We start from the raw sequence: 72089 nt of genomic DNA, 5'->3' as shown, positions 1-72089 counted from the left end.
AAGCTAGATTGATTTTGTAATCATCTAAAGTGTTATTTGTCTGAAAAAGAACAAGTTTTGTATCAATTGTAAACTTGAGAGAGTTGTGCTGAGTACTCGGTTTTAAGTACTCAGTGGTAGAGAAATCTAGGTGTTCGGTTATAGCACTTAGTAGGAGTTGAGTAGACGAATAGAGGAAGATACTCTTGCATATTCAACTGCCTTGTAAACGGTTTGTGCTCTACCTTTAAAGAGCTCAGTATTGGATTTAAAAAGCCCGGAGGGATTCTAGGGACTGGACGTAGGCGGAGAGGCCGAACCAGGATAAGTCGTGCTGAGTAATTTCTAACTCTCTCTCAATATATATCTGTATGTGGTGCTTGTTATATTTACTCAGTACATAAATTGTTTAAAGCTGACACTGAGTAAATCAGAGTGCTGAGTTGGAAGCTGACCATAAAAGTGTCATTTCCCAACTCGCAAGTAAAACAGCTCTAGTCAGTATCTGACTACAACTGTCTTATGCCTCACTTGGCCGTGCTGACCAAAGTTGAGTTGTAAAACTCAAAGAAGTATATTAAGTCAGCATAATTAAAACGAAAAAGTTATATTAGTTCCTAACCCCCCCCCCCTTGGAACTAATCACACGGGACCAACATTTCCTACTCGCAAGTTTATGCTTCATTTCTTCAATTCCTTAGTCCGATTTAGTTCCTGCATATTTGTACAAATATGAGATCCACATCCGGTATCAAGTAACCAAGATTCAGACTGTGAAATTGTATTTATTTCAATATAAAACATACCAGATGTTGAAGCACCGTCTTTTCCCTTCTTGAGGGAGGCTAGGTACTCCTTGCAGTTCCTTCTCCAATGCCCGTCTTTACCACAGAAGTGGCACTCTCCTTTGGGCTTCTTCACTTCCTTTCCCTTAGCTCTAGTGGGCATGGCCCTCTTACCTTTCTTGGAATGTTTAGGATTGGGAAAATTCCCCTTCCTCTTCTTTGATCCCTCTATGACAAGAGCCGGTATTGCCTTGTCTTTCTTCATATTGGGCTCAACTGTCTTGAGCATGTTTGCAAACTCTTCAAGAGAGGTTTGCAAGTCATTCATTTGGTAGTTCATGATGAACTGTGAATAACTCTCTGGGAGGGATTGAAGAATTAAGTCTACACTTAGTTCGTTATCCATCGCGAATCCAATACTAGAAAGCTTGGTAATATAGCCAATCATCTTGACACAATGTGTCATTACAGATGTGCCCTCTTGCATCCTGCAACGATATAGCAATTTTGATATCTCGTAGCGTTCGCACCGAGTTTGTTTCCCAAACAACTCTTTCAGGTGCACGATGATGGAATAGGCATCCATTCCCTCATGTTGCCTCTGCAATTCCGGTGTCATCGATGCAAGTATGATGCATCCCGCATGATCGTCATCAGCCTTATGCTTCTGGTAAGCATCGATCTCTTCGATGGGAGCATCATCAGCTGGGATGGGGGGTACCGACATATCAAGTACATACCCTATCTTATCGAACTTCAAAATGATTTTGAGTTTACGAAACCAGTCGGTGAAGTTTGAACCATTCAACTTGTTATCGGTAAGTATATTTTGCATATTGGTTTTAGTCATGATTTTAAGAGTGTTTTAATTTAACCTGAGAGTGAGAAAGAGTAAACATATGTTATTCATTTGCTTTAAAATCTATCAATCTAAAATTATAGGTCTTTTAATTCATTTTAAATTGCTCCCACTATTTTGCCAAATTAATAGCCCTCCATATTAATTCGAAGAATTTCACAAATCCTTTAGTGAGCTAGGATCCTAACTCCTGAGATTTCACCTTGAGTTTGCTCAACAAGCTAGTCTCATTTGTTAGGTAGATTCATGTAATCAATCACATCTTTAATGTGATTCCTAGGTTATTGGGTTACTAACCACATTAGTAACTAATATGCTATTCATATTAATCCCAACCATATTGCCCATTAGTTCATGATAACATGGGTTTGCCCATCCAATTATCATAATCTAATTTAAGTATTACCACATATTCATGAAAGAACGATTTTCGATAATTCAGGTGTTACCATAAGACCCCGAGTTTGAGTTTGCTCAACAACCCAAAGGCCCCCAATACTGCCGGTTGAATTATAATATTAGGGAGGGGCAACCGATTTTAATAACTTGCTTATTTACTTAACTTTTAATTAGTGAGGGATTTTTATTTTAAGTCTCATAATCTAACTTAGTCTTGATTTGCTTTAGCATACATCAGACACATACATTGGTGTTATGGAGATATTATCTAAATTATTCCGTCGAGCCAGAGACGGAATAAAATGCCAAACCTAGGGAAATACTAACTATTACATATTTCTCTTTAGGTCCTCCGTCTTCTCCATGGCGCCTTGAAATTACATATAAATTTCTATACTACTAAAAAAACTTCAATTAACTTGAAGGGAATTAGATGAGAGGAGAAATTACAATAGATAGTAGATAAGCAGGACTCGCAGGCCCTATTTCAAAAATACCAAAAGACTAAATAGAGGGTCCAAATATGTCCATAACTCCAAACATACTTAGACTCAATTAAATAAATTTAATTGGTTGATTACATAAAATACTTATGTACTCCCTCCATTCCATTATATAGGTCATTCTAGCAAATTAGTTTTTTCCCTAAATATAAGTCATTCTAGGATTCCAAGAACTTTTACTTTAGTTTTTTGGTCCAAATATTAAATTTTTTGTATTGGTACATGTGTTTTTTAATATTCCAATGCTTGTTCCCCAATAGTGACATGAGAGAGATTTTTTTTAGTTAACCAATATATTTCTTAATTTGTATGAAATACCCTAGAATGACTTATATAATGGAATGGAGGGAGTAATATTTAGGTTAATCACATTAACTCATCAAATTAACTTTCATCCAATTTTAATTCTATTAGTTTCGTATCTTCTATATTAACCTATTAGATTAATACAACTATACAAAACTTTATTTATGCATATCCCAATTATTTTGATTTTAATTCATTTAATACTTTTGATTTACAAATAGGTAAAACAAACTTTTAAATAATTTTTTTTCATTCGATAATCAAAACAGAAAACTGTTAATTTCTGAAACTTATATATATAAATATATTTAAAACTATTTTATTTTAAAACGGTTTTAAACAAAATAGGTTTTTACTCGTGTCGGGCCCGCAAAGGGGCCCGAGACCTAAAACACGCTGCTGCCGTTTGGCAGTAGCGTCGCGGCTGGCCGCCACTGCCTTACGGCAGTGACGTCCAGTCGCTAAACGGTTGCTGCCGTGAGGCAGCAACCGTGAACAGTAGTTCGGGTTGCTGCCTCGCGGCGCAACCCGGACTACTGTTCCTTTATATATATATATATATATCAGTATTAAAACGGTTTTAAAACGATTTTCAGAAAATAGGAAAACCTTTCAAAGATTTTTTGTTTTATCTTTAGGATTAATAAAACTAACTTTTATCAATCTAACTATAAAACTAATAGTTTTTGTTATAATGATTATCAACCAAAATAATTAGAAACATATGCATAATCTATTTTAATTAACAATTAATTAAAACTTATTTATCTTTAGAATTAATTAATCGAAACGGTTTCGTTAATTAACCTAACTATAAATATTTATTCAATCTAATTGAAAAACCTTTTAATTTTCATATATGAAATAATGGATTTAACGCAGGCTCTGATACCACTGAAGGAAAATAGGCAAACGTTTGGCAGCGGAAATATAAAAATTTTAACCTTTTTCCATTAACCCAAGATCTGTTAATCGTTATTTCATATAAAGAGGGATAGAAGGAAATACCATTTGATGTTCTATCTACCGTTGCTATCGAAGTGCCCACAACTCTTACTTCGAGTTCCCGAGCACAAGACGAAAAACACAATTCAAAACCAAGTTAGAATTCAACCGTATGAAAGCAATCAAGAATAGATTGCCTCTAATTAATCAACACAAGATCAAGGAATAGAGAAAGAGATTAATAATCAATTGAAATGGAAGGAAGTGGTGAATGATCTCGTCCTCAACAAGGGGGTCGAAAATTCTTCTCTTCGGTAGACTAGGGCTTAGCCGAAATTTACATATAAGGGGGTATATATACTCTCTTGTATCTAAACCCTAGTTAGATAGAATTAGGTTACTGAATAAGAATTTAATTCGGAATATAATTCTTATTTATTATCTATAATTATATCTAAATATAAAGATAATAATAATAACCTTTTAGGATAATAATAGGAGCAATTTAATCTCATTAAACCTCCTAACTTATTTATCCTTTAATTAATTTAATTCACAATCATAATCTAATTAGAATTGTTAAAAATCAAATTAATTATTTATGTATTCACTATACATAAAAACGCCCCCCTTATTTACTGGGCCTTAGTGGACTCAGTTGGGCTTCCATCAATTAATTAACATTTGTTTCTCTTTTGGGCTCCAAGTCTTATGTGTGACCCATTAGGTTCTTATTGCTTCTAGCCGTATGCAACCATTAAAATTAATTTTCTCAGAATTACATTTAATCTTTGCATAACGGAATGAGTACGCGAAATGTGATTAGCAAATCCGAAACATTCCCCCAGAGCTATAAGAAGACATGTTGATTCTGTCGTTGACCTTTCCGTATTAGTTACAGTATAATTCGATCCTTTATCAACTACATCCTTGAACTGAATCTTATGACTATGGATAATGTCAAGTCACATATAGTGAGACGTTCGTTTTACTTATACAGGACGAGTTAACTCCAATTAGATAGGTTAAGTGAAATCTGCATTTCAAGTCTTAAGCTATCACCTTGCAAGGATTTAGAGTCAAGTCTTCCACAAGCGATCCTTGGACGTATCTCCCATTTATCGGGAGTGACAAATGCTCAATCCAATGTATAACTATCCTGCAATTACTTCCTGTGATACCCAACGTCTGCCGTTCACACCCCAGAGTCATCTCTGTTATGGATCGTGTTACAACAGGATCAAAGCATCACATTCCATAATCCAGAATCACTAATTAACATTCCTTTGAGTCCGAGGATTACTTATACCTATTAATACCAATGAGATGAACAGGTGATAAGGATAAATCTACCCATCCTGTTATCTCAAGTCGGGTCCCCAATCCTAATGAACTCCCTTTCATTGGATCCATATAACTGTCCAGATATCTGCATATTTGAAGCTTGTGAGATCAGCTCTCTGTCTCGACAGAAGACATTGTTACATGCAAGTCTCAATAGTGATATGTCAATCTTATTTCTAAACATATTACTTGACTTGGGGTGGTTTTAAGTTTATTAGTTTATTATAAAGTTTCGTCTCACTTCATACTTGTATGAACACTTTATAATCACTTTAAACAAACTTAGGGATTTCCTTTTATTAGACTTATTTAGTTCTTAAAAGAGGTTGCCTTTATATAGTTTATGAAACCATATCTATTTAAAACAAATGATGTAAAGAACACTTCATTTACATTAAGTTTATATCCTAGAACAATTGTCTATAGGACACTAAACCCCAACACTCGAGAGATAGGTCTAAGTCTAGAGATGGGAAAGAGCCTATGGTATGTCATCACTGCAACAAACCGAGTCACATAAAGAAATATTGCTACCGTTGGAAAAGAGAACAAGGCAATAAGCAAGATTCTCAAAAAGAGGGAGATGACAAAAATACTGCAGCTGTCACTTCTAAAAGTGATGATGGTGTTGCTTTGATTTGTGCAACTAGTGAGTGTCATCATGTTGATGGTTCAGACACAGAGTGGCTTGTTGATACAAGAGCTTCTTACCATTGTGTTCCTAGAAAGGAATACTTCTTGAACTACAAAGCAGGAGATTTTGGTAGTGTCAAGATGGGAAATCAGAGTTCGGCAAGCATTGTTGGCATGGGTGATATTCGGGTGAAGACAAGTGTTGGATGCATGCTTATATTAAAGAATGTGCGCCATATTCCCGATTTACGCCTTAATTTGTTGTCTGCAAATGTTCTTGATCAAGAAGGATTCAGACATACCTTTGGAGATGGAAAATGGAGATTGTCCAAGGGTTCATTGACAGTTGCTCGAGGCGATTTGTGTTGTTCTTTGTATAAAACATACTTGAGTGTGTGTTTTGGTGAGCTAAATGCAATAGAAGAAAAGAACTCTCCAAATTTGTGGCATAGAAGATTGGGACACATGACAGATAAAGGGTTAAAGCTTTTGGTAGGTAAATCTCTTATTCCTGTTGATAAATCTGTTTCTTTTGACCCTTGTGATTATTGTTTAGTAGGAAAGCAACATAGAGCTTCCTTTTCTAAGAAGTCTACAAAGAAGGAAGGAAATTTAGAGTTGATACACTCTGATGTTTGTGGTCCTTTAGAGGTGGAGTCTCTTAGTGGCAGTAAATATTTTGTCACTTTTATTGATGATGCTACTCGGAGAACTTGGGTTTACATGTTGAAGACAAAGAGTGAAGTATTTGAAACTTTCAAGAAGTTTCATGTCATGGTAGAAAGGGAGACAGAAAGAAAATTGAAGTGTCTTCGATCTGACAATGGTGGTGAGTACACTTCTAAAGGATTAGAGAACTATTGTTCACACCATGGAATCAGACATGTAAAAACTATGCCCGGCACCCCTCAACATAATGGTGTAGCAGAGAGAATGAACAGAACAATTGTGGAGAAAGTGAGATGTATGCTTAGAATGTCTAATCTTCCAAAGACATTTTGGGCTGAAGCTGTAAACACTGCAGTCTACTTGATCAATCGTTCACCATCAATTCCTCTTGGCCTTGATATTCCTGAGAGAGCATGGTGTTGGTCCCTAGTAATTAGTTCCAAGGGGGGGTTAGGAACTAATGTAACTTTTTTTCGCTTTTAATTATGCTGACTTAATGTTATTTTAAAAGTTTGATAACTCAGCGTGTTGGTCAGCACGGCCGATTGATTAGTTAGACAGTTTTAGTTCTATGCTGACTAAGACTGCTTGACTTGAGAGTTGGGAATTAACACTTGAAAGGTCAGCTTCCAACTTAGCACTCAGATGTACTCAGTTTCAGTTTTAATAATTTATAAGCTGAGTAAATACAACAAGCAACACATGCACATATATATATATTGAGAGAAAGAGTTTAGAAGTTACTCAGCACGACTTATCCTGGTTCGGCCTCTCTGCCTACGTCCAGTCCCCAGTTCCTCCTGGAATTTTCAATCCAATACTGAGCTCTTTCAAGGTAGAGCACAAACCCTTTACAAGGCAGTGAGTATGTAAGAGTACGTCCTCTATTCGTCTACTCAGCTCCTACTAAGTACTACAACCCAGCACTTAGATTTTTCTACCACTGAATACTTACAACCAAGTACTCAGCTCAACACTCTTAATATTCCTATTGATTACACACTTGTTCTTTTTCAAGTAAAGAATACCTTAGATGATTACAAAACAATCAATCTAGCATTTACACAGAGAATAGAAAAGTTGGTGTAAGATCTTTTGTATTTAAGTGCTTTCAAGATTTTCTCTCTTGTACTTTTCTTTTGATTCTTCGACAAATGATCCAAGAACTATCATTGTCCTTTTATAGATGAATTTCTGAAGATTGGATCATTTAAGATGATTTAGCCGTTAGGTCCAAAACGGCTCTTTTAGCAGACAACTTCTGGTCAGCTTCAGACTGTTCCGCCATTCCCTTCCTCTGTTTTCTTCAGGCATCAGGTTTTGTCTTCTTGCATCAGACTTGTCTTTTTGTGCCAGTTATCTTTTACCAATAATCCATTGTCCCATGTTTCTTGGAATTAGTCTTCTGTGTATTTTCGAGACTTCAATTATTGGTGCAGAAGATTGGCAGACTTTGTCCTTTAGTGAATGGATCCTTCATGATGTCCTGACTGTCACTCAGCTTCATTCGTTATCTTCGAATGTTCAACTTCTATGCTGAGTTCCTTCTTAGTCAGCTTCGTTCTGTTTGTATAATTCTGAAGGAGTCTTCTAATTTAGTCAGCTTCGTTCTGGCGACTTTGAAAGAAGCTTCTGATGCTGAGTTCTACTTCACTCAGCTTCTATTCTTTCATGCTGAGTTCCGTTCCACTCAGCTTTTGGCTTATGCTGACTTTTGACCTGTCTAACTTTATATATATATTTGCACTCAATATTGAACAAACACATTAGTACAATTAAATCAAAGCATTTAAATTTAATTGCCTCTTAATCATGGATGATTTTGTCAAATCAAAATCTTGTGGAAAGGTGTTTCAACAAACTCCCCCATTTTGATGTTGGCAAAATACATAATTATGGAACTCAGTTATAAGTTACCCCATGATTGATATATTTTTGAAATGACTCCCCCGTAAGGGTTGCACATATTGTCTTAACTTAATTCTAAACCTTCCAAGATTTAATTGAATTATTCTTAAGACATTTGTGTATACTGACTTAATTTAATGTTAGATTTTTCAAGATCTGAGCTAATTTGATTTTAGTCAGTTTTCAAAAATATTAGAAGTATGTTGCTACTCAGTTTATTACATAAGTATTTTAGTGTTAATGTATACTGAGTATGTTTTACTTCTTAATTTGTTTGTTCAATTTTATCGACCAGATTTAGGAAATAGTACTTGTCATAGATTAAGCCGAACAAAAAACATATGAAGAAGGATTCTTATGCTAAGTCCTAGACATTGACTAAGTTATATCTATATTTAGTTCTTCTTCTTTTCCTCAGCTTGATATACTCCTTTGCCTTTATCCTTACTTCCTAAGGCATTACCTGCAAGCTGAGTTCCTCCGTGGCTCTGAGTTCCCTCTTGGCTGTTCTCCCCCATTTTGCCATCATCGGGTTTATAAATGAATGTGTCAGTGCGAGCATGAGAGGAGAGGTGAGTTGAGTAACGCTGGAGCCTCTTAGTACTTTCTCGCAAGCCATCAATTATGGGAACACTGTCATCTTGGACATAGCGAGGAACCCGAAGAGAGCTGCTAATCATGTTGAGCAGGCATTCATGAGATTTGCTAAGCCATGTGAGCGAGCTGGTGAGCTGACCAAAAGATTGGTGGTACATCTTGAGCAAGGCAGAGTCATAAAATATGCGCTGGGCATTGTTGATGTGCATTGCCTTCATAATTTCTTGGGAAAAGCTCAAGAGTTGACTGTTGGAGACTGGATCAACATCCATTTGTGCTTTGTTGATGTTGAGTAAACTTACTGCTTCACTCAGTTGGTCAATTGTGCACTGAGAGGAGGAAGATACTAAGTCACGCGTACTGGTCATCTCAGCATTAAGCTTGGTAAAGCATTCTTGAAGTTCAGCAGAGGTGGCAAACTCAGCATTGCCAGGTGCGCTTGATTTGGTCAGTTCTGCAGCTAACTTAGCAAAATATCCTTGAAGTTCAGCGGAAATGGCATACCCTGGATTAACTTCTGATGGTTATTGGATTTTGCCTTCAAGCGAGTTCAGATGGTTCACCATTGTGAGAACCAATTCAGTTAACTTTGTTATTTGGTCTTGCCTTGGTTGCTGAGTTTGAATGGTGGTCATAACACTTACTAGATCCTTGAGTCCTCTTAGTTCATTGAGAAGCTGAGTGATTCCAGGCAGTTGAGAGGACTCATTATGAGAAGATCTAGCAGCATCAGCTTGAGGAGGGTTCAATTCTTGAAGCAAGGACTGAGCAGAGGCAATGATGCGTCGGCCTGACTCAGTGGCATTCAAGTAGGTGAATTGAGCCGCATTTGTCTCAGAGGCTGGAATTGAGCTTGAGGGTGGAGGAGTTGGCTGTTTGCCAGATTAATTACCCTGATTGGTGACTGGACTTTGATGCAAATTATCTTCAGGAGCTGAGTTGTCAACATGCTGAGTTGGAGGTGGAGTTTGATTAATCATGTTGATCTGCTCATCCTGAGTGGGTGAAGTTGAAGCAGGATTTGTATCATCTTGAGCAGTTTTTGGATTCTCCGGAGTCTTGGCTTGTTCCTCAATATGAGTAACAGAGGCTTGGTTTTGCACAAGATCCGTTGGAGGAGACTCAAGCTCAGCATCATGAGAGAAATATTTGAACTGAATTTTGGACATTTCAGCATCAATATCTTGAGGAGGAGAGTCTGCAAGGAGATCAATAACTTGAGTTTTATGGGCTTTCTTCTTAAGCCGCTTGAACCTTTGTTCCTTGGGAGGAGAAGGGTCAGCATCAATGTTCTCCTCATCAGTATCAACTGTCTCTTCTACCATAGTTGGATGCTCATATTGCTCAACATGATCCTCAACAGCAACATTTTCTTCTTCCTCAACTCTTTGCTCAACATCACCCTGAGGTTGCTCAACATCAGCATGTTCTTCCTGCTCAGTATGGACGTTTTCCTCAACATGAGTTTCTTTCTCAGCTTCCCTTTCTTTTTCAACATTTGCTTTCTCAGCTCTTTGCTCAATTTCTTTCTCAGTTTCCTTTTCTAGGTCAGTTCCATGACCTTTGGAGGATACAACCCAATCTAGGGGATCAGCTTCAACTGTCTTTAAGGTATTAACCTTCTTCCTTTTCATCAAAGGGGATTCCGGAGTTCCCTCTTCTTCATCCTCAGGCTCTTCTGGCCTCTTTCTCTTCTCTGCCGACTCAGCTTTCTCCTTAGCCTTGTCAGCTTTAACTTTTTCTTGAGACACTAGTCTCACTTTCTTTGGGACAGCATGGATGTCTTTGGAGCATGTTTCAATGGCCTTTCTCTTCTTCGTCTTCTTTTCCTTAGGTGACTCAGCAGGAGCCTCTACTTCTTTCTCAGGCTCATTTTCAGGCTCAATTTCTAGCTCAGCTTCATCATTTTCCTCAGCATCTACAACTTCTTCATATCCCTTCAACGGTTGATTGTACAACAGTCCAACCAGCAGAGCTGCTGTGATCTCACTTCCCAAAGTGTCAGTTTCATTTATTGTCTCAATCTGTTTGTCCTCAATGATCTTAGTGATCTTAGTGATCAATGATCTTAGAGAACCCAACCTGAGCTTCTTTCCACTGCGTTGAAGAGCCCCAACCAGAAAGACGGGCATGTTAAGTGGAGTGTAGGTCAACATGTGCCATATGAAGCATTGTTCAAAATTGGAGGTAGATGAGGCTGAGTTGAGTTTGGGGAAGATGAAGTTGGTCAGCATGTAGTGAGCCATCTTCTGTTCTTGCCCCATACAGGTGCTAGGTATTTCACCTTTATGATCTTTGGGTTTGCAGAACCCCTTGATCTTTTCAAGCTTCTCCTTTGGTACCTTCTCTTTTGTTGTCCTAAATTCTATTCCTTTGTCTGGTAAATCGAGCAAAGTAGCTAGATAGGCAGGAGTTATGGTGATTTTCTGACCTTTGACTGTAGTCTCCAAATAGTCAGCATCTTCTTCATCAACAAACATGTTGGAATAGAACTCTCTGACCAGTCTAGGGTATGTTTTTCCGGCGAGTGAGAAGAGACCGGTCCATTTGTTCTTCTCGATCCAGTCGCAGAATGGCTTCTCAGAAGTGACAAATCCTAGAGAAAACCATCTGCACTTCAGAACCTCCAAGTTGTTGACCTTCTTATGGACCTTGATCATATTCCTTTCTATTTGCTTTGAATAACCAGCGGGGTCAGCTTGAGTGGGTTTGCCAGAGGTTTGGCCAGGCTGAGTGGTGACGTTAGGGATTTCATTTTTACCGAAAGCCATTGTTGCAGATGAAGGTTTTGAGGTTTAGGGAGAGAGAAGGATTCGATTACAGAAGATCATAAGCATAAAGAGTAATGAGTGGGGATTCTTCCACTACTTATAGAGTTTTGAGTCATTAATGAACTAGCCGTTTTCATCTTGGGACTTTAATCGACAAAGATTCTGTCATTTATGACAGGTTCGGCGCATGGGTATTCATTATTACTTGCGTTTTTCTAGGTATGATTTGTTACACGTGTCATTGTTTATTGGTGCAAGTGGGCATTTACTCAGTTTGCCAGAATATGAGTCGTTTATGATACTGAGTATTTAATTCTACGTAGATGGATTTCCTATCTCTTAGTAACTCAATATACGTTCATCACACAACATGTACATTCACTCAGCATAAGGTGATTACTCAATATGTCTATCTACTCAGCACAGAATATTTACTCAGCATTTGTATCTACTCAGCATAGACTATTAAGCTCAATGTGCAGTAGTTACTAGATTGATATCAGTCAGCATGACAATCACTCAACATTTATTCAAATACTTAGAATTATTGAAGAGGATTAGACATACCGATAGCTTCCCTTAGTATGTTAAATTGTTCACGAGCCAAAGGCTTGGTGAAGATATCTGCAAGCTGTTCATTTGTTGGCACATAGGTCAGCTTGATCTCACTCTTTAGTACATGATCTCTGATGAAGTGATGCCTTATGCTGACATGCTTCATCCTGCTGTGTTGAATAGGATTCTTGGATAGATCAATGGCACTTTTGTTGTCACATTTGATCTCTATTGTCTCAGTTCTTACTCCATAATCCTCAAGCTGTTACTTTATCCATAGGACTTGAGCTACACAGCTTCCAGCAGCAACGTACTCAGCTTCAGTTGTAGACAAAGCAACTGATGACTGCTTCTTGCTGAACCAGGATACTAGACAGCTTCCAAGGAAATGGCATCCTCCTGAAGTACTCTTACGCTCTAGCTTATCCCGTCCATAGTCAGCATCAGTGTATCCTATGAGTGTGAAGTCATTTGAGGCTGGATACCACAAACCTGCATCAACTGAGCTCTGCAAATATCTAAAAATTCTTTTTACAGCAATTAAGTGAGATTCCCTTGGGTCAGCTTGATATCTTGCACAATAACATACTGAGTACTGTATATCAGGTCTACTAGCAGTGAGATAAAGTAAGGAGCCTATCATACCTCGATAAAGTTTACTATCTATTGACTTACTTTTCTCATCTTTGCATAGGACAGTATCAGTACCCATAGGGGTTGATATGGGCTTACAATCTTCCATATCAAATTTCTTTAACATCTCCTTGGTGTACTTGGACTGACTAATGAAAATGTCGTTCTTTCCTTGCTTGATCTGAAGTCCAAGGAAGAAGCTGAGTTCTCCCATCATAGACATTTCGAACTCAGTCTGCATCTGTTTGCTAAACTCTTGACACAAAGATTCATCAGTAGCACCAAATATTATGTCATCTACATAGATTTTTGCAAGTAGGGTATGTTTACCCTTTTTTCTTAATGAACAAGGTTGTGTCAGCTTTTCCTCTGACATAATTCCTAGTCAGCAGGAAGTTGGTCAACCTTTCATACCAAGCTCTTGGAGCTTGCTTCAGGCCATATAAGGTCTTCTTGAGTTTATAAACGTGGTTTGGAAATTTTGGATCTTCAAAACCCGGAGGTTGATTAACATATACCTCTTCGTTTATAAAACCATTAAGAAATGCACTTTTAACATCCATTTGATACAATTTAAAGTTCATGAAACTAGCATATGCACACAATATACGTATAGCTTCTAACCTAGCAACTGGTGCAAAGGTCTCACCATGCCCTCTTACTGACTATAGCCTTGGGCTACAAGTCGAGCTTTGTTCCTAATTACATTTCCATGCTCATCTAGTTTGTTTCTAAAAACCCACTTAGTTCCTATGGATTTTTGATTCCTAGGTTTAGGTACTAAATCCCATACCTCATTTCTCGTGAATTGGTCAAGCTCCTCTTGCATGGCATTGATCCAATACTCATCATGCTCAGCATCAGCAAAGTTCTTTGGTTCATGAACTGATACGAAAGCAACGTTGCTAAGGAATTTTCTAAGCTGGTCTCTAGTCATTACTTTGTTGTTGGCATCATCCAGGATGGATTTTTCTGAATGTCCTCTTGGAATTTTTATCTCCTTGGGTAATGTTGAGTTTTTTAGAACAGGTGTTTCTACAATCTCTGCAGGGACAGATTGGTCAGCAGAGGTAATTTCAGTTTCGATTTTACCTTTGGTCAGTTCTTGTGCTGGTGACTCAGCATGTCCATTCTGGTCAGCAGAAGCTGAGTTGGGTTCTTCCTCTATGTGTTGAGTTGTTCTTCCTACAGGGTCAGTTTCATCGAAATCTACATGGACTGACTCTTCTACAACCTGGGTCCTTTTATTATAAATTCTATATGCTTTACTGTTTGTTGAGTATCCCAAAAAGATCGCTTCGTCAGCTTTGGCATCAAACTTTGCCAGATTATCCTTAGTGTTGAGTATAAAACATTTACACCCAAAGGCACGAAAGTATCCAATATTGGGCTTTCGTCCTTTCCAAAGTTCATAAGGGGTTTTCTTTAATATAGGTCTTACCAATGCCCTATTCAATATATAACATGCTGTATTGACAGCTTCTCTCCAAAAATACTTTGGAAGCCTATTTTCACTCAGCATTGTCCTAGCAATTTCTACTATTGTCCTATTCTTCCTTTCAACAACTCCATTCTGTTGAGGAGTTCTAGGGGCAGAGAAATTGTGGTCAATACCATTAGTTTCACAGAATTCATCAAACATTTGGTTTTTGAATTCTCCACCATTATCACTTCTAATGTGAGCTACTCTTAGGTCTTTGTCATTTTCAAGCTTTTTGACTAATGAAGTAAACATCTCAAATGTTTCATCTTTGCTACTCAGCAAGATGACCCAAGTATACCTAGAGAAATCATCTACAATAACTAAGGAAAATTTCTTACCTCCCATGCTGAGTGGCTGGATAGGTCCGAAAAGATCCAAATGTAGTAATTCCAATGGTCTTTTGGTTGAGACAACCTTTTTGCTATGAAATGACTTTTTGATTTGTTTACCTTGCTGACAAGCATTGCAAAGTTGATCTTTTTCGTACTTTAATTTGGGTAATCCCTCAACTAATTGCTTTCTAGCTAGTTTGGCAAGGAGGTCCATGCTGACATGCCCAAGTCTCCTATGCCATAGCCAGGAGTTGTCCTCTTTTGACACCAAGCATATACTTTTTGAAAATTCTTTTTCCAAACTCAACATGTAAACATTTTCTACACGAGGGGCTGTTAAAATCAAATCATTTGTTTTTCCCTCGAGTATTTGACACTTAGTATCATCAAATATAACCTTCCTTCCACTCTTGCAAAGCTGAGCTACGCTTAGAAGATTATATTTGAGACCTTTAACTAAGGAGACTGACTCAATTTTAGGGTTACCTCCGATAGTTCCTGAGCCAACTATCTTGCCCTTCTTGTTGTCTCCAAAGCTTACACTACCTCCTCGTTTAAGCTCTAGTGTGATGAACAGAGTTTCATCACCTGTCATGTGTCTTGAGCATGCGCTGTCTATATACCAAAGTTTTGATTTCTCCACGCATGTCAAGCTGACCTGCATTTTAAACTATTCGTTTTTAGGTACCCAATTCTTTTTGGGTCCTTTCTTGTTAGTGTAAACAGGTGCAAAGTCATATTTTAACTTGTGACGACATACTTTTGTAGTATGGCCACTTTTGCCACAAAAGCCACACATAGTTACCCTTTGAGGGTGATGTTGAGTGTGGTCAGCATTGTTGTGCTGAGCATGCCAGCATACCTTGGTAGTATGACCTTTCTTACCACAGAAGTCACATTGGAGAGTCTGTTTGTTATGCCAGCACACAGCTTTTGTGTGTCCTTTCTTCCCACAACAGCTACATTGAGTAAACTGTTTATGCTGACCAGTACCTGAGTACTCAACATGGGGTTTATTCTTAGTTGAACCTTTTATTTGGTTCTATAAAGTTGTGACATCCTTTCTAAGTTTCTTTGACTCAGTTTGAACCTCCGTGACAAACTTATGTAAGATTTGCATGTTGGTATGTAAATCTGAGTTGTCCTGGAGGAGATATCGGAGGTCACTCAGCTTAACCTCCTCAATCTCGTCGCAGCGCCTGCTGAGTGCCTTAATCTTTTTGTTACACTTCTTAGTTAGTGTATATAACTCACTCAGGGCATTTACCATTTCGTTTCTAAGCAAAAGTAAGGATGTTACCTCATTGTTGTTTTCCTCCTGCTCAGAATCTCCAGAGAGGTCAGCTTGCTCAGATTGAGATTGGTCAGCTCCATCATCTGCCATGAAGCATATGTTGGCTGTTTCATTTTGCTCAGCTTCAGATGATGTCGACTCATCACTGTCACTCCACGTGGCCACCATTGCCTTTTTGCTTTCATTCTTATCTTTCTTCAGATTAGGACAGCTTGACTTAATATGCCCAGTTTGATGGCACTCATAACATGTCACGGGCTTGGAGCTGTCCTTTTTGTATCTGGTGTCACTAGACTCAGCTTTATATCTGTCTCCTCTCTTGTATGGCCGCTTACTATTTCTTTCATTTCTTCTGAACAGCTTTTTCATTTTTCTAGTAAACATGGCCATTTCCTCATCATCAGTTGACTCAGCTTCTGTGGAGTCAGCTTTCATCACTAGTGATTTCTGTTTCTTGTCCTCAGATTTTTCTTTAGCTTCAAAGTTTTTCATGGAGATTTTATGGGTCAGCAAGGAACCGATCAGCTCATCATATTTGTATGTGGTCAGGTCCTGAGCTTCCTCTACAGTTGTCTTCTTGGCTTGCCAGCTTTTGGGAAGACTTCGTAAGATCTTCTTCACTTGTTCTTCTTCAGTGAAATTCTTACCGAGTCTTTTAAGCTCATTTATTATGTTGGTGAACCTGGCATTCATTGCTGAGATGTCCTCATTGTCAGTCATCTCGAACAGCTCATACAATCGCATGTGTTGGTTCACTTTGGATTCCTTGACCTTGCTGGTGCCTTCATAAGTTACTTCCAGTTTTTTCCAGATCTCCTGTGCTGACTCACAACCTGAAATCTTATTGTATTCTGTAGCATCTAGAGCACAGTGAAGCATATTGATAGCCGAAGCATTATTTTGTAATTTTCTGAGGTCATCCTCTGTCCACTCAGTTTCACTCTTGATAACTTTCTCATTATCAACAGTTTTATAAGGTATATGTGGACCTTGAACTATTGCAAGCCATGCACTCATGTTTGTGGCTTGAATAAAGTTATTCATCCTATTCTTCCAGAATGTATAATTAGATCCAAAGAATAGGGGAGGTCTAGTGATTGATAATCCCTCAGGGAGTATCTGTGTTGTTTGGTTTCCTGGGAGGAAACGAGTGCTATTCTCACCCATTTTTCGGGATCAGCTCAAGATTGTTAGATCTTTGAGTAGTGAGCTTAGGCTCTGATACCACTTGTTGGTCCCTAGTAATTAGTTCCAAGGGGGGGTTAGGAACTAATGTAACTTTTTTCACTTTTAATTATGTTGACTTAATGTTATTTTAAAAGTTTGATAACTCAGCGTGTTGGTCAGAACGGCCGATTGATTAGTCAGACAGTTTTAGTTCTATGCTGACTAAGACTGCTTGACTTGAGAGTTGGGAATTGACACTTGAAAGGTCAGCTTCCAACTTAGCACTCAGATTTACTCAGTTTCAGTTTTAATAATTTATAAGCTGAGTAAATACAACAAGCAACACATGCACATATATATATATTGAGAGAAAGAGTTTAGAAGTTACTCAGCACGACTTATCCTGGTTCGGCCTCTCTGCCTACGTCCAGTCCCCAGTTCCTCCTGGGATTTTCAATCCAATACTGAGCTCTTTCAAGGTAGAGCACAAACCCTTTACAAGGCAGTGAGTATGCAAGAGTACGTCCTCTATTCGTCTACTCAGCTCCTACTAAGTACTACAACCCAGCACTTAGATTTTTCTACCACTGAATACTTACAACCAAGTACTCAGCTCAACACTCTCAATATTCCTATTGATTACACACTTATTCTTTTTCAAGTAAAGAACGCCTTAGATGATTACAAAACAATCAATCTAGCATTTACACAGAGAATAGAAAAGTTGGTGTAAGATCTTTTGTATTTGAGTGCTTTCAAGATTTTCTCTCTTGTACTTTTCTTTTGATTCTTCGGCAAATGATCCAAGAACTATCATTGTCCTTTTATAGATGAATTTCTGAAGATTGGATCATTTAAGATGATTTAGCCGTTAGGTCCAAAACGGCTCTTTTAGCAGACAACTTCTGGTCAGCTTCAGACTGTTCCGCCATTCCCTTCCTCTGTTTTCTTCAGGCGTCAGGTTTTGTCTTCTTGTATCAGACTTGTCTTTTTGTGCCAGTTGTCTTTTACCAATAATCCATTGTCCCATGTTTCTTGGAATTAGTCTTCTGTGTATTTTCGAGACTTCAATTATTAGTGCAGAAGATTGGCAGACTTTGTCCTTTAGTGAACGGATCCTTCATGCTGTCCTGACTGTCACTCAGCTTCATTCGTTATCTTCAAATGTTCAACTTCTATGCTGAGTTCCTTCTTAGTCAGCTTCGTTCTGTTTGTATAATTCTGAAGGAGTCTTCTAATTTAGTCAGCTTCGTTCTGGCGACTTTGAAAGAAGCTTCTGATGCTGAGTTCTACTTCACTCAGCTTTTGGCTTATGCTGACTTTTGACCTGTCTAACTTTATATATATATTTGCACTCAATATTGAACAAACACATTAGTACAATTAAATCAAAGCATTTAAATTTAATTGCCTCTTAATCATGGATGATTTTGTCAAATCAAAATCGTGTGGAAAGGTGTTTCAACACATGGAAGGGCAGAGATCCTACTTATTCACATTTGAGAGTATTTGGATGTAAGGCATACATGCATGTGCCAAAAGAACATAGATCAAAGCTTGATTCCAAGACTAATCCTTGTGTATTTTTTGGCTATGGTGATGAGGAGTATGGTTTTAGACTCTATGATCCAGAGAAGAAGAAAGTGGTGAGAAGCAGAGATGTAGTATTCTTTGAGCATGAGATGAGCTCAGAACTTCTAAGTACAAGGTACACTTCTACTCCAGATTTATCTTTTGATACTACTGATGTGTCTTCTGTTTCTATTCTTATATCTGTTGAGCAGCCAAAAAATGAGAATGTTGAAGCAACACTTGATGGTGTTGAGGAGGTACGACCAAATGAAGATGGTGATGCACCAGAATTTAATAATGGTGGTGATGGTGTACCAGAATTTGATGGTGCTCCACATGATGATCAGAATGATGTAGAGGATGTTCATGAGAAGGGGGAGCAGCCGGCTCCTTTGGTGGAAGGAGTACCAGTTCGAAGGTCAACTAGAGAAAGAAAACCTTCTACAAAATATCCAAGCTCGGAGTTTATTCTTATCACTGATGAGGGGGGGGGGGGGGCAGAGAACTTTGAAGAAGTGTTGTCTAGTAAAGACAAAAATCTTTGGCTTGATGCTATGAAGGAAGAGATGGATTCCTTGAAAAAGAATGAAACATATGTGCTTGTGAAGCCTCCCAAAGGCAAGAAGGTCTTGAAAAACATATGGGTTTTCAAGAATAAGAAAGATGGTGACAAGATAGTGAAGCGCAAAGCCAGATTGGTGGTAAAGGGTTGCAATCAGAAGAAGGTCATTGATTTTAATGAGATCTTCTCTCCTGTTGTCAAGATGACATCTATAAGAACAGTTTTGGGTTTAGCTGCAAGTCTTGATTTGGAGTTGGAGCAGCTTGATGTGAAAACTGCTTTCTTACATGGTGATTTGCATGAGGAGATATATATGGAGCAACCTGAAGGGTTTGAAGGAAAGCTTGTTTGTAAGTTGAAGAAGAGTCTTTATGGGCTCAAACAGGCACCAAGACAATGGTATCAGAAGTTTGATTCTTTTATGACAAAGAATGGTTATAATAGAACTTCAACAGATCCTTGTGTGTATTTTAGAAATTTCCCTGGAGGTAACTTTATTATCCTTCTTTTATATGTGGATGATATGTTGATAGTTGGACAAGATGCAGAGATGATTTCCAACTTAAAGAAGGATTTGTCCAAGTCATTTGACATGAAAGACTTGGATCCAGCTAAATAGATCTTAGGAATGGAGATAGTTCGTGATAGGAAAGCTGGAAAGTTGTGGCTATCTCAAGAAAAGTATATTGAACGTGTGCTTGAAAGGTTCAATATGAAGAATGCAAAGCATGTTAATACACCTTTAGCAGCTCACTTCAAGTTGAGTAATAAAGCTTGTCCTAAGTCAGATGAAGAAAAAGCAAGTATGTCTTCTGTTCCTTATTCATCTGCAGTTGGTTCTTTGATGTATGCTATGGTTTGTACTAGACCAGATATTGCACAGGCTGTTGGTTTGGTGAGTAGATATTTATCCAATCCGGGTAAGGTCATTGGGAAGCTGTTAAGTGGATTTTCAGATATTTGCGTGGTACTTCCAAACTGAGTTTGTGTTATGGAGGTGGCAAACCGATTCTTAAGGGATATACAGATGCAGACATGGCTGGTGATTTTGATAATAGAAAGTCTACCTCAAGTTATGTGTTTACATTTTCAGGGGGAGCCATTTCATGGCAATCCAAGCTACAAAAGTGTGTAGCATTGTCCACTACTGAGACAGAGTATACAGCAGCTGTGGAAGCGTGTAAAGAGATGATTTGGTTGAATAGGTTTCTTCAAGAGTTGGGTTTGAAGCAATGTGAGTATGGGACATTCTGTGACAGTCAGAGTGCTATGGACTTGAGCAAGAATGCCATGTATCATGCTCGTACTAAGCACATTGATATCAGATATCATTTGTTGCGGAATGTGATTGAAGAGAAAGAATTGTTGTTAAAGAAAGTCCACACAGACAAAAATGCAGCAGACATGTTAACCAAGGTGGTTCCTGGAAGCAAGCTTGAGCTTTGTAATAAGCTCTCCGGGATGAGATTCAAACGTTGAAGAATTTGAGTTTCTTCCTCTCTGTGATGGGCTGGAGGAGGAGATTGTTATGGATCTCGTCCATATTTAAGGTCCATTTATTATTAACTTTGGCTTATTTGAGAAGCTTAGGTTAATGTGTATTTAAGTGTATGAGTTGTCATTATTGAGACAAGTGAAGGAAGAAGAAAAGACACACACAAAAGAGAAATTCGTTTTTTGCTTTTCTACATCAGGTCAGTCCACGTTTTTGTGGATTCCCGGAGATTGAACCGTCGGTCGTCACGATTTTTGGACAGGAGTTTCTAGACATATTTTTCCATGTTCTCACCGTTGTGATTGTCGTTCGGAGGTCGGGAAGGTCTGTTCGGAGTTGGGGAAGATTGTAGACTGATTCTTCTCTTTTGTGGTATTTGTTTTCTTCTTGTGATCTCTTATTGTTTCTTGGTTGTTGGTGGGTTATAAACCTTTGTAAGGCTCTATTGGGTTTGTTTTACCCTCAATTTTATCATAATAAAAGAAGAAGGGTGGACTTCTCAAAGGTCTCGTGGGTTTTACTCTTCACACCGAAAAGGTTTTCCACGTATAAATCTTGTGTTGTTGATTGTGGTTTAGATTTCTATTCTTGTGGTTATAGTTGCTATTTTGATTTGGAACTTGAATTATCCTTTGGTTGATTGTTTGTGAGATTGATCATTGTGGTGTTGTTATTCGTATTCCGCGTGTTATTGGTAACCCGTCTTTTGGGTCCTTCACTTAGCTCTTAATAGGATATACACCCATCAACACTTGAACTTCAAAACATAATATAAAGTCGCTCAATTTTATACTTTCTAATATTATGGCCACTACAATTTTAATTAACGCTTCAAAATAACCATTAACGACCTCAAAATGAAAATATTCAAAAATTAAACTTGTTTGAAACAACATTTACCATGAAACTAAAATTTTTATTTTTGAAAATAAGCATTTCTGGAGGTTTCTCTCTCTAACAATTCACTTTCTTCCTCCTAACCAAACAACACATAAATGACTTCAAAACGAATTTTGAAGGATCAAAGTTGCTTAGAATATCATCAATTCTTGGAGATTTTTATTTTGAGGTTGTCAACGGTCATTTTGAAGTGTTGATTGATGTTTATTGGCCATAATGTTAGAAAATGTAAAGTTAAGTGGCTTTTATGTTACATTTTAAAGTATAATAGTTATACCGTCAAAATGAGTAAAGTATAGTGATCATGGGTGTGATTTACCCCAACTTATTAGGCGTATTTTTACAAATAGCCGAAATATATATCTGTTATCAAAGTTTAGATTTTTGTTTTTGTACCTAAACACTTTTTTTTTTTAGAATGAAGAAGATACTAATAGTGAGATTAATAACTCTGAGATGAAAATATTAATACCAATGAACATTACCCACCTTCCTCAAAAAAAAAAAAAAAAAAAAAAACCAACCATTTTCCTTGAGGAACATCAAATATCATCCTAAAGTTATTAATTTCTGGATTAAAATCTTGGGTAATGATATATACCGCGCTTAGGGCTGTATATTAGCATTTAATAGGATAGTATATTTATATTTATTAGTGTATTATTTACATTTATTATTACATTGAAATTTTAAATACAATAAAACCTATTAATGTAAATATTGGAAATATACAATTGTATTTAATTTATTCAAAAGTTCAATACAATAATATATACAAATATTAGAAATACACATAAATATACTACCTATTAAATGATAATATACAGCCCTAAGGGCTGTATATATCATTACCCTAAAATCTTCATCAGAGGAATGTGAAAGATCACCCTAAAAGTCATTAATATCATGATTAATATCTTCGTTGTAGGAAGGAACGACAATCATCTCAAAGTTATTAATCTCACTATTAATACTTTTTTCATTCTAAAAACATCAGAAAATTTGATCTTTCCTGGAAAAAGAAATGCAGATGTATATTATTTCCTTGGCACATGTAAGTTGAGATGATGGCTTAACTAACATTTCCAAATAGTTTTTTTTATTTTAATTTGTTTTTTGAGGGTCTTTAATTTTGCTTGCTTATATCATATCAATCACTTTAAAATTTATTTATACATAAAACATGATTTAAAATTACAGTTGCATTGCATTGAATCCAATGATCTGAGGTGTACAGTTTCTACAACCATATTAGGGAAATATCAGCCAAATGAATGACAATTTCCACAACCATATTAGGGAAGGATCACACTCAATTTCTAGCACTTAGGGCTCGTTTGGTTCGCGGAATAGAGGGGGAATAGAATAGCCTATTCCTAAAGAATAGCTATTCCCACCTTTGGTTGATTTTTTTTTATGGAATAGCTATTCCATGGAATCCCTATTCCTTGATTTCATGGAATAACTATTCTTCAACTTAGGTTAGGAATAGCCTATTCCTAATATTATATTTTTGTAATTTACAAAATTATCCTCCATTAAATCCTCAATCTTCTCTCTAATCACTTTCCCAAATCTTATAAATTTTGGTAAATCCATAATTTATATCATATAAAACGTGAAAAATGGAAAAATGACGAAAACGTTAAAAAATGTAAAAATATGAAACACGAAAAATGTGAAAATGTTACAAACACGAGAATATGCAAAAAATAAAATACGCGAAAAACATGAAAACGTGAACAAATGCGAAAAACACGAAGACGCAAAAAAAAAAGCAAACACACGAAAAACACAAAATAGGAATAGCGCGAAAAAGTGACAAAACACGAAATATTAAAAAACGTGAAAAATAAAAACACGAAAATGCGAAAAAATACTAAAAATGCTAAAACACAAAAACGTGACAATATGTGAAAAACATGAAAATGCGAAAAACGCAAACAAAACACGAAAACGTTAAAAACACAAAAATATGAAAAAATACGAAAAACATGGAAAAACGTGAATAACACGAAAAAGTAACAAAATACGAAAAATACAATAACGCGAAAAAAAACAAAAGGGGGAAAAACCGAAAAACTAAAACGTGAAAAATCGAAAAAATGCAAAATAAAACACAATAACATGACAAAACGTGAAAAATACGAAAACGTGAACAAACGGAAAAAACAAGAAAACTTGGAAAACACGAAAAAACATAAAAAAAACATTATAAACGCATTTTTCGTGTTTTTAACACTTTTTCATGTTTTCGTGTTTTTCGATTTTTTCACGTTTTTCATTTTTTTCACATTTTCGTGTTTTCCACTTTTTTCATGTTTTTGTGTTTTTTACAGTTTACACATTTTTTGTGTTTTTTCATATTTTGCGTGTGTGTGTTTTTTTTTGTGTTAACACGTTTATATGTTTTCGCGTTTTCACCATTTTCCACTTTTATCTCATTTTTTCTTTTGTTTTTGTGTTTTTAATGTTTTTTTGCGCTTTTACATTTTGTTTTTTTACCTCTCTTTTTTCGTGTTTTTACAATTTTTCCGTTTTCATGTTCTTATTGTTTTTTCGTTTTTAATGTATTTTTCGTGTTTTTTTCGTCTTTCGTGTTTCCCATTTTTCTATTTTTTATATATTTTTTAAAATAATATATATTAAATATTTGAACAATTTATAGTAAAAAATTAAAATTTTAAAAGAAATAAGAAATTACATTTGAGGATAATATTGTCTTTTTAATAAAAAAATTATCTATTCCATTCTACCTTATTCCACCAACCAAACATAGGAATAGTAATTCCTAAGAATTTTTATTTCATTCTTTGCTATTCTATTCCTTTGGAATAACCATTCTATTCCATTCCATTCTATTCCGCGAACCAAACGGCACCTTAATGTTTGATTTTTGCCCCAAAAAAAAAAGAAAAAGAATCCAACATCTTAATCTTTTATTTGAACGCATTAAATTCCGGATTATTTATTTTTTATCGCACTAAACCCTTACTTACTAAATTAATTAGTTAGTTGTAAACATAGAATTCAATTAAAAAACGTCCTTCATTTATATGGTTTGAAATTATATTATTTACAGTTTAAAATAATAATAAAAATTAGAGTTTAAAACTACTTTTTTTCCAATATCGATATCAAGAACTACTCTCACTCTGTGAAATAAATAAATTTCAAACGCATGTAAAATAAATAACACTTTTTATGTTTAAAACTACTTTTTTCCGATATCAATATGAGGAACTTTTTTTTTTTGAGGAATATGAGGAACTTAATATCACAAAAAAAAATATCAGTGATTTAATGCTTCCAAATAAAATATCAAAGAAAAGCTTAATACACCAAAAACTAAAAAGATTAAAGTTCTTATTAAGATGCTTTTTCCCTTGATTTTTCTAACAAAAAGAATATGGAAAATTACATAAAAATTCATCTTTTAAAAACTATTTACAACTATGTCAAGTCATAATTTTGGATTATATCAAACTAGTAAATTAGTACTTTTAATATATTTTAAGGATTAGAATATTACAAATTAGAAATCTAAAATATATTTTCTAGGGTTTATGATTTATGAATTGGGATCTGGAATTTTTAAATTATATTGTAAAATCATAATATATAGATAATAATGACATATTAAGAATTAAATTTGGTAATATGATTTAGTTGTAAATTTTTTACTTAATTATGATATTCATGTATTTGACCCAAAAGAATATATGCTTAAGTCCATAGCATAAGATTGCAGTGGAGTTTTTTTTTTTTATGAAAATGCTTATAACTTCATTAGATTAAAACATAACAAGTACAACAACAGTAAGAAATCAATTCTTACAAGAACTACAAAGAGACTAAAACGATTACAGAGAGCAAAAAAGGCCATAAAGGCATAAAAAACACAAAACAACAATAAAACATATATTTATCGTAAATCAAAATCTGTAGAAAAGTAGATGCAATCCAATCTTCAGCATTTAGGTTATTCCGAACATTCGGATCTGAGTCCTTTCTTTTGATACAACCACGTAAATATATTGATCCACGTACAAGATAAACCGTTTCCGCACTTGCTAAATTCGAAAATGATATAAATGAAAGAATAATAGAGAGCAGATACAATTCAAACGGATGAAGAGATCCGATAAAATATATGGAAACTGACTAAAAAAACAATAAAGTAAAACACATAAAATCTAACCCGATGGGGTAGGAAGAAGGAATACAAACTTCCTTCCTTCTTCCTACTTAAAATAGATCTTTAAAAGAGGACAATTTGAAACTCAATAGATTATAAAATTTGTACAGAAAATGAGAAAAGAATGATGGAAAACAGAGAAAATTGGAAATGAAGATGGGAAGCGTGGGGAAGAGTTTATCATACAATTGCTTAACTGATATTTGGATAAAAATAAAAAATATACTCGGGAATTTAAAAAAAATTACAAAAAGAATTCAAGGAAATAAAATCTCAACTTAGAGAATTTAAAAAAAAAAATAGAAATAAATGAGTTCCAAGAACAAAGTCAAATTCCTTCAGAATATCTTCAATCTTTTGTTTCTTAATAAATATAAAGATAGACTAGTGGAGGAATTCCAAATCTAACCGCTTCCTCTTTCTTTAAATTTGGGATAAGGTACCAAAATAGGCTTAAGGTTTTTGAAGAAGTGTCAATTTAGGTTCAACGTTCAAAATAACATCACTATAGACTTAACGTTTACAACATAATATCAATTTAGGCTTAACGTTTACAATATAGCATCAATTTAGGCCTCAAGTACAAAATAACACCAATATAGGCATAACGTTTACAAAATGATACGAATTTAAGCTTAACGTTTTACAAAATATATACAATTTAAGCTAAACGTCATAATTAAATTAATCATAGTATATTCTTTTTCTATTAACTTTATATGCTATCATTTTATTTAGTTCTATATTCTTATTTATTATAATACAATTAATTAGTATTCTTGCCCATTAAAATCTTGTATTTGTTTTTCATAAATGATTCCATAACTACTAAATTTCATTGCTCATGTAATATATGCAAACTTAAAGTAATTGAATATCCACAATATTTCGAACACTGACATGTATCAATATTATTTTAACTAATGTTCAAAATATTGTGGATATTCAATTACTTTTAGTTTGCATAGATTACATGAGCCATGGAATTTCGAAGTCATAGAATGGTTGATGAAAAACAAATATAAGGTTTTAATGGGCAAGAAAACTAATTAATTGTATTATAATAAATAAGAAAATAGAACTAAATAAAAAGATAACATATAAAATTAATAGGAAAAGAATATAATATGGTTAATTTAATTGTGACGTTTAGCTTAAATTGGATATATTTTGTAAATATTAAGAGTAAATTCGTATTATTTTGTAAACGTTAAGCCTATATTAGTGCTATTTTGTACGTGAAGCCTAAATTGATGCTAAACGTTAAGCCTAAATTGATATTATATTGTAAACGTTAAGCCTATATTGGTATTATTTTGAACGTTGAGCCTAAATTGGTACTTCTCCAAAAACTTTAGGCCTATTTTGGTACCCTATCCCTTTAAATTTTAGAGTTTTCTTTTAACTTTTAGTTGGAAAATAAATATTTTTTTTGTTTTGCTTTCTTTTATTAATAAATTTTTTGATTGATTTAGAGGGTGTTTGTTTCAGCTTTTCGAATGAGCGTCATTTTACTCCAAACCGTAGAAAATATAGCGTTTGGTTAGCTTTATATAACCACAACGTTTAGCATTTTTTTAGGATACTGCAATATTTTGTAGAAAGCTCATTTTTAGAATTTTCATGAACAGTTGTTTGTAGTTATTAATTATTGATAAAATTATCCTTCTTATTTTATAATTTATTTGTTGATTAATTTAAAACATGTCTATATTAGAAATTTTAAATACTAACAGCAACAATTCAATATAATTTTACCAAATACTAATAATTAAACAGGGTATCCGTCAAGGTGACCCAATGAGTCCCTTCCTTTTCGTTATTGCAATGGAGAGGTTGTCTCATCTGATCCAAGATGCTGTTGATAATGGGAATTTCAAACCGGTGGCTATCAATAGTTTCTGTCCCCAGGTTACTCACTTATTCTTTGCAGATGATGTTCTGATCTTTCTGAAAGGTAATGAGGAGCAGTTGAGTATTATTATGGATATCCTGGATTGTTTCTGTTCGGCCTCTGGTCAGAAGCTTAATGTCCAAAAATCTAGGATGATGTGTTCTAAAAATATGAACCAGAGAGTCTGTAAAAGGTTAAGTGATCTGTCGGGTATTCCTCTGACTAGCTCTCTCGGGAAGTATCTGGGGATTCCCCTCCACAATGAGAGAGTGTCTAAAGTTTCTTTTAAAGATACTTTGGATAAAGCTAACATGAAGTGTGCCACGTGGAAAGTGAAGACTCTCTCTCTTGCTGGCCGTCTTACGTTAATTCAATCTGTTAATTGTACGACTCCCAATCACATTATGCAGGCGTGTCATCTTCCTGAACCTGTGCTTAAAGATCTTGACAAAATTAACCGTAGGTTCCTGTGGGGGGAAGCTGAGGAGGGGAGAAAGATCCATCTTGTTCCTTGGAGTGATGTTTGCCAGCCTAAAGATTTCGGAGGCCTGGGCATTAGGAAGGCCAAAGATAATAATAGAGTCTTACTGATGAAACTCCTGTGGCGGATGTGGCAGTCTCCTTCAGCTCTTTGGGTCTAGCTATTACGCGGGAAGTACCGGAAGGATAAGGTGTTTGGGGGGCCTAAGGATAGAGTGGTTAATTGTTCCTTTCTTTGGAAAGGCATTAGTGCGGTTTTTGCTGATTTTTGTTCTGGGGTTGGGTGGAATGTGGGTAATGGCAGGTCCATCAGTTTCTGGAAAGATATTTGGATAGGTAAGAAGCCTTTATTGGAGGTTTGTACTTCCTTGCCTCCGTTGGACATTCAGGACTGGAGGATCGCTGATGTGGTGGATTCCAAGGGGGAGTGGATTTGGGATAAATTTGATTCCTACCTCAGTCTAGAATCGCTCCTTACTATTAGAGGTGTTCACATTAGTAATCAATGTGATGACAAGGACGCTTACTGTTGGGCGCTGACAAACAATGGGACTTATTCTTGTAAATCTGCTTATCAGGCGTTCCATCAGGATTTTGATTCTTCCTCCTCTGGGGTGTGGAAGACAATTTGGGCCTTGAAAGTGTCGTTACGTATTAGGAGCTTCCTGTGGCTTGGGGCTAGGAATAGGTTGCTTACTAACTCGGACAGAAAAAGGAGGCACTTGGTGGATTCTGGAGCCTGTGGCAGATGCAGAGGATTTGAGTAGACTTTGTGCCATGCTCTCAGGGATTGTGAGAAAAGTAAAGAGGTTTGGAGGAGAATTCTCCCTAGGGATGTGCTACCTTCCTTTTTTGCCCATTCTGAAAATGATTGGTTTGTTGATGGAATTAAAGGGATTCTTCTGCCTGGGATTAAAGGTGTTATTCTTTTTGTGGTGGCTTGCCATCAGCTTTGGAAATGGCGGAACGAGGATATCTTTGGAGGAGGAGTGGTTTATCAGCCAGATATCCTTGATTTCTTTTCTAAGAAGATTAGTACCTTAATTGAGAGTTTTGTTGAAGACCCCTTAGCTAGGGATGTTCAGAGGAAGGAGGTTAATCTTTTAGGCCGATGTAGGCCGAGTGAAGGTGTGGTTAAGCTCAACACTGATGGTTCTTGTCTTAGTGACGGGAGAATAGCCTCAAGAGGAGTCCTTCGAGACGATGGTGGCAGGTGGGTTTCTGGCTTCTCTCAGAATTTGGGTATTGGTTCCTCCTTTTCTGCAGAGCTTTGGGGGATTTTCTCTGGCCTGAAGCTTGCTAAGGATCTAGGGGTGAAGAAGCTTCTGGTTGAGTCAGATAACCAAGAAGCGGTTAAAATGATTTCTGAGGGCAATGCTGTTTGCCGGAATAGCCTGAACATTATTAAAGGCATTAAAAGGATTGGTTCCTCCTTTGAGTCTATTAGGTTTGCTCATATTTATAGGGAGCAGAACCGAGTTGCGGACCGTCTTGCGATGGAAGGGCACTCTAGTTTGTTGGGTCTGTCTACCTTTTCTTCTCCTCCGGCCTTCATCTCTTCTTTGATCTTGGAGGATGTGGTGGGGGTCAGTTTTCCTAGGCTGATCCCGGGTTGAGCGGTTTTTTGTTTGTTTGTTTTTTTTCTTTCCTTCCCTACCAAAAAAAAAACAGCTAACAATAAACAGCTAACTGCAACAACAAACGGCTTACTGCAACCGCAAACAACTAACAGCAACCGCAACATCTATTAGCTAACAGTTGAACCAAACAGACCCTTACTATAATAAATATGGTAGTTTCTCTTCATTTGTAATCTTTTGTTATTTATCCCTTTATAAGTGGTTATGATATGCTCCTTTTATATGAGTAGTTGTCATCTGCCTCCATATATATGTGCTACCATATTTTCTTTCGTGAAAAAATATAAAAAATTTGTCTACCATCACATAAATCTGACTCATTGAAATATCATAAACAAGTTTCTAGAAAAAAAGATTATGGAATTGATTTCAGATGGAGTGTGTTTCTTGCCGTTGTGCCAAAAACAGTTTCAAACACTGTCTATTTTGCTCTATCATGATCTATGATATTAAATTCAAACTTTTTTATATACTTTTGGATTTTTTTTTTATTTGTATCGAAATGTACTATATTTTCTACGAATGAAACAATTATCTTTCTTTCTTTTAAATAAATATAAAGATTAAATGCATATATATTTAAGTCCAAAATATAGTAAATGATGATACTATTAAAGTTATTAAAATAAAATACTAAATGAGAGAATATAAATTATAATGATATTTTAAAGATATAAAAAAACACATTTATTATATAAAACCAAACCATTATAAGTATTGCTTTTTCTATGCCTTCTTCTATCTGATTATATATTACAAATAAATATAAAATTATATATTACAAAATTATATTGTTATTAAAATTACAAAATTATAACTAAATCATATTACAAAATTTAATTCTCAATATATTATTACTTTTTATATATTATAAATTAAATATGATTTTATACATTAATTTATAAATTTTAAACCTCAATTCATAAATCCTAAACCCTAAAAAATATATCTTAGACTCCTAATTCATAAAACATAATTCTTAAAATATATGAAAAACAATGATTCTTAATTTGATATTATTTAAATTAGTATTTGATATAATTGTAAAAAAAATTCAAATATGAATTTCTATATAAATTTCCTTTTTATAAATTAATCATATTTAATTTTCTTCCAAAAAATCATATCTAATTTGTCCTAGGATAAATTGAGTTTTTGGTGTCATCAAATCATTTTTAAAAAGGATAAATGCATAAATATTCCTAACATTGACGATTGAGCAATTTTTTTTTCAACCAAAAGCAATTTTATTTCTAATATTTGTAATCAAAGACAATTTTACCTCTAACGTTAACAAAATTGATCAATTTTAGACATTATTAAAAAACATAGATATTTTATTCCCACATTTTGCATCAGTTGTATTATACCTAATTTTTAGACAACTTGTATATTTATTGATTCTAATTTTTATTTTTATTTTACGTTTTTTAGTAATTTCATAATAAAATTAGATGTCAGAATATTTTTAAATTCGATAAAATATTTTAAGAAAAATTATTCAACTTGTACATAACACACTATAATTTTTTTTTAATCTTTTTTAACATGTATATATATATTTATATATTTATGTTCTATTACTGATGAGTGATAAAATAACGTATAAAATGGAATTGACAATGAATGAGAAGACAATTTGTTAAATTATTTCTTAAAAATTGACCCAACTTATCAACATTAAGGGCTTTAATTGCACTACTTTAGATATTAGAGATAAAATTACTCTTAGTTGTCCATGTTAAAAATAAAATTACATCACTTTCGACATTGCAAGTAAAATTACTCTTGATGGTCAATGTTACGAATATTTTTTACACCTTATCTCTTTTCTAAAATAATAAAATCTTAAAATAATAATCGCTTCTTTTTTTCATTAATCAATGGCTTATAAATATATATTTTTCCGGAACATACACACCATTATTAAAAATAATTATAATATTTGTATGATATTCATTTTTTTTTTTTTTTGGACAAGGATTGAACTTTTTCCCGTTCAATAACATTTTAATGGAACGTATAAGTAATAGATATTTCACTGGTGCAGTGCATTAATGTCATTCGACCAAATAAAATCATGTAATACATGTGTATTTAACTGCAAAAATATGTAAAAAGTGACCAAAGTATGTGACAGTTGGATCACAACCAAAATACACTAACTTTTTTTTTTTAAGGAACAAAATGCACAACTTTAAAATTAGGTCCCCGATTATTTTATAGTACATTGGACTTCTTATTTTTTATTTCAAATCTTTTATTTTTGTCACATTAAATTTGTGTATCTGAAATTATTCTCTTTTTACAGCTCGAAATAAGGTCTTTTATAGTTTCTATATAACCACATCAAACATATAAAAAATAATCGCTTTTAATTAAAAATACAAATTTGGAACACAGATGAAACAAATAACGTTGTATTGATCGAGTTTTATGTTAAAATCCGACTCTTCTGGTTATTAGGAGGTTAAGGTGACCAAAAATAAAATATTAAACCTATAAAATATATATATATATATATTGCAAATAAAAGTTTAGGTAAGAGTAGATCTACCTATTCTCAAAGTCAGAGCAAACCACAGATGATAAACAAAGATTCAACTCCTTACCACTCGAAAGGACCCTAAATACTATGCCTATAAAAATAAATTATTAGGAGGATGCTTTTTGGCTTTAAATTTGTGACGTTAATAAACTTTACATTATGGTCCATATAATTCTAAAAAGCCTATAAATCAAATACAAATATAGGCAATGCATTTAATAAAAATGAAGAAAAGCAAACGTTGAGGATAAGGAACGTAATAACCACATCAAGAAATGTTGAAAATATTCATAATGGCGACATGATGTTGCCAACATGATTTCTTAATGACGTTTTTAACATCCCTAAGAAGCGGTATACCATTTTTAGTTAATATATATAATATGACTTTAAAACTTTCAGGATTATATATCCATCATAGTAAGCTTTGAGGATTATATATCCATCATAGTACACACTTCTCATGTCGAGAACAAGCAAGAAAACGAGAGGGTTAAGGTCCAGAATGTTACCTGAAAGTTGTGTGTCATCAATTCTATCCTTCACATCTCCGCTCGATGCGAGCAGATTATCATCGGTATCATCCACGTTCCGATCAGCTATGGAGTCTGATACAGTTTGGGAAAGATTTCTGCCATCCAATTATGTTGACATTCTTCCAAGACTGGATACCCCCTTGCCCTTGACCTTCTCTTCAAAGAGAGAGCTTTTTCTTCATCTCTGCAATCCACTTCTCATTGATGGTGGTACTAAGGTAACTCTCTCTTCTCTTCTTCACTTGCTTGCATCTGTTATGAAAGATCAAATGATTTGCAATCTAGTGTAAGTAAATCACTTCATCTTGTTCATTGGTCAAAGGCTTAATTCACCATGTTAGCTGCTCAAGACATCTATCCATATCTAATCATGGTGGGGACATAATTTTGACTTTCTACCATCACAAATCTAATCTTGAAAATGTATGTTTGCCTTTTTTATTTCTATAAATGCTTTGTCCAAGTACAAATTTAAAAAGAATCCAAGCATCCTAAGTCCCGAAACTTTGTTACTTTTACATAATGACTCATTCATCTTTAATCTTTACACATCAAACGCTTCATCATTTAAAAACATGTACATTGAGCCTTCATCATTCATAAGCCCACATATTTTCACTTTGATCTAAGGTTCAATTAGGTAAAGCTTTCAAAAAATTCAATATATAGATTTATACACGATCAAGAGCCTCAATGTGTAAAAACAACAAATTTCAATTCAAGGACCTCTTCATCATGCTTTAATCCAATTTAACATAACAAAGACAAATAGGCTTAATACATCAAGGGCCTCTATACTTGTCCAGATTATCCAACTACCTCATTAACCCCTCAACTTGCTTAAAATATCTCATTAGCTCTCTAAGTCTACAAAGAGAGGTTTAGACAAGTTAAAACGTCTATCAATTTAAGCAAGTTCAGGGGGTTAATAGATCATTGAAACCACTTTAGGGGGCTAATAGGTCACTTTGAGCAAGCTTAGAGGGCCAATAGGTCATTGTAAACAAGTTTAGGGGCTAATGAGACATCTCCAAATTTCTAAGGGGCCAATCAAATAAGCTGGACAAGTAAGGGGGCTCGTAATGTATTAAGCCGGAGAAATATGTCAGTCAAGTGTGACATTCATTTAATATATTTTTTTCCTACCTTTTTCTACTTTATTTTTCTTCAGAGCTTCAAGTTAGAGAAATCATCTGGTAAAGTGATCTATATGCTTTCAGCAAGAGAACTTTCAATCACGTGGAGTGATGTCCCAACATATTGGACCTGGATACCTTCAACTGAATCAAGGTTGTTCTTTTTTTCTTACCCCCTTCTATCTCTCCCTTCAATTTCCTTGCAATAGGTTCATAATAACTAATAAGATACTACATATATAGCACAACTAACTGGCATAAAAATTAAAACAAAGGTTGCATACCTGAACATAAGAAGCATATAAACACCTGGTTCATTTTATCTACAGATTTTCAGAGGTAGCTGTGCTCATAACAACATGGTGGTTAGAAGTCCAAGGCAAAATCAGAACTCAAATGTTATCACCAAACACAAAATATGGAGCTTATCTAAAAATGAAAATCTGCAACCGTGCATATGGGCTTGATTCAATACCCACAGAACTATCAGTTGAGGTGGGGAACCAAGTATCATCATGTGTAACTTATCTCCATTGCAAAAATTGGAGGAAACAGCCACAAGTTTCCCTTGAGAATACAAAATATACTCAAATGCTAGAACCGTCAAGGAAAAGAGATGATGTATGGAATGAAATTGAGCTAGGGGAGTTCTTCACAAGTGAATGTGATGAAGAGGTGAAGATGATTTTGATGGAAATTAAGGGTTGTCAACTGAAAGGAGGGCTAGTAATTGAAGGAATTGAAGTAAGACCAAAATTGTGAAGGAACAAAAACTTGTAATTTTCATCTATGAGCTCAGAGTACTGAAACAAATAGCAATACTTTCCTGTAAGATGACAAATAATAATTACCAAGTCATAAGCTAGCACTCCATCTCTCTGTTTTCAAAAAAAAAAATCTCAACTTTGCTGTCACTTTTCTTCTTCTTCTTTTTGTTTACTCGGAAAATAAAGGTATACAACTGGTTTATTTGCCCATTAACATTAACTAATAGACCTCAAAGAAGAGAACCACCAAACGAAAGGTGAGAATTTCGTGCTTGAATACCATATAAACCATAAATATGAAACTGCTCTACAAAATTACATGCAAACGTAGTACCAGATTTACTAGAAAAACAAGAGCCTGTAAATCTTGAATGCTTTGGCCCATGCTATTTATCTGCAAGTAGCTAGCTGAGAAATCTGAAAAACTTGAGCAAAAATCTTATATGCAGAAGATGATATTAGCATTATATCATTCTACATGGAGTATAGGCTACAAAAACCTTACTTTCTCTTCCTATTTCTGAAAAATAGTGCAGTCATCCTAAAGCTTGGATATAGTATATATTCCACATTCAACATTATCCAAGCATCATATATTAAGTGAATAAATTGATGCAGTACTCAAATAGGGTTGTTTCCACAGACAATACAAAATGTAAGAGTAATTACACACCATATCTGCATATCATCAAGAGTTTTACATTGTCCAGTCGTATTACAAAAAGAAATAGTCCCTTCATAACTCAAACACCAATTTGATAATTTGATCTTGTAGCTCAAGGAAAAACCCGCCAATCATGAGAGTATTTACATATAAACCAGCACAAGCTTCAGTTTCAGTTATTAATCCAATGAGAGAGAATAGACTTACTTGCCATTGAGTCTCTCTATGACAGAAATAAGACCTTGTGTTCCCAGATGGCCATCGCCATTTGCCACCATCCCAGCAAACAACTGCTTACCTAAAGCAGCTCCAGGTAACACAGGGACTCTCCCAGCTTCACTCTCTTCCACTACATCTACACCCATACCCATATCCTTCACCATATACTCAGCAAACCCACCAGGCCTAAAGTCTCTCCCAATCATTCTCTCCCCAAACAATTCCATCACCATTGAACCCGCTGCTCCTCCCCTTACTGCATCCATCCATTTCTTCACATCCAACCCTGCCTTCTCTGCAAACATCAACCCTTCACTTAACCCCAACAAATTAGCTCCCACTACAATCTGATTAGCAATCTTGCAACTTTGCCCACACCCCGCCGAACCCATGTAAGTAACTTTTCCTAATACCTCATATAATGGCGATAACCACTTAATAACAGACTCATCTCCGCCAGCAAATATAGCCAATTTCCCATCTCTTGCTCCAATATCCCCACCAGATACTGGAGAATCAACAGACCAACAAGCTTTCGCACGAGCAGCTGTGAATATTTCCCGGGCGAGAGCAGGATGGCTACTAGTGGTATCGACTATAACGCCACCAGGATTTAGTCCTGCAAGAATGCCTTTGCCTTGGCTCTCTAAGACAATTGATCGAACATCTGATGGGTGTCCGAGCATAGTGAAGACAATATCACTACACTTGGCAACATCAAATGGCGAGTGAGCAATAACTGCACCCTTAGACTGCAATTCAACGGCTTTGGACGGCGATCTAGCGTAGATGGTCAGAGAATAGCCCGCGGAGAGAAGGCGAGAAGCCATAGCAGCTCCCATAACTCCGATTCCTATCCAGCCTATCCGTGTTTTGGCAGGAGAGACGGGTTCTAGATAGGGAATCGCCATTGATAATAGTATGGAGGTTAAGCTAGATGATAGGAAATGTTCAGTGCCGCAGATTTTAGTGTTGCAGGCAATGTCGGTAAAAAATTTCCAAATCCAGTGGGTTAGGGACTGGGCAAATTTTTGTTGAAAAAAAAAAAAAAGTAAATGTATATGGTTTAACTATTTTTGCAAACGCGAACCTGTGTTTTTTTTTTTAACAGTTTTAAAATTTAAAAAAAAAAAAGTTAATTTAGTTTTTATATTTATTTATTTTATAAATTAATTTTTTAATTATCTAATTATCACAAATAACTTCAAAAATCAAAAATAAAAATAAAAAATAGCATCTTTCCCATCTTTTTCTAATTTTTTTTATTTTCCTTCCAGGAAAAATTCAAAAAGCATAAACAAAAATTGTAAATATGTTAAGTATAAATTATGAAACGTAATTAAAATTAAAAAACTATAAATGTATTCTTTCAATTGAATTGCATCTCTTAAGGTAAAAAAGTAAACCTAATCTAATAAATAAATCAACACAAAAAGGAATAAATAATAGAATAAATATTTGGGTGTGTAAGGTTGAGAAAAAATATATATATAAAAACATGAATTTGAAACCAAGCTAACAACCAGTTTCAGGAAAGAGATTAGAAATTGAACAGATAAAAAAGTGAATTTAAAACCACTAGTTAAAAAGAAAATAAATAAACAAATCCTAGCTAAAAACAAACACCTAAAGTATAAAAGATGCAACCTAAACTTATCTCGTTTGTTTGCTTGGAGCGGGAGGCGGCAATTTCACAGTAGTTTTTTTTTTTTTAGAATTCTAATTGGATTAGACCATCTCTTCTTCCCCTCCTCAATCATCCACCAGGGTTTTGTATTTCACATATCCTCCAAATCTAACTCTCTTCTCAGATCGACCTGCATCACTCTTATTGCTGCTGTTGTATTCTTCTTCCATTTTCAAATTAAGCCTGCAATTGCCGCCCTCGATTGCTGATACTAAAGCTTTAAGAATGCTCATAGAGGTAAGGATCAGATCCCAGAAGCCTTTAGAAGCAACTGAAGTTGCAGACGGTTTGTAGAAGAAGAAGAGAGTCGGAAAATAAAAAATTAAAAAGAGATTGAGAATATGGTATTTTTTTATTTTTGATTTTAAGGTTTATTTGTGATAATTAGATAATTAGATGGATTAATTTATAAAATAAATAAATATAACAACCAAATTAACTTTTTTCTCTTTGAATTTTAACATCATTAATCAATTTGGCATTTGTTTACTAACGGCGTTTAACACATATCTCTGTTTGTAAAAACAACTACAGGTTCGCGTTTGCAAAATAGATAAACCACGGAAATTTTTTTATACTTATCCCTATATTATAATAACATTACAAATACATCAATATGAATTAAAATTATAGGAACTATCAGTGGTGGAGCCAATAATCAATGTATGGAGGAGCTAATTTTAGCCCTACGACCAATGTCAGGATCGGTTTTATGAAGTTCAGAAGAAGAAAAAAAATTAGTGCAGCTCGTTAGAGTTAGCAGCTAAAAAATGAAAAAAAAAACAAAAAAAGGCCTTCAATACCATAAAACTTTTGTAGTTTTAGTATGTTGGTAGCTCATTTTAAAAGGTTAACATATTACAATATACTAATATAGACTAAAATTAAAGGGCCGATAAAGATCAAACTACTGTTACTCAATGATGGAACCAGCAGCGGAACGGTAGGAATCCTTCACTAGATCCGCGTCTATGGAGAAGTCAAGTTATTACCATTTCGTTCGTATACACAAAATTTGATTAGGATGAATTAATTAATTTTAGACCTCAAAATCCCCAACACATGGTAAAAAATCAACGTTACAACTTTAGTTAGACTTTGTCACTATTGGATGATAAGAGTTTTTCCAACGAGTGGTGAGATGTAAAAATTGAATAACCATTGATTAGTTGTCTTTTTATGATTTTGTTTTTTTACTTTGAGAACCGAAAAAAGAAAGGGTAAATTACATCCATGGCTACTAAACTTTATTCTTTTTAACATTTGACCACTGAACTTCAATTTTTAACGGTATGACAATTGAACTTTACACTTTTTAATATTGGTGGCCACTCAACTTTAACTAACTCCTCAAAATAACCGTTAACGGCCTCAAAATGAAAATAGTTCAGTGATCATACCATTAAAAATTAAAGTTCAGTGACAACAATATTAAACTGGATAAAATTCAGTGGCCATAAAAGTAATTTAACCAAAAAAAAAAGAAGAAAGTAATTTCATCGTCATATTTAATTATTACTAAATTGGACTATCTGAATTAATGTTTTTTTAAAATTGGCCTAGTTAAGTTTTGGCTGGAGCCCGATTTTTATAAAAATGTACTCAGCCCAGCTATAAGTTGAGCACCTTCTTCTTCGTTTGAGAATCAACAAACTAAACCTAATAACCAAATCATGGACGGCGAATAATTTCAGAGGGGACTTTTCTAGGGCAGAACAATACCTCACCAAGGGGTTCCGCCGGAGCTGGGGGGCTTCGGCCTCCCCAAGCTCCGGGATGTCTCTCTCCCCTGGAAATGTTTATAATTAATTTTTTTTTTTTTTTTGTAACAATAGAAGGGCTAATCCCCAAAACAAAATAGAAGGAAAAGAAAGAAAACTAAATAAATACCAACAATCTTCTCAAAGTTATTGTCACTCATATCCTCAAAAATGACATCTTAGAGGCTCAAAGCTTGACATGACTTAAAAAAAAACGAGTTCCGCCTATGAGTTGTCCTATACCCTCCCACACAAAGTAACAAAGTTTTGTTAGTTCCAATTGCCAAATAAGCAATATAATACTCCCAAATAATATCTTACCATAATCTTTTCTTACCTTTTTTTTTTTTTTTTTTAAAACTCATTTACCATAAAACACTATACATCCACTCAATTAATATATAATTAATAATTTATACCTAACAAAATAATTAATTCAATACTTATTATTATTTTTATAAAAAAATATTTATTTTTTTAAAACTCTAATAAAAAAAATATTTATCCAATAAAATAATTAATTCAATACTTATTATTATTTTTAAAAAATAATAACAAAATAGTTCATTGATATAAAAAAAATATTAAAGAAAATTAATTTTTAAATAATGTCATCTTTTTAACTCATAAAATATTTATCAATTCATTTTTTAACTCATAAAACAGATTGATTAATATTTGTACCTTTAAAATATTTATCAATTCTTTTTTTTAAAAACAATTCAGCAAGATAATTTTTAAAACAATTCATTTTTTTAAACAACTATCTCGTCAGAAAAGGGCCAAAATAATATAAAAATAATTTATGGAACTTTTGATTCATTCAAAGTATGTAACTAAAAAGAGTAACAAACTAATTTTGGTGACATACTTCCTAATGGTTGTTTACAATTTATTGAAAAAAGTGACCTCCCACTAGAGGTGCTCTAAAATGAAGCCGTAATAAAACCTCCACTACTCTACAAGCTTAGTGGTATAAAATTCAATGTTACATGCAAACTCACCTAGCGAGCGACTTTCACTATCCCGAATATGACCACCTACGGACACGAAATTGAAATTACCTTTATTGGCTCCATCACAATTGGCTTTCATCCATATTGGCTTCATCACAATTGACCTTCACCCAACCAAATTCCGCGATTTCCAACCACTAAAATCTCCATAGCAACTTTACACAGCCCAACCCCTAACTAGCTTAAGCCTCCCTTTAAACACTTTCTCACTCCACCACCTCCATATCCATCAACAAGTTGTAGTGAACAAAATATTACTAAAATAGCAAACAAGTAAATAATTTATTAAATAACGGAAAAAAAATTCAAAACCAACATTTTATAAATAAAAAATTTCCAATATTTATAAATCTATATATAATATAAAACAGTAACGATGGAGCTGAGGTGTCACTTCCTCCTTTTTTACTGATAAAAAATATAATATATTAACTTTAGTTATATTATTATATTTATTTATAAAAAGATTATTTTATCCGTACTATATCTAAGAGTTCTACATAATTTAAATTAATCCCTAAAATCTCTCTAATTCTCTGCATATCTATATCTAAAAGTTCTACATAATTTAAATTAGTCCCTAAAATCCCTCTAATTCTCTACATATCTATATATAATATATAATATAAAACAGTAACGATGGAGCTGAGGTGTCACTTCCTCCTTTTTTACTGATAAAAACTATAATAAAAAATATAATATATTAACTTTAGTTATATTATTATATTTATTTATAAAAAGATTATTTTATCCGTACTATATATAAGAGTTCTACATAATTTAAATTAATCCCTAAAATCTCTCTAATTCTCTGCATATCTATATCTAAAAGTTCTACATAATTTAAATTAATCCCTAAAATCTCTCTAATTCTCTGCATATCTATATCTAAACGTTCTACATAATTTAAATTAATCCCTAAAATATCTCTAATTCCCTGCATATCTATATCTAAAAGTTCTACATAATTTAAATTAATCCCTAAAATCCCTCTAATTCTCTGCATATCTATATTCTATATAAAACAGTAACGATGGAGCTGAGGTGTCACTTCCTCCTTTTTTACTGATAAAAAATATAATAAAAAATATAATATATTAACTTTAGTTATATTATTATATTTATTTATAAAAATATTATTTTATCCGTATTATATCTAAGAGTTCTACAGAATTTAAATTAATCTCTAAAATCTCTCTAATTCTCTGCATATCTATATATAATATAAAACAGTAACGATGGAGCTGAGGTGTCACTCCCTCCTTTTTTACTGATAAAAAATATAATATAAAATATAATATATTAACTTGAGTTATATTATTATATTTATTTATAAAAAAGATTATTTTATTTGTACTATATCTAAGAGTTCTACAGAATTTAAATTAATTCCTAAAATCTCTCTAATTATCTGCATATCTATATCTAAAAGTTCTACATAATTTAAATTAATCCCTAAAATCTCTCTAATTTTCTGTATATCTATATCTAAAAGTTCTGCATAATTTAAATTAATCCCTAAAATCGCTCTAATTCTCTGCATATCTATATTCTATATATAATATAAAACAGTAACGATGGAGCTGAGGTGTCACTTCCTCCTTTTTTACTAATAAAAAATATAATATATTAACTTTAGTTATATTATTATATTTATTTATAAAAAGATTATTTTATCCGTACTATATCTAAGAGTTCTACAGAATTTAAATTAATCTCTAAAATCTCTCTAATTCTCTGCATATCTATATCTAAAAGTTCTACATAATTTAAATTAGTCCCTAAAATCTCTCTATTTCTTTGCATATCTATATATAATATAAAACAGTAACGATGGAGCTGAGATGTCACTTCCTCCTTTTTTATATCATTAATTGTAATTATTAATTATATTTTTGTTAATATTTATATATTAAGATGAATATGTGCATCGCACGGGTCAAAAACTAGTTAATAAATATATAAATACTATCTAAAAACAAATAAATATCAATTTCCTTTAATAACATGATTTTATTTCTATATATATACTCCTTGATAAAGAAATAATTATAGAAACATCAATCTTATGTTGGTCTTTTTAAAAAATAAAGTTCAAAAGTTCCCAAACAAAAGATATATTTCACCTTCTAATACAAAATTACAATACAATTTAAAAAAAATAAAGTTCAGAAACTCCCAAATAAAAATATAAACAATATAAAAAAATATAATTATCATGTACTATAACATCATCATATTTCTGATTCAATTAAACATCTAAAAATCAATTCAAAATATTTTAAAATATTTAACAACAAAGCAACTTCAATAATCAAATAAATGAAAAAAAAAACCAATACATTAATTTCGTTCACTTTCATTGAATTTCATCATTTCCCAAATTCAATGAAAGTGGAAGACACTAGATAAAAGTGAATGAAGTCCTCTACAACTCACTATCAAAGTCATTCAATAAATAATAAAACATGAAAAAACCAATGTCTAATATAGTTTTTAAAAAAATATAACATTGCAATGTGAAATATATTAACAACCCATAAAACTCTAAATAGATCTTGAAAATAAATATATTATTGGGAGGCTCATTTACATATTTAACTCATTTACTCAACCTACTACATATCTAGACTGATTTTATATGACTTTCCCATAATACCCCTAACCTTTCCACTTCCCACACATCGCGAACGGCCGTCCGCTCCCCCTATCTCCTTGGTTACGCGAAAAGTTGCTCCTGCATTAATGATTTGAAGACTTTTGATCTTCCTTTCTTCCTTTAAATTGCACGAAATCTGCACCATTTCGTCAAAATCACAATGAATTTCTCTTTTTCCTCTCTTCATCTCTTGATTCTGCAACTTCCTAACCCTAGAAAACGAAGCCATGGTTTTTCATCTCCTTGTTCGTTGCTTGATTTCTTTCTTCTTGTTACCATCAAAGAAATGGTTTTTCTACGTTATTTCCTTCGTTCTTCCCATGTTATCATATTGTTATTGTCGCTTTTGGGGGTGAAAGGGGCAAAAAATGTAAGTATATGTTGTTTTTTCTGCGTTTTTTCATGAATACTCTTCGTGAATCGATGGTTTCGCGAAGCTTTGCGAAGAGAAAGAGCCTGGAAAGTGACGATCTACTTCGTTAATCGATGATTTCACGAAGATATGCGAAGAGAAAGAGTCCGAAACGTATGGATCTACCTCGCAAATCGATTAATTCGTGAAGTTTGCGAATAGATCCTCACGTTTCTGACCTCGCAGACTTCGCGAAAGCATCGATATGCGACGTAGATAGTCACGTTTCAGACCTCGCAGACTTCACGAAAAAATCGATTAGCAAAGTAAAAGCACCTCTTTCCCTGTATATTTACATTCGCATGCTTCGCTAATCTTCATTTCGCAAAGCCAAAATCTTCTTTTTCCCTGCCTAACATGATTAATTTTTCTGAAGGGGGTTGAATACGTAACATCCTTTTCTGGAAGGCGGCGTACTGGACTGCAGGGGAGATGATTTTTCTTCCTGTATAGGGATTAACTTCCCTCAAGATTGACACATTGACTCCTAAAATGGTTAGTTAGGAGAGATTGTGCCAATCTTAGGGTGCATCATGGGACACGTCCATCCCATGGTGCCAATCTTCAAAGTGAAACTAACTAATCCGGTACCAATTTTAAATCGGATGAGTAATCTTGGTGTGCATCATGGGACACGTCCATCCCAAAAGGTCTAGAAGTCCAGACCTTTTGGGATGAGAAATGGAAGTCCAAACCTTTTGGGATGGATGTGTCTCATGGTGCACACCAAGATTACTCATCCGCTTCAAAATTGGTACCGGATTAGTTGGGTTCACTTTGAAGTGATTTGTTAGGAGTTTATTGTGGCAATCTTGTTGTAAATTTTGATAATGTTATGATTTGAATGCTGTTATTGTGGCAATCTTGTTGTAAATTTTGATAATGTTATGATTTTAATGTTAGAATCCGTTGTTGTTTGCCATTTTTTGTTATATACCACTTCACGAATTAGCTTCAAAACATATCCAGCCTTCGCATATGCGAACTAAATTCATCAAGAAAAAAAACTTCAGCTTCTCAGGTTTCGCATATGCGAACTAAATTCATTAAGTAAATCCAAACATTAGCTTCACAGGCTTCACATATGGTCGAATCTGCGAAGTCAGACGGGAGGAAGGGAGACGCGCATAAATATTAAGGGTATTATGGGAAAGTCACACAAAATCAGTCTAGATATATAGTAGGTTGAGTAAATGAGTTAAATATGTAAGTGGGCCTCCAATTTGACCTAGTTTTGTAATTTTCCCTTACAAGAATAGTATTTACACTGACTAAGTATTAAGCATTTACAATAATACACTTTAACTACTTAACTATTTACTAAACATATATGACAACTGTATTCAACACACCCTCCTCAAGATTAAACACATGCCAAAAGTTTCATCTTGCACAATGTATTTGTCGTTTAAGTGTTAGTCAACGGTTTCGCAGGTAAATCTACAACTTGGTTTGCTGAACCTACATATGATGTACATATAAATTGTTTTCCATATGCTCTGTATGAAGGAAAATAGATAAGCATATGCGTAGCGGAAATTTAAAATTGTATCTATTTTATTTATTTTCCTTTTTCTAAGATCCGTTAATCGTTATTTCATACAAAGGGGGATTAAACAAGTGTACATTTTCTGTCGATCTATCTACCATTGTAAACAAAGTGTCCACTAACTTCTCAATCGTATTTCACGAACAATAAAATTAATAGAAAAGAAAATGGTTAGTAATCAACCAATGAATAGTAATCTAAATTAATTGCCTCTAAAGGAATCGACATGAGATCAAAGAGAGAGTAAATGAAAGAGTAATTAAGATGAGTGGAAGTCAAAAGAAATTCTTAGCCTCTGAACTTTGCTTGGCCGAAAATCATAGGTAAGGGAAATGGTAAAGGCATCTGTGAAGGGTCTGTTTGAACTTGGTGTGTTTCCAAAACATGTATACATACATCCAATCCAAAATACATACATACAAAAACATGTATACAGTCCAAAATACATACATCCAATCCAAAATACATACATACAATCTAATCCAATCCAAAATACATACATACAACCCAATCCAATCCAATCCAAAATAAATACATCCAATCCAAAATACATACATCCAAAAAACAATATATATAATCCAATACCAAAAAACAATATATATAATCCAATACCAATACATACAAAATCATCCCAATAATAAAATTTACAATGGATTTAGTTTTTAATGAAACATCTCTAGCACAACACGATATCTATAGAAATCTACATCCTTTGGACGTGATTCTATCAATGGTCTTTTAGCAGATAAAAGTTGACTGAAAATGTATACGAATAACCCACAGTCGTTCGATCCCGTCAACTGTTGTGGAGATTCCTCTAACCTAAACCAAGTGATGGGTTTCATGCTGTGGTGAGTAGTCCAAGAAAAGGCTTTAGCAATGGCCTTAGTAAGGTTAGAGATGGGTTGGGCTAAGAATTCATTAAGTTTCTACTTACTGTCGTTAGGAATACAACTATCATGGATCAGCATGCGTTTCAAAATATGAATAGTCTCAAGGAGATGTTTTAAAAGCAGGCATGATGATGTGCCTCCGTTAATAAGGCTCACTAAGGGATAAGTGTACCCCACCGTTATCAAGTAATAAAATCTGGACAAGTCCAGGTATCGAATCCACAGGATTTATTTACTACAAGTATCGAGCTACTTGGTCTCAGGTGTTATCTAGGCTGTGTGGGTTTTGAGTTTGTTTGTTTAAGTTAATCTACTCCTAGTTGAATTACTCTACTCCTAGCTAAGTTATTCTAATTCTAATTAAGTTATTCTACTCCTAAGTGATCTTTTACCAATGTAATTACCCGAAGGGACATGAGGTGATACGATAATAATGAGAATAGATTGTTTAGACAACGGAATTAAAAACCTAATCTAAGTCACTTGTGTCCGAGGCGATTAACCCTACCTATCCTCTTGAGGTCCCTAGTTCGTGTTTCCCTTGTAAGGCCGAAACTAGCTCTAAGGCTCAGCAATTTGGGCTTAATCTTCTATAGGGTCGTCAATCCTATAGGCACTGACTAGGTTAGATTCAGCTCGCAATATGTGCCAACTTAATTTTGGGATTATCGAATGAGTTAAACCAATCAGACAAAGCGTAAGACAAAGAATTAAGCAATAAAACAATTGAGTAAAAAAACTATAACATATATTAAAGATGGAAAGTATTGTCACAAAGATACAATGAGCCTATGATTCATAGCATGGATCAGAGGCTAGACAGAATATAAAAGAAGAAAAATCCCTTTCAGGGAACCTGTCTACCAATGCAGGCGTCTTCCTAGGACTTAAGGATGGAACTTGAGCAATCCTCGATGAACGGAGCTTCGGAGGTGTCTTCAATGGAGGTTAAAGGAGATGGAGGAGGTGGAGAGGATTTCTCAAGGTGGAAGCTAGGGTTTTTACAAAAGATAAAAGATATCTAATTTACAATTGAAAATTCCTATTTATAGATGAGGTTCGGGCCATCTTTCTGACCTAATTCGTATCCTTTTGCAGGTGGGAAGTCGTGGGGTCAATTGTGGCTTCGTGGGGCCGAGAATCATTCTTTTGACCGATTCCCGCAGGGCAGCTCGCCGAGCTGGCCTTGCGCAGGCCAGCTCGACGCGAGCTGGCCATGCCAGCTCGCCCGAGCAGGCCCCTGAGGGCCAGCTCGCCGAGCTGGCCCCTTAAAGTCCTGCTCGACGGGCTGGCAATGCCAGCTCGCCGATCTAACCCCAAAAAGGCCATTTCAACGAGCGGGAATGCCCAGAATGCCTTGCGCGACTGCCGGATGTCCCGAAACGCAATTTTCACCCGAACTCGTTCCTGCTTTAGCCTGCACATGCATGAAAACTCCAAATAACATTAGTTCCGAGGCTAAATTGACCCGCCAATCGCTCATTTTGAGTAGACACTCCGTTTGGTGCGACTTTTGGCGGATCAATTAGCTATAAAAGATAATGGAATTTTAACATACATGCTATTTTGGCTATATTTGCCTAAAATAACTAGAAAACGAGCCTAAACAACGAAAAGTAAATAAAACATTTCCAATTTCTAACTAACTCACACGAAAGCATATAAATGCGAGAATTGCTCGCTTATTCATGAAATAACGCTAAAAATCATCCTAAAACCGTACCCAAAGATAGGGGTTTTTGACCCCTATCAAACCTCCTCGCACTTAAAACTTTACTTCTCCCCAAGTAAACTAAAGAACTAAACCCGTGATCACAAGCAAGCTAGAAAAACCTCCTGGTTTGACTAGGTGCTTGACACAATTTCGAGCATCTGTAATTACATGCATTCGGAAATACAAAGTATAGACACGATATCCAAAAGCCACATTTCAATTATCACAGGTCATATGTTTAAGAAAAAGGACACATGTTCAATTAAACGAGCTTAAGGGGATAGCTAGGTAAAACACCTCACCATAGGTAGTTCACTCAATTCACACAATTTTGGTGGCTAAAGTGTTTACTCTCGGCTTATGTTCTTGCTTAGGATTACGTTGATTTTGCACGTTCATCCGAGTTCCTCTACTATGCTATATGACTCCGATGATATCAAAAACAACCTCGAATTGGGGTTGTAATGTGGTTAGAGGGTTAAAGGTACAACAAGGGTTAGGAGTTCTAGCGCTAGAAAAACAAAGTTTAAAATGGCTTTAGCAAATTGTGAAGTGATTGAGCTTTTTATTCACATATATTTTTTCTGAGACGTTCTAATTTTAAGACTTGGGAGACATGGTTCTCCTTCTTTTGTTCGTCTCTTTTCTTTTTCTTTTCTGTTTTTTTTTCTTTTCCCATTTTTTTTCTTTTTGGATAGTAATGCTCATTCACTTCTTAGCCTTTTGGCTTGCTACTATGACGCCATAAACAAAGATAAAGCGCTAGAAGGAAACAAAGGCTCAATGTGAGCCTTGCAAAAACTCGGGTTAAGTAACAAACCAAGTGATGGTTTGCGAAAATTGGGTTAGAACGAAAGAAAAATCTACAAACTACAAAAATACAGGCTCAAAGGGGCTTCCTAAAGTGGATGGAAAAGAGAAAAAAAGGTAAAGAAAAGGGTTAATTCTAGTGAGGCTGATTCATCGTTTAACATCTCAAATCATCGCATGTAGGTTCAACTCAGTATTAGGTGCAAAATCTATAATCTTTCCATAAGTCAAAGCATTCACACAAAAATGTCAAGAAAAAGAGCTTTTTGATGTTCGCTCTTGGGCTCAAATTCAACTCACAGTTCTTGGGTTTTAAATTTGTGCTTACTAGTTCTCCCCAAACTCAAGTTTAATATCACATGCCTTCAATTCTTAAGTTATCTACCTAAGTAATGATTTTAGCATTTTTTCAAAAGTAGGGTCTAAATGCAAACTTTAGCTCATGCTTTTACAGATACAAGGATTGTGTCCTACACCTAAACTAGTTGTCATGCAATTTTAGATTCGGTTCTCAGCCCTCAAGGAAAAATAACGAAGTTTAGATTCGAAGGAGGTTCACGGTTTTAGGTCATAAACATGCAAAAAACATAAATAAAACCCGAAAACGTTAAACTAAACTAGACACGACGCAACAAAAATTTAAAAATTATACAAATTTTTGTAAGTTTGTCTACCCCTCATCCTCACACTTAAAATATGCAATAAGTTCCAACATTGCATCTAAAATCATAAAACACGAGTGTAAAGGGTTAGGGTGGAGAATACAACTTACTGATCGGCCGGGGGATACGGCCATGGCATGTTGTAGCGCTCGCAGTAGTCTGTCGCTACGTACTCGAGACCCGTAAGCCTCTGATCCATGTTCTGCTCAAAATTTGTGAACCGTTGGTCCATTTGCTGAACATTGTTGAAGGTCCGGAGGTTGAGATCCTGCATTTTTGCCATCATCATGTTTATAGCTTGGAATTGAGCTTGTACCCCCGGCTCTTGGTACTCCGTCTGGTGCCCCTATGCTGCGGCTGCGGCTCCTTCTTCCTCAACTTCTGTTTGTTCTTCCTCTTCTTGTCTTGGTGGCCTCCGTGTCCGTTTCCATGTCTGGCTGCTTGAGCTTGCCCCTGCGGATGGATCTCTATGCAAAAATGCATGAAAAGTAGATCTCCCTAAAAAATGTTCGTTAAGCAATGTAGGGTGGAAACCCTCGTCGTTAATGACCAAGTCCTTGAACTGGTCCTCAAGAAAGTGCGTTACCAAATAACCAAGCCCAATGGAGCCGCGTTTCTTACTTGTTTGGCTCTGAAAACCCTCAAAGACAGCTTTAACATTGTCAACATGTTTATTATTTGCCACGCACCACAATATGAGCACTTCTGTGCTAGAAACCTTGTTACTCTCGTTCTTGCCTAACAGATTATGCAATATAAATTTGTGTGTAAGATTCAAGAGTGGGTCTAAGAGAGAGATTGGGCTAGCAGTGTTGGGGTCATAATCTGACGACCCTGTCAATTGGTACCAGGCGTCGCTTAACGTCATGGGTTTCTCAAAACCCGAGACTACATCCTTTGGGTTATAAACTCCCATGCAAGCTGCTATTACTGTATCACTGAGGCGATAGGGTTTACCGTTCAGCCGGAAGGAGTATTTATCAGTGCCTACGGGCGTCTCCTTTTTCAGGGTGGTCAGAAACTCTACAGTGTAGTCATCATAAGCAACGGTTCTTTTTGTGGCCAGGTGATACCAGCCTTGGAACTTTAGGATTTCCTTGAAATCCTTTTCCAACCCTAGGGATGCTAAGTATTTTCGGTCAATAATGACGCAGGGGGAATGGTTTTGTTTGGAGAAACGATCATATAATAGCCCCTCGCGTTCATCGATTAACCCAAAAGGAGGATTATACTTAGCTTATAAGGCGTCACTGAAATCGATGTCGGAGTCGGAGTCGGCCTCATTTTCAACAACGACCTTGGTTTTGCCTTTTCTGCCCATAGTACCTGAGAGGGAGACCAAACGGACCAGTTAGAACCTATTCACATAATCATACCCAAATGTCCAAATATCTAACCCACAAACATGATTTGAAGTTTAGAAACTTAGGGACCAAAATGCAAGGTTTCGGTCCCTAAGATAAAGTAATTAACCCGTAACTCTTAATCCGTGCAAAATTAATGAGGCCCAGTGACCAAAATGTGTTAAGACTGTGAAAAGGAATCCTGTTGACAAGTTTTCAACTATAAACTGCATAGTTGAATTTTAAGTTAAAATGGAGGTTTTACCCAATTTGATCAATTTCTCCAAAACTCGTAAATTAAGAACTCAAATCATACCCAAAGCACAAATTGATCATAATAATGTCATACATGGCAAGAAGATCAAGAAAAACAAGCAAACAAGTGATTATTTGAAAAAGAGACAAAAATCCCTAAAACCTAGGGTTACCCAATATTCAAAAACCAATGTTCTAAACCTAAATCTAATCCTAGAATCATGTGAGAAATCAAAAATAGGTAAGAATCCATACCTTGTTCGTTGATTTCGGGTTAGAAACTAGGATTTGAGAGTTGGGGTTGTGAAGAAGAAAATAGAAAGAAAGAAAGAAGAAAGAAGAAAAAGAAAAAGATGGTGAAGAAGGGGATGAATATTCATCCCCTTAAAAAGATAAGTATTTATTATTATTTTTTTTTTCTCGTTCGGGATTTTAAAAAAAAATCCCGAACTTGTGCCTGTGTCGGCCGAGCTGGGCCTCCTGGGGCGATTTTTTTTTTTTCATTTTTTTTAGAGACGGGGGAAACAAAAATTGACAATCTAGATGAAAAGAAATAACAAATGATAAAAATGACGAAAGCAAATAGCAAAATTCATAAAGAGAAAGAAAACGAAAAAGAACTTTAAACGATTGTTCAACTTTTGAATTTAAACCGGAGAAAATCCGATTTTTCCCCCTTACTCAGTCATTTCTCAGGATCTTTGGATTCTTCTCCGTTGTGCTTGGGAGAGAACCCTGTGGCCTTTCCTGTCTGTCCCTGTTGATCTGAGCTACCTGATTGCTCAAATCCTTGCAGAAGGCTTCGTTATTAGCAAGCCTAGCCGAAATTTCCTTCAAGAGAGTCACCACTTCGTCAGATTCCTTAGGAGGTTGCATTGGCCCTTGGTTCTGCTGTTGATATGGGGACATGCCAAGCCCCTGCTCCCTGTGCTCTTGAACAAAACCGTTGGGAGGTCTAAGCATGTTCTGATTTGAGTTCCCGTAGGATAGATTCGGGTGCTGAGGCCTCCTGTAGTTGTTGTTGTTGTAGGAGTTGTAGTTGTTGTTGGGGTTGTAATTGTTATAGTTCTGGTTGTACCTCGGTTGTTCCCCAACATAGTTGACCATCTCCACCCCATCTCCAGCAAAAGGGCTACCTGCTTGACAATCCTTTCCATGGTGGTCGCCGCCATAATGCACACAGGTGGGAGGTTGGCTAAACTTATCCAACAGGACGTCCATCTTCCTACTCAGATCCGCAACAACCGGATTTTGTTCCTGATCTTCCACAGCAAACACCCGCTGCCTTGTGGGGCCAGCGAGTTTCTCCTCTTGCCATTGCACACTCTTCCTTGCCAGCTCATTAATCATGTCATACGCTTATGTTGCGGTCTTCCTGAACAAATCTCCACCTGCGGTGGAGTCTACAGTAGCTCTGTTAGTGGGTGTCAAACCATGATAAAAGACGCTTACCAATTGATGTTTAGGTATGTCATGATGAGGGCACATGCGTAGCATTTTTCTGAATCGGGTCCAAGATGTGTGGAGCGCTTCGTGCTCGGGTTGGTGGAATGAAGTGATTTCAACCATTAGCATCACTGTCTTCGAGGGAGGAAAGTAGTAAGACAATAACTCATTTTCCAATCCTGCCCATGTAGTGATTGACCCGGGCTCTAGTGTTCTTAGCCATTCTAGAGCTTGCCCAGTTAGTGAAAATGGGAATAACTTCAGCCTGGCGGTATCTTGGGGAACCCCATTTGTTCTTGCAGTGTCTGCGCACATTAGGAAGCGATTTAGATGATCATTTGGGCTTTCATGTGCCTCTCCCCCAAACAGTCCCGTTTGTTGAATCAAGTGAATTATGCCCGACTTGATTTCATAAGTGTTGGCTGAAATGTTTGGGGCGACGATCTCGGATAGGTGCTGGTGTCGGTGCGGTGCTAAAATCTCGCTCATTGAGCGGGTGTCAGCTTCCGGTTCAGTGTTCTCATTGTTCCTGTTATTGTTGGTCTCAGCCATCTTGATATGTTCAATGATTTCGTTTGGCTTGATAGTCCTGTTTTGCTTGCTTCTGCAAAGAGTACGTTCAAGTTCAAGGTTAAGAGGGATACACGGTATTTCCGCTGATCGAGTATGCATATGTTGAAAAGAAAAGATAAATAAATAAAAATAAAAATGTTTTCCTTAAAGAAGGAAAGTATGACTACGGAATATACAGAGATTGACAAGCATGCATATATAAACAAGTATATGATACTATATAAACAAGTTTAGACAAGTATAAAATATTGACAAGCATAGATGATATGAACACGTATAAATATAAACAAGTGTTTGTATAAGCAAGTATATATACAAACAAGTTCAAGTATACATATAAACAAGTATAAATATAAACAAATATACATGTTATGAACAAATACAAAAGATATGAACAAGTATAGAAGTCATAAAGAATTATATATAAACAGGTGTAAACGATATAAACAAAGGATATTCACAAGGAATAAATCCCCGGCAACGGCGCCAAAAACTTGATGCGCCTCCATTAAGAAGGCTCACTAAGGGATAAGTGTACCCCATCGTTATCAAGTAATAAAATCTGGACAAGTCCAGGTATCGAATCCACAACATTTATTTACTACAAGTATCGAGCTACTTGGTCTCAGGTGTTATCTAGGTTGTGTGGGTTTTGAGTTTGTTTGTTTTCAAACAGAAACTTACGTCTTTTGTTTGCATCTAAATCAAGAGGAAGAATGTTACCAACTTTGTAGTTCGCGATGTCTGCAAACCAGGGGAGGGTTTTTACCGAATATAATGTTTCATCCGGGAATACCTCCTTGATTTCTTCATGTTCTAAGGCTTGTTGTTCTGACTCTAACCTGGATAGGTGATCTGCTATCACGTTTTCCACTCCTTTTGTGTCTTTGATCTCGATGTCAAATTTTTGGAGTAGTAAAATCCAGCGGATCAGCCTAGGTTTCGCATCTTGTTTACTCATCAAATACATTAAAGCTGCATGGTCAGTAAAAACAATCACCTTAGATAGCACCAAATAAGATCTAAATTTGTCAAAGGAAAAAACTACAGCTAGCAATTCCTTTTCAGCTATTGAATAATTTTGTTGTGCATCATTTAAGGTCTTGCTAGCATAGAAGATTGGGCGAAAAAGTTTATCCACCCTCTGCCCAAGACAGGCTCCTACAGCGAGATTGCTGGCATCGCACATCAATTCAAAGGGAAGGGACCAATCCGGGCTTACCATAATAGGTGCTTCAATCAATTTCTTTTTCAATAATTTAAAAGCAGACATACATTCTTCATCAAAATTAAAAGCAGCATCCTTTAGTAACAATTGAGTGAGGGGTTTAGTGATTTTTGAAAAATCTTTTATGAATCGCCTATAAAACCCCGCATGTCCTAAAAAGCTCCTAACCAATTTAACATTGGTGGGAGGAGGTAGTTTTTCGATCACCTCAATTTTTGCCGGATCGACCTCGATCCCCTTTCCCGACACCTTGTGTCCTAACACTATACAATTCTGGACCATAAACTGGCATTTTTCCCAATTGAGTGCCAAGTTTTTATCTTCACAATGTTCTAGGACTCGGTCCAGATTTTCAAGACATTGGTCAAATGTAGGTCCTACAACATTAAAATCATCCATAAAGATCTCTAGGAACTCTTCAACCATATCAGAAAACATAGCCATCATGCAGCGTTGGAATATGGCGGGGGCATTACATAATCCGAAGGGCATCCGCCTATATGCAAAAGTTCCATAGGGACAAGTGAATGTGGTTTTCTCTTGGTCCAAAGGGTCCACAGGAATTTGCATATAACCGGACAACCCGTCTAGAGTGCAGAAAAATTCATGCCCGGCCAAACGTTCCAACATCTGATCGATAAATGGTAAAGGAAAGTGGTCTTTATGGGTGGCCTCGTTCAATTTCCTATAATCAATACATACACGCCAACCCGTGACCTTTCTAGTTGGGATTAATTCCCCTTTTTCGTTTTCCATTACCGTTGTTCCCCCCTTTTTGGGTACACATTGCACCGGACTTACCCATTGGCTGTCAGAAATTGGAAAGATGATACCTGCGTCGAGGAGTTTAATAACCTCGGCTTTTACCACCTCTTTCATGTTGGGATTGAGCCGATGTTGAGGTTGAGCAGATGGCTTGATCTCTTCCTCAAGAAAAATCCTATGTGTGTAGATTTTGGGGTCGATACCTTTGATGTCATGGATTGACCACCCAAAGGCTCCTTTATGTTTTTTTAGCACCTCCACCAATCTTTCTTCCTGTTCAACTGTCAATAAAGAAGAAATAATAACGGGTAAATCTGTGGGAGGCTGAAGAAAAACATATTTTAAATTGTCGGGTAAGGGCTTGAGCTTCAGTTCTGGAGGTTCCTCCAGTGAGGTTTTAGGTTTAGGCTTGATCTCCCGATCAAGGTCCTCTTTTCTACCCTTTACCCAATAACATTTTTCAGGTGGGAGGTCTTCGAATGGTTCATTTAAGTTCGCACTTTCCTCACTACCTAAATTAAATCCCAAAGAGGCCTCTCTAATGCTATGGTTAACTTCCTCAACACATTCGTCTATTAATGCATCTACAAAATTACAGCTTTTGGAACGCTCCTGAGGAAATTTCATAGATTCATAAACATTAAATGTTACCTCTTCGTCTTGCACCCTTAGGACTAATTTACCTTCATGAACATCTATCAGCGTCCTACCGGTTGCAAGGAACGGTCTCCCGAGGAGAATGGGGATGGAGTCATCTTCTTCTATATCGAGGACTACGAAATCGACCGGGAAGATCAGTTTATCCACCTTTACTAATACATCTTCAACTATGCCCCGAGGTCGTGCGATTGACCTGTCCGCTAGTTGTAATGTCATATTTGTTGGCTTGGGTTCTCCGAGCCCCAATTTCCTGAAAATCGATAAAGGCATTAGGTTAATACTTGCTCCTAAATCGCATAGTGCCCTATCTATGTGCATGTTGCCAATCCTACACGGGATGGTAAAGCTCCTTTGATCTTTAAGCTTAGGGGGCAATTTATGAATGATTATGGCCGAACATTGTTCTGTTAAGGCCACTATCTCGTTCTCCCCAAACTTTTTTTTACAACATGTCTTTAAGAAATTTTGCATAGTTTGGCATTTTCTCTAGTGCTTCTATTAACGGAATATTGATTTCTAATCTACTAAGGATTTTCGAAAATCTAGCAAATTTCTTATCTAAGTTGGCCTTTTTCTGTTTATGGGGAAACGGTAATTTTGGTGCATAAGACCTAACTACTTTTTCTACAGCTACTCCAGGAGCTGAAGTTTCAGACACGGGACCGGAGTTGCTTACCACTTCCGGTTCCTTACTTACTTGAGGTGACGGTTGTAGGTGTCGCGGCCTCGCCCGGGCGGACCGGGGGGTGGACACCGTTGATGACAGATGCTGTGATTGGCGCTGAAAGCAACCAATCGCGGAATCAAGCTGCTCGGCAGGGTCGGAGCTCGGAGTATGGAAGAGTCGCCACCCACGAACGGGAAAATGAACACCGATCCCTTGCGGGAGACCGATGAGGGTTCGGGAAACTTAGGTACGAGCCGAGAAGGCTAGCTCCTTTCCAGAGAAAGGCTATTAGGCACCCCGACATCGCCCGGTTATGAACCACCGGCCTCCTACTTAGCGTGTTAGGCGATAACGGACTAATCGTATATTTCTTTAAGTTTAAAATTCATTTGAAACCTTTTCTTTCTCGCTTTGAAAACCGTTTTGAGCATATTATTAAAAGCCATTTTAGTAAAGAATCACTCATTTTGCATGAATTTAAAGTATGTAGGAGAGAGAGGGAGATAGAGGAAAGAATTGATTTATTCACAGTGTGATTTATGCTTTAATTTATATATTAACTCTAAGCTAATCTCACTCCCAAAAACGAGTTTATTTACACGGTTCGTACCTTAATCGTCGTTGGAACGATTTAGGTACGTTTCAAAACCCCGTTAATTTACATGATATCCACTCGAATCGCCGTTGGAACGACTCGAGCGTTTGAAAACGTTTGAACAAGAAATTTTAACCAAAAAAACGTGATTAAGCATACAAGTCCATTTATTTTTTGTACAAAGCCGTTTAGTTAGGAAAATGATTCAAAACTCTATTATTTACAGTTAAAAGAAACGATTTTAATTACAAGGTTCGCTTAATCCGTCGTTGGAACGAATTAAGGTTTTAAAACGTGATATTTGAGAAATCGTTTGAAAACGATAAAGAATTAAGGAGAAACATTTTAATTACATTAGGAACCTCTAGAAACCCTTAGTTTAAATAATCAAATTAAAATCTCTTTTGTGGTTTATTTTTCCATTTTTCACTCAATTTACTCCTTACTTAAACACAATTACAAGGATAAACAAATTAAATCCAAACCCCACCCTAAATACATTTGAAATATATATATATATATATATATATATATATATATATATATATATATACACGAAAATGAGTAATAATACCCATTAAAACCAAATAGAGAAAATAATACATATTAATAGGTAAAAATAGTGGTGAAAATACTATTAGATATAATATACTTTTATTCAAATTAAAATCATGTAAAACAATGAACAAAGTTCATGAATGTAGAAAAACAACCTTTAATCCAAAATAGTTTTTACCTAATAAACTCTAAACCAAGGTTTAATATCCCTCAACATCATCTATTAATTAATTATCCCAAAAACCCCAAAAAAACTATACATATATATATACATATAATTTACCAAAGCTAATTTAGTATAAATGGTATTAAAATAACAAATGAATAGATGTATAATTAGTATTTAATAGTTATATACCCCAAAAATAATTTTGATAAACATATTACATAGCTACACATATACATATATAAGAATCAATTCCAAAAAGGTAAGAAAAATGTTCAAAAATGGGTTTTTTAAAGTTCCAGCAGATTTACCGACGGAAAATCCGTCGGTAAACCCCCTTTAGCGACAGAAAATGGCAGAATTACAAAAACAGCACCTAACTTTCCAGATTTGTTCAAACACTTTAAATCTAATCTATTCTATCGTTTTGGGTCTCCGAACTACCAAAATTGGATCATAGTCAATAACGGAGACTCCTAAAACGATGTTTTATTTCAAAACGTTATTTGGAAATATTTTTAAAATTTATAATTACAACGTTTTGATCCCGAACTACCCTCAAATCGGGTCACGGTTCGTGTTAGGATGTCAAAACGAGGGTTTTTTTATTTAAAACAAAAATATTTGTTTAATACGAGACGGGAATTAAATAAACGCGGAAAAGTAAATAAACGTGATAAGTAAATAAACGTGATAAATAAATAACTAAATAAATAAATAAAACTATATCCTAAAAATAAATAAATGAATAGAATAAATAAAATCAATAAATAAAGTAAATAAATAAAACGAGTCTAGTCCTCGGATAATACCTCAAGATCGGTATTGACAGCTGAAGTCGCTTGATCCCACGAATTATGATTTTTCGGTGTTTTGGTAAAATATTTAACTTTTAGGAAAAAAAAATATTTTCTCCAAAAAAAATTAACTTTCTCTCTCTAGAAATGTCTAGAGTGAGAAGCTCCCAAAAAATTCCTCTTTTCCCCCCCTCCTGATGCATGGGGATCCGTGCCTTTTATAGGCACGGATCCCAAAAAGATTTGGGCGACGCTCAAATCAGGTTGGACGGACGCCCAACTTCTGTTGGGCGCGCGCCCAACAGCCGTTGGGCGTTCGCCCAACCTTTTCGGGCGTCCGCCCGACGCCGCGGGGCGTCCGCCCATCGAACGTCGGGCAACGTTGACGTGCCTCGGGCCGCACCCCATGCTCGATGGGCGACGCTCGACACCCGGCCCGTCGGGCGGACGCTCGACGCATCGCGCGCTGTTATTTACGGAACGACGATCATCGCCGGGAGCGACATTGGTCATTCATCGGCTAACACCCGACTTCCGGGGCCCTCTCATATATCGATACGACGATGAACATGCCCGACCTTACTCAGGAGATGCTGAATTTGTTAGCGGGGCTATCACATGCCGGCTCTCCGAGTTTTCCTTTGATTTTTAAATTTCCTAACTAATGGAATCAACCGCTTTAGCCGTTTGTCGTGGGTTTTCGTCACAGGTCCTCCGACTCGGTGTCTACAACGGTTGTGTTTGTTAGGGGTGCACACAAAAATCCGTAAAACCGAAAAAACCGAAAAACCAAACCGAAACCAAACCGAAAATAAGGTTAACCAAAACCGATGGACTAGTGTACGGTTTTTAATTTTAAAAATAGTGGTTAATGGTTACGGTTACGGTTTTCATATTCTAAAAACCGCAGTTAACCGAAACCGACCGAATTCAATTAAATATATAAAAATATATTTATTTATATTTATATTTATACATATAATTATATTTTATCCCACTTAAAATAAATATACAGATCAATAGCAAAATTTAATAAGAAACACTAATTATTTTCGATGATTAAGACTCAATAATAGAATATTTCATCCCAAATGTTGTGTACTATCAAATTTGTCATAAAGTAGATAATTAGTGAAATTAATATAAATGGATAGGGCTTAGTTGGTAAAGCACGGATGATAAGAATTCTAGTTCAAAAAACATAGTAATTTAATGCTTTAAAGAGTTGTTGTAAGGGAAAAATTCAGTGTCCAATCCATAGTCCACACGTACATAATGTACACATATCTCTCTATGTTGTTAATCTCTTCAACTCGTCATTAACCCGTCGTTCCACTCACAATAAAAATTAAAAAAATTATTATTATTATTATTTTATTTACTAATGGTTAGAAACCGAAATAAAAGGTTAACCGACAGAAATAATTGGTTAACCGATTAGTGGTTAACTGAATTTAGTGGACTAGTGTATGGTTAGTGTTTTCAAAAAACCGATAAAATGGTTAACCGACCGAATTAATCTTAATGGACTGGTTAACCGACCACGTGCACCCCTAGTGTTTGTGATTGGGGTGGTGCGAGTGTGTCCACTTCCTTGCCACTTCTCAAAGCGATGGCTTGAACCGTTTCCTCTTGTGAGAGGAACGCCTCTTGGCACTCCCTTTCCTCTAGTCTGATCGTAGCGAGTTGGTTGCTCAGAGTTCTACACGCCTCCTCGTTGGCTGCAAGTCGAACGGATATCTCTCTTAAGAGAGCCATTATTCCTTCTGAGCGCTCCGTTTGCCTGCCATAAAAATCAGAATTAGAGGGGGGATATGGAAGGTTATCCGTGGGTGCCACGTATGGCCCTGGCGGATATCGTGTGTGCTCCTGACCATAGAAATCGTAAGTTGGGGGTTCAGAGTTATACCTTTGACGATTACCCAAATAACTTACATTCTCACCTCTAGGTACATGGTGGTTGACATGGCATACCTCACCGGGGTGATTCTAGCCACATTTTGCACAAAATGGTGTCCTTGTTTGGTTGTTACGGCCAAAGGAGGCCACAAGGAAGTCCATTTTCTTGTTGAGGTCAGTCATGGACGGTCTTGGAGTTCTGTTGTCCATAATTGCTGAAAGAAAGATTTTACAAGTATATAAGAAGTATAAATATAAACAAGTATAGCTGATATGAACAAAGAATATTCACAAACGAATGCCTAAACTAACAAATCAACCTTTGGTTCGATATTGCAGAAGAAATAAATCCCCGGCAACAGTGCCAAAAACTTGATGCGCCTCCGTTAAGAAGGCTCACTAAGGGATAAGTGTACCCCGTCGTTATCAATTAATAAAATCTGGACAAGTCCAGGTATCGAATCCATAGGATTTATTTACTACAAGTATCGAGCTACTTGGTCTCAGGTGTTATCTAGGCTGTGTGGGTTTTGAGTTTGTTTGTTTAAGTTAATCTACTCCTAGTTGAATTACTCTACTCCTAGCTAAGTTATTCTAATTCTAATTAAGTTATTCTACTCCTAAGTGATCTTTTACCAATGTAATTACCCAAAGGGACATAAGGTGATATGATAATAATGAGAATAGATTGTTTAGACAACGGAATTAAAACCTAATCTAAGTCACTTGTGTCCGAGGCGATTAACCCTACCTATCCTCCTGAGGTCCCTAGTTCATGATTCCCTTATAAGGCCGAAACTAGCTCTAAGGCTCAGCAATTTGGGCTTAATCTTCTATAGGGTTGTCAATCCTATAGGCACTGACTAGGTCAGATTCAGCTCGCAATATGTGCCAACTTAGTTTTGGGATTATCGAATGAGTTAAACCAATCAGACAAAGCGTAAGACAAAGAATTAAGCAATAAAACAATTGAATAAACAAAACTATAACATATATTAAAGATGGAAAGTATTGTCACGAAGATACAATGAGCCTAGGATTCATAGCATGGATCAGAGGCTAGACATATTATAAAAGAAGAAAAATCCCTTTCAGGGAACCTGTCTACCAATGCAGGCGTCTTCCTAGGACTTAAGGATGGAACTTGAGCAATCCTCGATGAATGGAGCTTCGGACGTGTCTTCAATGGAGGTTGAAGGAGATGGAGGAGGTGGAGAGGATTTCTCAAGGTGGAAGCTAGGGTTTTTACAAAAGATAAAAGATATCTAATTTACAATTGAAAAGTCCTATTTATAGATGCGGTTCGGGCCCTCTTTCTGACCTAATTCGTATCCTTTTGCAGGTGGGAAGTCGTGGGGTCAATCGTGGCTTCGTGGGGCCAGGAATCAGTCTTTTTACTGATTCCCGCAGGGCAGCTCACCGAGCTGGCCATGCCAGCTCGCCCGAGCAGGCCCCTGAGGGCCAGCTCGATCGAGCTGACATAGCCAGCTCGCCGATCTAGCCCCAAAAAGGCCATTTCGACGAGTGGGAATGCCCAGAATGCCTTGCGCGACTGTCGGATGTCCCGAAACGCAACTTTCACCCGAACTCGTTCCTGCTTTAGCCTGCACATGCATGAAAACTCCAAATAACATTAGTTCCGAGGCTAAATTGACCCGCCAATCGCTCATTTTGAGTAGACACTCCGTTTGGTGCGACTTTTGGCGGATCAATTAGCTATAAAAGATAATGGAATTTTAACATACATGCTATTTTGGCCATATTTGCCTAAAATAACCAGCAAACGAGCCTAAACAACGAAAAGTAAATAAAACATTTCCAATTTCTAACTAACTCACACAAAAGCATATAAATGCTAGAATTGCTCGCTTATTCATGAAATAACACTAAAAACCGTCCTAAAACCGTACCCAAAGATAGGGGTTTTTGACCCCTATCACATGACATGAACATTTCCTAGCCACTAAGGCTCTAAACTCATGCAAGATGTCTGCGGGTACTTCGGTAAGTGCCTATGTACTCAAGATGAATGGTTATATTGATACCCTTGAGAGACTATAGTCATCTATCTCTAGGGAGCTGACAGTGGAAACTATTCTTAGTTCGTTGCTAGAAGCTTATGATGGTTTCATCCTGAACTATAACACGTAAGAGATGGTAAAAACTATGTTGAGTTGTATGGGATGCTCAAGATAGCCAAGTTTTCCATCATGAAGTCTATTCATATGCTGATGGTACAACAAAATGGACCGCATACTAAAGGAAAGAAGAAGTCTTATTCTTAAAAGGGTAAGAAGCAATTATAACCAGTAAGAAGGATTAGCAAAGGTGCTTCTTAGCCCAAAGGAAAGCCTAATGTCGATAAGGGTTGTTTCCATTATATCGAGATGGGCCATTGGAAGAGAGGTTTTCTAGTCTTATTGGAGGAGAAAAAGAGAATGGAGGCGCGACCTCAGATTCAGGTATCTCTTATCATTCTTTTTTAGTGGTATAATATTGGATACTATAAATGGGAACTAACATTTGTTGTAAATGTGTAGGAACCAAGAAGTGAAAGAAGACAACTATAAAGGACCATTGGATGTTCCTCCTCTAGGAGGATTATATGCTTTATTTTATACATCTACTATATATTTCAGATTGTTTTATTCTCTTTCAAGATATTCATTATTGGGTGTTCCTATTTGGATTAGGACATCCTAGTGTTTAGGGTTGTAAATGAACTGAGCCGCTCATGAGCAGCTCGATAAAAGTTCGATCAAGTACAGCTTGATTTGTAAATGAGCCGAGCATGAGCACGATGAAGATTGACTTGAAAGCTCATGAACATGATCGATTGCAGGTTCATGAACAAGCTCGTGAGCAAACTTGATTATAATATTCATAAACATGCTTGTGAGCAAGTTTGGTTCGATTATTTTTTAATGATATATTTCTATAAAAAGGGAAATGTAAAACAACGTGATTTTATATAAACTTTAAATTTATAGATTTTCAAAACTATATAGTTTTATGTTAAAGTAATTTCAAAACAATATAATCAATGAATATAATTAATAAGTTGTTCGCGAGTGAAGTCCATGAACTGAATTAAGGAGTTGCTCGTGACCAAAGCTCATGACATGCTCGTTAACAAGCTCGCGAACAGCTGGTCAGCAACTCATAAACAGAATGTTGGGTTCGAGCTCGTTAATTTTCTAATGAGCCGATCCTGAGCAGGCCAAAGATTGGCTTAGCTCGGTTCGATTACAACCCTACAAGTTTGTTTTATTTTTTTTATTGAAATACGGACCTAGCCCAATGGGAATCCCAACCAGGTTGGCACCCCCGAAAAGGCAAAGAACCAAATATATAAATGAAGAGATGAAAAAAGTATGAAACCAGTACAAAGAATGTTTTAAGAAAATCTAAACATATCCCTACCAAGGGCATTATCTCTAGCAAGAAGGGAGCAGAAGTCTGGAAGGGTATTCCACATTTGTAAATCTGAGGCCAGACGTCCGTAATTAGTAAGAGCGTCTGCCACTTGATTTCCCTCACGGAACACATGGGAGACAACCACCTGAATATGCGTCATTGAATCTAAACAATTTAACCAATCCACACACATTGTCCAAGGAATGATCTGCGCAAGGGCACGGAAAATTCGAATAACGTAAGTTGAGTCACTTTCAATCCAGAGACGAGTCCATCCACATGACCTCGCAATTGAAACTGCAAAAATAGCAGCTTGCAATCCGCTATGTGTACCAAAGCACAATCAAGGGGGAAGGCAAATGACCCAAGAGGATGCCCCTGACTATTTCGAAAAACCACACTGCAACCAGCTCTACCCGAGATCACGGAGGCATCAGTGTTGGCTTTAATCCAATCAGACGAAGGGGGCTGCCATCTAACTTCAATGATTCAAAGGGCCCTATGACGATAAGCATTTAACCCGAGATTATAGAGAATAGATAACTCCACAACAGAATTCCATATCGACCCGTTTCTGATTCTATCAGAGCTACGAATTGCAGACCAAAGATAGCGTAATTCCTCATGAATGTTTGGTGGCTTGCTCTCAAAAATAGCAGCATTTCTTACAGACCAGATCAACCAAACAGTGTTGACAAGCGCGACCTGCCAGAGGGAAAGGACTTGCGAACTGAACTTGTGTGAGAAGGTGTGTTGCAAGAGGGTCTGTAGAGAAGAATCAAGTACCGGTCTTCTACCAAATAAAGCTGATATGCTAAAACCAGATTTGGGAAGCAAAGGGGCAATGAATAAGCAAATGGTCACTCGTCTCATAAGCCATTAAACAGACCGGACAACGAGATATTAGAGGCAGACTTCTAGCACGGAGCGCATCATGAGTTGGTAAAGCGCCCCAGTATGCACGCCAGCAAACTATGGAGTGTGACGGCTGAATAAAAGGTTTCCAAATTGACTGAAAACCAAAGGCAAAGTCGTAAGAGCACGTAGCCAGTGATAAAATAACTTTACCGTGAAGTGGCCATTGCTCACAAGTATCCAAAAACATAAATCATGTTCAAAGCCATTTCCATGCATATTTCGGATGCGCTGGTGCAACAGACTAGCCAGCATCGGAAGATCCCACCAGTTTCCATTTTCATAAAAATCTGAGATTCTATCAGTGAGCTTCAAACGGTCTAACATAGAAATCCCAAATTGTTCAGCCAGGGGCGGAAAAATCCATTCCGAATTCCAGAATGACAACTCAGAAGATGATCCAAATGACCAAAAACAATTCTCCCATAACTTGAGATAGGCGGCCTTGATAGACCACCAAACAGATGATCGCTGCAACCGAAACTTTGGCAAACCCCAAAAACTTGATGCTCGTAAAATATATAGCATTTAATAGGACAAGTGTATCCTATCGTAACAAGTAATATTGTGCTAAGCACGAGATCGAACCACAAAGATTATTTGTTATAATTAGTAAATCTACCTAGAGTGATCTAATTGTTTAGAGGGTTGGATAAATGTTTGGGTTTTTAATAACTAATTGAAAGGAATAACATAACAAAATAAAGTGAAAAATTGACAGGGTAGAAGGTGAATTAATAGATGGCACAATATAGGTTGAGGAATCCTTTGATTAAATCCTATGTATGGGTTTAGGGAGTTCAGATTTATGTTTTACCAATGATTGAAGGTAATTGTCCCAAGTGAAAGACTAATGTGATCAGTATTGTCCTTCCTATTCACATGCATTCGGGTGACGGCTTGATTAGGCATATACCCTAGGTCATGCAAAGCATTAGGTTTATTGACAACTAAGGCTAAAGCCGTAGCCCATTCACAAAGCCTCATTCCTAGTGGTCTCTAGCGAAGTCAGGTTAATATAGATTCGGTATAGACGATTCCATGGTCAGGTTCTCATCTATCTATAATCCTATTTAATGTCAGGGTCACACGCATTAAGCACATTATATACATAAACAGGCTAGTTGATCATTATCAATGTTCATTCTAGCATAAATCATGTTCCTAACAATTTCTAGGCATTAAGCATGCATAAACTGATCAATAAAAGGTCCTAGATCCCTAATCATACATATTCATATAATCAATTTCATCCCCATCCCAAATTGGATGGAGATCAGTTCATAGACAAACCAATCATAGCATAGAACAATAGGAATAATGGAAAAAGCTTCAATAAAATATAAAAGTAAAAGATAAGAGGGAGAGATAGAAATCCAAAACCCGCTTGTCGATTCCGATTACAGAAATAGAAGATTAGGAGCTTCTCCCATCAATTGTTCTTCGACAAAAGAAAATAAAAACTGAAAATAAACCTAATCTAGAAAGCAGGAAAACTAAACTAAAAGCTAAAACTACATTGTGGAGGAGAGAAAGCCCTAGCGGCTCTCTGATTTATTGAGTGGCTAATCCCCCCTCAAGGATTAGGATTAGCTCCCTATTTATAGAGTTAGGGAGGAAACCCTAATGCCTCAAGGGTAAAAAGTGACATTTACAAAGTGTTTAAATGGGCTTTAGGCCCAAATCCGCACATTCCAGCAAGGGGGAAGGCGCTGGTGCGCCTTTCCCCGCCTCGTCTCGTCGAGACGAGGGTCTGTCTTGACGAGACATGTAGTGTCTCGATGAGACAGGTCCTAAATGGGGCAATTTTGCTCCGGCTTTTATCTGTTTAGGTCCATGGGCTTCCGAAAAGTGCTCTAATGGTCCCTGATGAATCCCAAAAGTGCTATGATGGTCCCTGAATAATCCGGAAATGCTCCAATAGGCTTGGGTCTGGTTTGGAAATGCTCAAATAGGCCTAAAAACACCTGAAAACACAGAAAATGCCATAAATAACAGAAATTACTAATTTTAACTAAAAAGTAACAAAACGATACTGAAATTAAAAGGAAACAAAGGGAAAACAAACTAAAATGATCCTAAAAACCCTATACAAATGGGAGCTATCACCAGCCCTGTTTAGAAAGCGCGTCCTCAACAAATTAAAGCATAAAGAATTAGAGGAAAGAAATCCCCACGCCAATTTACCACTCATGGCCAAGTTAAAGGTCTAGAGGTGTTTAATACCCAACCCTCATTCCTTTAAGGACTTTAAGCAAATCTTCCAGGGAACAGTAACAAGCTTTTTGGACAAAACTGAACCCGTCCAAATGAAATTCCTCATGTGTCTATTGATCCTATTTAGCAAACTCACAGGCCATTTGTAAACCATAAAGGCGTGGATCAGAGAGCTAGTGATAACTGAATTAACAAGTGTCAGCCTACCAGCCATTGAGAGAGACGTCCCCGCCCAGCGCGAGAAAGAGAGAATAATTCTATCCATAGTCACCATAAGGTATTTAGCTCTTGGGATCCCTTGAAAAAGAGGAACGCCCAAGTAATTAAACGGGAGAGATCCAATTTTGATTCCAATTAGACCCGCCAATCCGTTCCGACGTCTGAGTAAGATCGAATCCTCGAAGAAAATCTCGGACTTTTGCCAATTCACTAATTGTCCAGATAGAGATCCATATAAATCAAAAATATCCATGAGAGCATGTATGTTCGAGATGCTTGCCCTGCAGAAAACTAAAATATCATCTGCATAAAACAAGTGCGAAGGCATTACAGAAGAAGTAGAATAATCCATCGGAGACAGTGACCCACACATGGTATGAGCATTGATAAAACGGCTAAGGAAATCCTCCGCTAAACCAAATAGAAGAGGAGAAAGTGGATCTCCTTGTCTTACTCCTCGAGAGCAAGAGAAATACCCAACAGATCCATTAGTAGTGAGAATCGAGATATGAGCCGAAGAAAGTATCACATAAATCCAATCAATGAATTGAGAGGAAAAACCAAACGACTTAAGAACTTCAAGCAGAAATTGCCAGTTTAACGTATCAAAGGCTTTCCTAATGTCCACCTTCAGGCACATGTTACCACCAAAACATTTTTTATTCAAGAGATTGACACCTTCAGAAGCGATTGCAATGGACTGATGGATTTGACGCCCTTTTATGAATCCAAATTGATTCTCTGTAACAATTCGGCTAGCAATAATGGCGAGCCTATTAGCTAAGATCTTTGAGATGATTTTGAATATGAAATTGCTCATAACAATCGGCCTATACTGTTCAATTATCAAGGCACCAGGGACTTTAGGGATAAGTGCCATCAAGCTTGAATTCAGCCCACCAGAGATTTTCCCATGCTGAAAGAACCACTGGACCATTTTACACACGTCACTACCCACAATGCTCTAATAAGACTGAAAGAAATGACCGGTGAAGCCGTCAGGGCCAAGAGAGCTAGAAAGATCCATGGAAAAAACCATATGACGGATGCAATCCTCATCAGGGCAGACGGTTAGAGAAGTATTCTCAAAATCCATCACAACCCGAGGAACCATACTAGAAACTAGAGACAAATCCACCGGATTCCCACCTGTGCTGGCGAACAGGTTATCATAGTAAGAGATAATATGATTAGAAATAATTTTGGGTCACTATGAGAAACCCCATCAATTGTTAAGGCAGAAATTCCCATATACGATTTTCGCATCGCAGAGACACTTTGAAAGTAGCTTGTATTATGGTCTCCCTCAGCAAGCCACCGCACCCGGCTTTTTTCTTTCAAATATGTTTCTTGCTAAAGCAAGTGAAGGTCCAACTTCTCATGAGCGGCCAACTCACGTTCCTGAAGATTCAATGACCATCCAATAGATTGAATAGTCTGTTGAATATTTGTAAGGGAGTTGCGCGCCTCATCAATATTAGCATTGAAGTTACCAAAAATATTAATATTCCAATTTCTCAAAATAGTCCTCAGACCACGTAACTTATGACACAATAAAGGAGCCGGCAGAAGAGTAGGGGCAGGGCCATCCTAATGATTTTTTATTATCCCATAAAGCTCAGGATTACTAACCCACATTTTTTGAAATCTGAACCGAGAAATCCTACCAGAAGTAGTCGAAAATTTGAACAGAAGGGGGTGGTGGTCCGAGTGATGACGCGTCAGCCCCACACAGCATGAATTCCAAGTTTTCGCAAAATCAGCCGAAACTAAAGCCCTGTCAAGCCGAGAATTGACACGCGCCTCACCAGTTCTCCCATTACACCAAGTGAAGAAACAACCAGTAGAGGGAATATGCAGTCAATCCCCATCATCCACAAAATTTCTGAAGTCACCACAAGGTCTCGTAGCCGGAGGCCGTCCCATTTTCTCATAAGCCCCAAGGATTGCATTGAAGTCCCCAATTAACAACCATCTACCTTGTAAATTCAATTTGAGAGCATTTAAAGTCAAAAAGAGGTCAACACGTCTGTTTGCCCAAATACTGCCATACACAATTCTATAATAATGCTTAATGCCCTGCACATCCTGTTGCAAAACCACAAACTGTTCATGCTAAAGAATTACAGAGATTGCATTAGTCATAACAATCCTTTGAAGAATCCAAAGAGTTGGCTTATCACGCAGATTAACAAAGATCAGTCTCATGCCAATGTTGGCCCAAAACGAAGGACGAATTGCCTCAAAATCAACCATTGGTTCTAGTAAACAAAGAAGATCAGGTTTATGTTGCCTACATAGATCAGAAAGGTACCTCTGAGTGTTAGGGTTGAGGAGCCCCCTACAGTTCCAGAACAGAACTATCATTCAAAACGAATAGGGGGTTTGATGGCCCGTTTCGCCTGGGATTTCTCTGCCTCATGTTTTCCACCTCTACGCGCTTTAATTGATGTCACAGTGTGCCACATTTCATCTTCTTGCTCTATCTGGTCTGCCCAAAAAAGAGTGGGAGAAATATTGTTGTTGCCAGGAGAGTCAGGCCTCTCCACTTCATCAACCGGCTCTATTTGTCCCAAGGGGCTCCCAGCAAACACAAGTTCTTTGTCAGGGCTGACCTTCTCAACATCAATTTTCTCAGTAAGGTCAGTAATAATTATGGCCATGGCAATTGCCACCGGGACAATTGCACGATTCTCATCAGGAGGAGAAGGTTTCTTAGTCGGCGGTTTTTGAAAAGATCGACTCTCCGGTGGTTTTTTATTTTTCCTGCAGTCATATGCCGAATGACCAATAGAAGAGCAAACTTTGTAGAACTGAGGAAGCCTTTCATAAACCACTTCAATCCAGATGTTTTTTCCTGCTCTCTCAACTCCAAGCTTCGTCGGTAGTTCTCCTGCCAAATCCACATCCAACAGTAGTCTAGCAAAATGCCCAAAATCACCCTTAAGGGTGGCTTTGTCAAACCGAATCAATCCCCCAATCCATGTTGCAATGTCTGAAAGAATTTATCTATCCCAATATTCCCATAGAAGAGAGTAGAGGCGAACCCAAACCTGTGCATTAGTGGAACGTTCGGCATAAGGATCAAAATTCGGCACCCAAGGTTGAAGACGAAAAGTGCCCGGACGGGTATTCACAATCCCCTTGTTGACAACCATATCATGTGCTTCTTTGGAAGGCAAGATTACTTGAAAATATCCTTTACCAATCGCAATTAGCCTCCACTGAACAGTGATTCCCCAAATTTTGGTTAAACTCACCTTGAGGTCCGCCACTTTCCAAGGGGAATCCCCTTTAGATAGAACAAGTCTTCCGATAAGAGCATGTGAGCAGAGAGCTAATCTCCTCTCATAGGCAGATTGCGAAATCCGAATGGATTTCAGGCCTCCAATGTCAGTAACCGTAGCAGAGGATTGATGAACCTCAGGAATGCCTCGTTTAACAACAGAGGAGAAAGACGGCATGAGTTTGTCACCAGTAAGGGGCTCATGAGGTAGATCCGAAGCAAAACGGAGCTTAGGATTGAAGAGAACTTCAATACTAAGGAAATCATCCGGAGGAGGAGCCATGATCACAGCCGGCATGACGCCAATCGCCGGAGCAGCCAGACCGAAACTGACCACCTCAATGAAAATTTAAGACAACAGATCTAAGAGAGAGAAGACATATCTGAAAGAGAGAAGATAGATCTAAAAAAGAGAGAAAGATCTAAAAGAGAGAGATAGATCTAAGAGAGAGAAGATAGATCTCAAAACTCTCCATCTTCATAAAAATTCTTCACCATGACAACAGATCTGAGAGAGAGAAGACAGATCTGAAAGAGAGAAGATATTTTATTTTATTTAAACATATTGGATATGTTATTTTTTTGGATTCATATTTATTTTGAACAAAATTTTGAATGCCATAGGGGCATCCTATTTTCATAAGTATGGAACTGGTAAATGTTTGAATGCATTAAATGTAAAAAATCATAAAAAATATAAACTAAGTGTTTATAATACCAGAGATATTATAAAATGATAAAAGAATTTTATTGGATGAGCTTAATGTAACTTTGGAGGTTGAATTTTGAGCTAAATGGGCCTAAAATACATTAGATGTATTAAAACCCATAAAACATAGAGAAAATTATACCAATAGTCACATCTTAAATATGTTTTACAAACATCAAAGCAATGAACTCTGTATGTGTCTAGGTCAGGGTAGCCGACCAGGGTCGCCGCTCCTCTCTCCATGCGATGGCCGCTCCTCTTCAAATCTCTTGATCCTTTAGTAATTTTCTTTTTTTATTTAATTAATCAAATCAAGTGGCTGGAGTGATTGTTTGTGTTCGGAATTTTAATTCCATCTGAGATATCTCGTTGTTGTCGTGGTTTTGCTCCGACTCTGATTTGGGGTTTCGTAATGCTTTCGTTTGAATTTTGTTTTTATTGGTTTCTTTTGAATTGTTTGATTGTCTGCCTTGTATGATTGGGTTCTTTGACGATCCTATTTGGTGAATCTGTGCTTTCTTGTAATGTGAAAGATTGATTTGCTTTGTTCTAAAGGCGAAATTTTCACTCTATCTTAAGTCACCCCAACAGCCTGCAGTTTGTCTCTCCGCATGGAGTGTAGTTTGTCTCTCCGCATGGAGTGGTATTAGGTCTTGTCTCTGTGAGAAGGGTTTGTGATCGTTTTCTACGATTTTTTCTCTATTCTATTCGTTGTGATCCATTATTAACAGATCATTCATGGATAAAGGTAAGTGTATGATGGAAGCGTATGCGAGATTATGTTTGGCTGATGATGAAGAAGTCGAACTCGAGATTCGCCTAGCCCAATGAGTATCCTTAGTTTGAACTGTCGTAGACTGGGCAACCCACGTACAGTTAATGTTCTGATGGACCTGGTTAGGGTTCATAGGCCTATGGTTACATTCTTAATGGAAACTATGATTAAGGAGTAGAAAGTGATTTTGGTTGGTAGAAAGCTCGGGTACAGTGGATATTTTATTGTGAACGGCCCGGGTCACGGGGGTGGTATTGCGCTATTATGGAAAGATAATGTCACAGTTACAATTCAGTCATCTTTAGTTAATCATATTAATGCTTTTATTACCTTTCCAAATATACCAACTTACCGTGTTACAGGATTTTATGGTTTCCCTAAAAGACATCGATGGAGAGCCTCTTGGGATTTTCTGCGATCCCTCAAAGACCAAGAGGGTTATGCATGGTGCTGCATAGAGGACTTTAATGATATAATGAGTTTGCAGGAGAAGCGAGGAGGTAGAAGTCAGCCGAATTGGCTTATTGAAGGATTCAAAAAAGCCGTGGAGGAGAGTGGTTTAGGGTCAGTTCCCATTGATGGGTATCCATTCACGTGGGAAGTCGGTCGAGGTACTCATAGATGGATTGAGGAAACTCTTGATCGTGCACTTGTCAACTCAAAA

At 36.3% G+C, this 72089-nt stretch overlaps 2 protein-coding genes across 2 annotated transcripts; one reads left to right on the top strand and one right to left on the bottom strand.

Annotated features, from left to right (window-relative positions):
* The first annotated feature begins 32875 nt into the window (after positions 1-32875).
* LOC136226426 (F-box protein PP2-B15-like) lies at positions 32876-35081 on the top strand. The gene is made up of 3 exons (XM_066014898.1): positions 32876-33205; positions 34159-34277; positions 34453-35081. The coding sequence occupies exons 1-3, from the start codon at positions 32915-32917 to the stop codon at positions 34883-34885; spliced, it is 843 nt and encodes a 280-aa protein (XP_065870970.1). The 5' UTR covers positions 32876-32914; the 3' UTR covers positions 34886-35081.
* A 465-nt stretch (positions 35082-35546) lies between these two features.
* LOC136226425 (probable 3-hydroxyisobutyrate dehydrogenase-like 3, mitochondrial) lies at positions 35547-36860 on the bottom strand. Its single transcript, XM_066014897.1, has one exon. The coding sequence runs from the start codon at positions 36682-36684 to the stop codon at positions 35758-35760; it is 927 nt and encodes a 308-aa protein (XP_065870969.1). The 5' UTR covers positions 36685-36860; the 3' UTR covers positions 35547-35757.
* Between the last annotated feature and the right edge of the window lie 35229 nt (positions 36861-72089).

The sequence above is a fragment of the Euphorbia lathyris genome, chromosome 4 (genome assembly GCF_963576675.1).
Source record: "Euphorbia lathyris chromosome 4, ddEupLath1.1, whole genome shotgun sequence".
Taxonomy (NCBI): Eukaryota; Viridiplantae; Streptophyta; class Magnoliopsida; order Malpighiales; family Euphorbiaceae; genus Euphorbia; species Euphorbia lathyris.
The sequence above is the reverse complement of the archived record's forward strand: the minus strand, read 5'-3'. Positions and strand labels throughout refer to the sequence as shown.

Excerpts from the sequence above, each read along its gene's own strand:
- LOC136226425 (XM_066014897.1), bottom strand. The coding sequence starts at position 36,684 with ATGGCGATTCCCTATCTAGAACCCGTCTCTCCTGCCAAAACACGGATA.
- LOC136226426 (XM_066014898.1), top strand. The coding sequence starts at position 32,915 with ATGTCGAGAACAAGCAAGAAAACGAGAGGGTTAAGGTCCAGAATGTTA. Across the intron at positions 33,206-34,158 it reads TCATTGATGGTGGTACTAAG|AGCTTCAAGTTAGAGAAATC; the intron begins GTAACTCTCTCT and ends ATTTTTCTTCAG. Across the intron at positions 34,278-34,452 it reads ATACCTTCAACTGAATCAAG|ATTTTCAGAGGTAGCTGTGC; the intron begins GTTGTTCTTTTT and ends TTTTATCTACAG.